We start from the raw sequence: 71,892 nt of genomic DNA, 5'->3' as shown, positions 1-71,892 counted from the left end.
TTATCCTACACACAAAACAAGTTTTAAGTTAATGATGTATCTGTTTTAGAAATCAACCAAGATTGCCTCAATACTCCCCTCGGCTTGACTAAATTTCTTCCTAAGCACCTGACCTCCCTTTTCTTAGAGCATTTTCTTTAGAAAACATAAATTCTTTCTCTGCCCGTTTGAAGTATACATACATCTTGGTAAAAAGCCTCTTGCCAGTTTCATAGTCCAGGACTGTCTTAAAGACTTGGGAACCATCTCCTGAAATACAATCAAAAGAGATATACCCTCATCACCCAGTTTCTAGGATGAGAGCAGTTGAGGACAGTTGAATGCAGACCAAATTGTGTCCTCTCTCCTCTAGTGCAATAGCCTTTAACAAAATCTTCCTTGCCAGTTTTGCTCTGTACAGGTTAGTTTTTGCCTTGACAAAATATTCTTCCTTCTTGGACCCTGAATCCCCCTTCAGCTAACCCCTCCCCCCATTTCTGTTCCCTTTTGCAGCAAAATTCCTTCTTAGACTTGAGTATATCCTGTCCCCCAGTCCACCCCACTCCACTCTGACTTCTGTACCCACCACTCCACCAAAACTGCCCAGTCGACCTCACTGATGAACTCCGATTAGGACTTTGTTAAATCAACACTTATTAAGTGGAGCACAGAGTGCCCATAGGTGAATTGCACTTCAACAGACCTTAAGAGAAATTTAGATCATCAAGATGATTACTCACAGATTCTGGTGGAGGGGTGTGGTACACCTTGTGTGGCCACCCTGGGAAGTCAAGGCAGAATGCAGACAGAGAGGCAAGACTTGGGGCACATGCCTTTATTAGGGTCTGCGGGTAGAGTGCTTTGGGGTTCGGGGGCTATGAACGGATTGGTCAATTCAAACCAAAAGAGTAGAGGTTTGATAAGCTCTACAGGGGTCTTATCTAAGGGGAACATAAGGGGAAGACCCCAGGAGGCAGGGGAAGACTCTTGATCACAAGTGCTATTGGGGAATTTCTAGCAAGAACTGACATCTTCTTATAACTCTGTGGGCTGTTATCCAGGGCATGTGTTTGCATGAGGGGCTAGCATCAGTTCTGTGGGCCACTTAGCCAAACAAATGGATGCCAAGACAGCTATGTTATGGAGTCACTTAGCTAAGTTCTCAGCACTTCCCTTGCTAAATCCAAGGGAAACTTTCGGTCCTCATCCTACTTGACCAACCAGCAGCATGTGACTCAGCTGATCACTCCGCCCTTCTGGAAATATCTTCAGCTCCCAGCTCTTCACACTCTTCCTCTTTCCTCTAGCTGCTCCTTCTCAAGTTTCTAGTCACCCTCTGACCTGTAACTTTGAAGTTACACCTCTTCTCCTCAGATGCTCACTCCTAAGGGTTTTCATCCAGGCTACCACATTAAGTACAATGTATTTGCTGAACGCATCTCCAAGTGCATGCCTTCAGCCTCTACCTTGTCCCTAAACTCCAGATGTGCATTCCAATGGGTTATAGACAAGTGATTAGTAAACACCTCTACTTGCATATTTTACAAGCAAGTCAAACTTAGCTTGTCCAAGACTGAGCTGTTTCCCCTTCAGACTTGATCCCTCCTCCACATTCTTCCCCCTAAAGTTGCTTAGTTAAAAAAAAAAAGAGAGAGAGAGAGACATGCACGCACACGCGCTCACACACACTCACACCTAGAATCGTCCTTGAGTCCACTTTGTTGTGTAACTACTTCCAATTCGTCATGACATCCTGCACATACTTTCAAAATATACCAGAATCCAGTCAGTTCTCACTTCTCCTGCAACCACCTTGGTCAGAGTGGTCACCTCTTGCCTGGATAATCGAAATGACCTGCCGGCCGTCTCCCCTTCCTGTGCCACCCCCCACTCTGTCATCGCGGCGAACACATGATCCGATACATGACTCTCCAGCTCACAACTTCCCTGGGGTGTCCTACGTGGCGCACAGCACAGCCACGTCCCCGCAAGCATCTAGGAGGAATCCCATGACTGGCCCCCACTCTATCTACTATGTTATCAGTAAGACTTGTGGTCAACAGTAGGCTATTAGCAGTTAAGTTTTTGGCGAGTCCAAAATTATGTACCGATTTCCAACTGTGCAGGGGGTGGGGGTTGGTGCCCCTAACTCCCCTGTCCCTGGTAGCTCAATGGCCAACGGTACTTTCTATCAAAAGCTGTGATGCACATTGCACAGGGGAGTAACAAGCAACAGAAGTGCCTGGATCACTAATCTTTTCTTCCTAGCTAGCTAGTCCCCAGCCTGTGACAGGTGAGCCTCAGCGTGTCCCGCTCTGATGGCAATTCTGATTTTCTTCCCCAACAAGGCTAGTCTCAACCCTGCTATGCCAGCTTCTGCTTCCTCTGTGTCTGAATGTCAGAAACTCACATTGAGGAAGAAAGGATAAAGCCCAGGAGAGGCACAGGCAGGTGGAACCCCACATTCGTTCTGACATCTGATTGAAGCACAAGTGAAATGAGCCTTATGCTGTCCTCACCAAGTTCTAAATATGATGGACTGTGCTATACACACAACCCTTGAATAAGAACTTGAGATAAATTGATTGGGAAACTTTCTCTCTGAAAAATGGTCTCAACCTGAGAGCGCCAGTTTTTCTGCACCATTTTTAGTATCTATTTTTGCAAACCATTTTTCAAAAGTCACCGCTAGCAATAAGTCTAGAGCGTTCATTTCCAAACTTGAGCATTTTTATGCAAACTTTTCATCTTCCTGGGCTAGATAAGCCCAAGAAGAAACATTTCATTTATTATATGGGCTGCAGGGCGAAGGCTTGCCACATGAGACCACAAGCTCCATGAGAGCAGGAATTTCTGCCTGGTTTGTTCATTCAGTGACCCCAGCACCTAACCCAGTGTGTCCAAATCAAAAGAATACAATAGATATTAGTTGATTAATGTCACAGGATGACAGTCCTTGTGCTGCAGGATAGGTCTGGCACCACTCTCCCCTTGAGAATTCAGATATTGATGGAGCTTCCTTCAAGATCAATGGCATGCCCTGATGAGAAATAGGGATGTGTAGGAGGAAAGCATGTGAGCCAAAACTATCTATTTAGCCTTAAGTGGAAACTCTCAAGAGACACGCACCAAAGGAGCTGGTGGGAGGCTCAAAGTAACAGCTCTTCTCAGGAAGAGCTATGTCGTGCTAGGAAGTCACTTAACATTAATAACAACAAACACTTATATAAATGCCAGGCTTTAATCAAGTGCTTTGTGTAAATTACCTCACTTAATCCCCAGAACAGCCTGTCAAGCAGATACTGTTATCATGTCCCTTTAACAGACTGAAAAACCGAGGCACTGAGTTCAATTAACTGCCCATTTTCACATACCTCGCTTGGGTCAGAACCAGAATTTAAGCCAGGGAATCCTGTTTAAGTATCTGGGTTCCAGATATCACCACTGTGGCCACTTTGGCCTCCCAGGACCTCCAGAATCCCTGTTTCCTCTCTAAAGAGGGTAGGAAAAACGGGGACGGGGGGGGGGGGGGGGGGGCAGTGGGGATGATGGATCAGTAGCCTTCCAAACCTCCTCAACTACAGGACTTTTTTTTTTAAGTTGATTTATTTTGAGAGAGAGAAAGTGCAAGCACAAGTGGGGGAGGGGCAGAGAGGAGGAGAGACAGAGCCCCAAACAGGCTCATCTCTATCACCATCAGCACAGAGCCGGATGTGGAGCCCCAAGACACAAAACGTGAGATCATCACCTGAGCTGAGATCAAGAGTCAGATCCTTAACCAACTAAGCCACCCAGGCGCCCCAGGACTGTTTTCTTAAAAGAAATTCTACTTGGCTAGCCAAATTCATCGACACAGGAAGTAGAATGGTGGTTACTAAGGGCTGGGGCAGTGTGGTGGGGAAAGGGGAGTTGTTGTTTAAAGGGGTTAGAGTTTCAGTTTCTGCAAGATGAACAAGTTCTAGAGATGTGTTTCACAACAACGTGAATATACTTAACACTACTGAGCCTTCAAGTGATTAAGATGGTAAATTTTATGTTATGAGTTCTTACCACAATAAAAATGAAAGAAATCTTACCTAGAGGCTCCATAAGTAAAACCGAAGTGTTGCTGCCTGATGCAGCAGAGCAAGAGCCTAAGACACCAGCCTCCTGGCTTCTTTTCCCAGGCTCCCACCAGAATGGAGCCCCGGGACTCTCTGTGATGCCTCGTTTATCACTGTGACACAAAGGCAGTGGTGCTCGACTGCTACCCCAGCTGGGAAGGCTACTTCTATTCCCACCTTAGTCATGGGTGAGGCTCTACCTCTAGTCCATGGTCACCCCTGAAGGCCCAGCCTCTGCCTGTTCTGGGGACATAACGAGTGTCCAGGACTCCCAGATGGAAGGGTGGAGGGACTAGCTCAGAAAAGACCCCTCCCTCTCCACCCTGCCCCCCACCGCCAGAGAACCATTAATGACAGCCCACCCTTCCCTATCCTCTGTGCACAATATGGTTCTGAGCCTAAGGAGTAGATGTGGGCTGCCAAAACCAGTTCATAGCAAGATAACCAAAGAACCCCAAAACCAAAGTAAGTGAGAGCATCAGCACCTATTGTTTCATTAAATATATATATATATATATATATATATATATATATATACATATATATATATATAACTAAAAGACAGAACAATTACCATCTTTGACAGTCAAGTTCATCTTCCTCAGGTCCTCAACTGACCTACTTCAATCACATGTACATTGCCCAGTACCTGAAACTTACCTCAGCACGTGTCTTCTCTTCTGACCCAGTTTATATGGAGCTGACTGAAAAGAGGCACAGATCAGGAAAAGCAGGATTTTGAAAGGGAAACCCTAGTTTAGATCTGCACCAACACTTTTGCCCACCCCAGGAAATTATTTGGTTACTCCTACAGTGTAACCCCTTTCTCTTTGTTTGGGAACATGGTGATTATACTCACAAGAGGGAATAAGATAAAGGGCCTAGCACATACTAGATTTCTCATTTGGCCAGCAGAATGAGAAATCATCTGAACACATCCCTGTGGAAAAAATAATCAATTTTTCATAGACTTGTTATAGGTTTCATAAAATATATCGTGCACATATTTTTAAAAGAAAATGGCTTTTTAATGATATTTAAAATATATGGCACAGCAAGAATTATTTAAAACGTGTTTCTGAGGCCTCAAGTTTGGTTCTCCCTGTTAAAATATAGATGATTTGGATAAGTCTGTCTTCTTGGGATAAATGTGTGACCTAGCTCATCTTGTTATAAAGCTCATGTGAAGGAACTTGGTATTCAGGCAGTTAAGGAATTAGTATAAATCCTCCCAAGGTATTCGATCCCCTGAACTTCTACCAGTTAGCAGTTGTCTGTTGACCTGTGTGCATTCAATCACTACTCTTAACCCAGGGGACAGCAAAACATGGTACGCACAGAGAAGTCCACACAGAGAAGAAGAGGCAGCAGAGCTGAAGCCAACCAAATGTGAACACTGCCCATCCAATATGTGTTTCCTGGGCTGTTGGAGCAGGTGCAGGAATGTAGGGATACATGATGCAGGTGGTCTGGGTTCTCAATCCCTGATCCAGGCAGATTACCTTCGTTTTTTTGTGATAAATGGCTTGATTTTCTATATTGGTGAGCATGCTTTTCATGGGAATACATGTCCATCCTAAGAGGAAGACTATGCCCCTAGACCCGTGCCCAGCCTCATATGAGCATTTAATGTAGGTCTACAGAGCACAGGTAAGAATTAGAGAACTTTATCACCACAACTGGGGAAACAGGCATCTTTAAAGCCATGGTTAACAAGTCATGAGGGTCTTGTCCATAGAGCATGGACTGGCTCATCTACCCCTGTTCTAGAAAACCAAGGTGTTTTCTCCACTCTCTGCCAAACAGAGACATGGCTGAAATATATCTGGCACCACACACACACACACACACACACACACACACACAACTGAACGGATGGATGAATGGAGTTTTTTTCATCTACCTGAAGCAGATCCAATATACAAAAACAAGCTTGAAAAAAAAAAAAAAAAACCTTGGCTTTTATCATGTAACAAGTTAAACATTACACTATTTTTGTGTCTAACATCTTCCTTCAAGAAGCTATGAAGACATTCGACATCACTTATGTCAGAATAGACAATCCAGCTAAGATAAAGGGATATGCCCAAAACAAAGATCATATCAAATATATGACACCAACTTTAAAGCTTCAGGAGTTTACAAAAAAGAAAGTCACTCCAGGACCAAGTTGACTGATAGGATATGGAGCAGTGGGTGTTGAAGGCCTTGAAAGATGGTAGGCTTTAGATTACTAAAGGGGTGGAGGAGGCATTTTGAAGAGATAGAACACAAGCCAAGATCTAGCAGCAGAAACAAGCCTCCTGTTTGCCGATAGCTAGGACAGCCCCGGCCCTGACCAGGGCTGCAGGAAATAGGGCTCATTATAGGGTGGAGGCTGGCCATAGAGGAAAAGCTAACAAGCTGTCTGAGAAGTTGATTTGTTACCTCAGGGAATCATTTTAGGATCTTGAGTAGGAGTAACAGGGTGTTCCAACAGGAAGGAGAGAACTCACCCCAGGACTGCTTTAAAGAACACACTCCTCTTGACACTGAGTCAGTGATTTCATTTGCACTCAGCTTTTCAATATCCTGTCTCAGTGGTTCCCATCTTACAGGCCACAGAGGTACGGCAGCGGTCCCTGAAGTCAAGTAAACGCTGCCTGGAGAATGACTTGCTCCCGGAACATGGCCGCTATCGTGTTCTCATAAGCGTAGACACAGTGTGAGACCTAAAATGCAAATTCACTGAAAAGCAACAGTAACCAGAGTCACCCCAGGCACCAGCCCCGGTGTCACTGGCACCAATCTTGCCCTATTCAGCCATACTTCAGCCTCCACCAAAATGCACTCTTCAAATAAGCATTTGTAGAAGTTTCAAGCATTTCTAGAAGTTTCTGGGAATTTTGTACCTGTGCCCGCAAATGAGTTCATGCTCTCCAGACAGCCGCTGGGTGGCGCTGCGTCTGCAAGGCTCTGTCTCCAGCTCCTTCTCGCACCCCTTGCCCCAGACCCCTGCAGGGCCAGAAGCTGCAGGATGGTTGGTTCATCGAGAGCAGGGGAAAACCCTGCTTGCTTGCTTTTGAGCTACCCCTCCCAAAGCGGGCATCTTTGTGCCACACGTACTATTTTACCAAGGAATTTTTTTTTAAGGTTTATTTATTTTTGAGAAAGAGAGGGAGCATGAGCAGGGGGAGGGGGATAGAGAGGAGACAGAGAATCCAAAGCAGGCCCTGAGCTGTCAGTGCAGCAGAGCTCAATCTCACCAACCATGAGATCATGGCCTGAGCAGAAGAGGGACGCTTAACAGACTGAGTGCCCCACCAGGGAATTTTTTTTTTTTTTTTAAACAAAAAGACTACTTCTAAGGTTTTCATTACAGCCCCTAAACTATAAATGACAACCATCCGATACAGGTGGGTCAGGAAGACAACTACCAGGGACAGATCCCATGCTATGCTCATCATGGTCTCCCATACACTGCTGTCAGAAAGCAGATCCTCTTTGACCCAAATTAATTATCAGAGCGTGTGAGTGAAAAGTGTGGGAGGATGTTCACTACAGATCCTTAGTTAGCATGCCGAAGAATACCAGGTATAGAAAGGGTTGTGACATTTCTATGGTAGGATGACAGGGGGCTATTAAAAACGAGGAGGTTAGCTCAACAGTACTGCTATGGAAGATCCAAGGTGCATTCAGTAAAACCAGTCTGTCGAAACCGGTAACCAGAGAGTTAACACGGCAGGTAGGCACAGCCCCACGCTTTTACCCCAATCTGCTCATTCTAGGAACGCAGCATACTACACGTTTCTCCCAGATTCTTGCCTGACACCACGATAGGCAAGTGTTAAGCGTTTTTGCAGATACTCCAGGTTTCAAGAAGCTGGCCAGAACCAGTCAGGACCACTGACCTCCTCTTTGAGTACAACAAAATGAAAAACCCTCCCCTACTTAGTAACTTCCCTTATCCAATTTTGAGTCACACAGCTCCTATCCCCTTCAACCAGACCCTTTTCCACATGCCTTTAAAGATCATGGGGGGCACCTGGGTGGCTCAGCTGGTTCAGCACCCAACTTCGGCTCAGGTCATGATCTCGAGGTTCATGGGTTCAAACCCCACATTGAGCTCTGTGCTGACAGCTCAGAACCTGGAGACTGCTTTGGATTCTCCCCCTCTCACTACCCCTCCCCTGCTCACACTCTGCCTCTTTCTCACTCTCTCTCAAAAAAAAAAAAAAAAAAAAAAAAAGATCCCGGACTCTTCCCCTTCCCAGAGGTGGATTTGAGGCTTACCATCCTGTCCCCTCCTGTGGCTACATCTTGAATAAACCCCTTCCTCACTGTGTACTTGATGTCTCAGTGATTGGCTTTCGCTGCATGCGTGGACAAACGTGGGTTCAGTTACACAATCAGGAGACATTAGGCATAATGTGATCCCATTTCAAAATGGAGGATGGTGGAGGAGGAAAGAAAGGGGTATATATGGTATACGTTGTAGTACTGACATTTCCCCCACCCCCATTCCTAAAGCGGAGTGGTTTCTTACTACACGGATCCATTTTAGAACTTACCTGGGAGACAAAGACAAGTGCTAAGAGCCCTCAGTTGGCTGAATTGTCTCCAACTGCTTAAAATCTGGACCATGGGAGGAGAAAAATCTGGCTGAAGTAGGATGTAAGCATCCACCGCTTGGTCAAGTCCCATGTAACCCCTCCACGGAGTCTGACAATAAACCCATGACCAAGATCTAGAACACCAGTGAGGTTTGGGAATCAGGCTTGTGTTTCTTTTGCCTGTTTCTGTGCTGCCTATGAGGTGAGAATAAGGAGCCTAGTCGAAGGCTGCAGGTTTAAGAAAGGACCAAAGAAAGACATTCCAGAAATTGTCCCAGTGGTTACCTCTGCAAAGTTAGATTAGGTACTAATGGACTTTGTTACAATGAACATGTATTATATTCATGCTCTTAACAGCTCTGTCTCTTACTAACACTCAGACAGGAATTTGGGTGAGGCAAGTAGGGTGCAGAGTTTAAGGAAACATTGGCTCTCAGGGTCTTGCCAGCTCAGTCAGCAAACGCCCCCATGAGGGACTGCTTGCTTAAATTTAGCACCCTAGCCACCCTGCTGGCCTCACCCCAGTCCTGGCTTTTCCAGTTAACTCTCAGAGCTCTGAATCCCAATTTTTTTTTAATTTTTTAATGCTTATTTGAGAGCATGTGAAAGCATGAGCACAAGAGTGCGCAAGCAAGGGAGGAGCAGAGAGAGGGAGACACAGAACCACAAGATTGTGACCTGAGCTGAACTCGGACACTCAACCAAATGAGCCATCCAGATGCCCCCCGAGTCCCATTTAAATTCAAGCTGGATGCTATCTGCCACACACACAATACAGAGCACGTGGTCATTGCAAAAGTATTTTCATATACCTATTTCACTGATTCTTTACAATAATCTTGGAGGAAAACAAGATAGGTATTGTAATTCCCATTCTACAGATGCAAGACTAGAAAGGTTAAGACACCCATCCAAGGGCGTACTGCTAAATGGCATAGAACTCAACCCAGTTCAGCTGACTCCAATGATTCCCACCCCCTAGTGTTTCCATGGCACTGGGCACACACGAAAAAAATGATACTGTTCTCGTATCAAAGAGAAGTGAATCTCTGAAGTGAAACGTAACCCAGATATTCACATCTTCCATCAAATAAGGCTGTGCATCTGCCTTGCTCCCTTAGCAACCACAGCAAGCAGAAGCCCATAGAAGATGAAGGCACCCTCCAGTCAAGATGGCCGCACCACCAGGAGCAACCTTCCATGAGGGCTTACAAGCAGGTCCATGGCTGTGGGTTGGGACCAGGCTGTGGGTTGAGCCATAGTAAGTTTTTGCAAGCCTGGGGGAAGGGGTGCACTGCCCAGGAGACCTCAATCTAAGAGAATCTGAGTTAGAAAAAGCTAACAGGAATGCAAGCCACTACTGGTGGCCAGCACGTCCAGTGTTTCTCTTAGACATTAGCGAAAGGGATAATATAGCACCATCAGCCGCAAACCTAAAAGCTCAGCCAGGTGGCCTGGTGACCTGGAAGTTTGCTTAGGGCGTTAGTTCAGGCAGCCCCTGAACGTCCCTTTCTGTCCAGCGCCATTTTAGGGTATTGCAAGATCCCAACACTGCACTTGATAAAAATGAAGTCTATCTCTCCCCCCTGCCTTCTGAGGATTTGATTTTTCTCTGTTCCCAATGGTACTCTTTTAAAACTGAAGTAAATAAAAAAAAAGAAACCGGAAAAATACTCTGGCTTGCTAAATGTGTGTGTCTGTGTGTGTTTCCATTCACGGAGGCTGTATCACAGCTGGCAGAATTCTTCCTGTTCTTGTTTACCTGCTCCTTTAAGAAGAAAAACAACTCATTCCTCTCTAACCTGGGGTTCAAGTATACTGTTTAGCCAAGTCTTTGCCTCCCTCTTCTGTTGAAAAGAGAAATGACATGCAGCAAATCCAAGTTCCAAATTTGAGAAAACTCTTAACGAGGAACTCTACCCTAGGATGTTTACATAAGCTGTGTAAAGTGGCTTTAAAGAGAGTCTGGTATTACAGTGTTATCCATATAACACTCAGATTAATACTTCCCAGAAAAAATAAACTTTAAATCAGAAAAAAATCGGGAAAGTGCACACCACCTGGATAACTGAACAAAATCAATGGAGAGATTCCTTGGTCGCTGGACTAAAAGATTCAAGATTGATTTTTCTCCCCTTTTCAGTCAAATACGAAACTCCCCAGCAACCTGAAGTATGACTGGAGGCTTGTATCTTGTAAGAATTTATGTGGCAAAGACATAGCAATTTATCTAAAAACTTTCCTTCAACAGCTGTACAGAAGGCTGAATTTGCATGATCTCATCAGGCAATGATTTTTGAAAGCATTAACTTCAAAACTGGGGGGGGGGGGGGTGGAAACTCAAGTTTCCTGCCAAGTATCAGAAATCTCTTTTTTTTTTGTAAACTCAGTTATATCCTAAAATAATCAACTATGACCTCTTGCAATATTCAGGGATACGCAGGGCACTGTGAATTTTCTAAAGGGCCTCATGCTTCCATAAAGCCACGGAAGATTCCTTTAAGGGAGTTTTTCTTTTGGAGGCAGATGTCCGTGCACCACGGACTACTGCTGGGCCCACTGTAATTACGAACTGTTTCCACGGTGGGGTGATCTGGTATCCGCACGGTGCTGCTCCTGACCACTACTGAGCATTATATTAGGCACCATGCACATATACAATGAGTCACGATTATTTTCTTTCCCAGCCTAAGAAACTGAGAATTTAAAGTAACTTACCTGAAACGGCAGGTTAGGTGAGAGGCAGAGCCACGGTCCTAGACAACGGAAACTGGATGTCTGTGTTCTTTAGGGCAACGCCGCCTCTTTGGGTTTTTTTAAGTTTATTTACTTCTTCTGACAGAGCGTGAGCATGTGGGAGAGAAGGAGAGAATCCCAAGCAGGCCCCATACCGCCAGCACAAAGCCCGCTGTGGGCTTAAACCCACGAACCTCGAGACCACGACTCGAGCCAAAGTCAGAGGCTCAACCAACTGGACCACTCAGATGCCCCTACACCACCTCTTTTAAAAGCTCCTCCCTTACCAGGCAACAAAGCGCACCTGAGACCAGTATTTCTCTGGTGATGAGAATCACCTGGGAAGCTTATCCACTACAGTTTCCTGAACTCCCTGCCCTGGAGATTCTGACTCCTCAAATACCAAGAAACCGTGCTTTTAACAAATGATCCAGGTGATTCTTATCCTCAGAAAATTACGGGAATGGTCTCAGACCAGGGGTCAGCAAGGTAAAGGGCCAGAGAGTATTTTTGGCTTTGTGGAACATATGGTCTCTCTCACAACCATTCAGTTGTCATGGTAATGCAAAAGTAGCCAGAGAAATTTCATAAATGAATGGCGTGGCTGTGGTCCAATATTTAATTTACAAACAACAGGTGGCTGGCTCTAGTTTGCTAGTCCTTATCCCAGACGTTCATGGTGTCGTTAAGAAGAGCCATTAATGCTTGCTGTTTGTCACCGTACTAAGGTTGCTTCTCAATTGGGCGACTGATCCGGTGAAAATCTCCCCAACACCATGAGGCATCACCTACATCAAGAGGTATAGTGAAAGTTGTGTCTTCCCTCCCTCTTCGGGGAGCAGCACTTCTAATATCGGATGCAGGTTTGTGACCAACTCTGTCATCGCAACTCATGACATAGGGGAAGACATACGTAGGTCAGGCACAGGCCAAGAGGCAAAGCTTTCACTTCCGCCTGTTGGTAAGTGCGGTAGGCAGAATTCTACGATGGCCCCCACGTTTTCCAGCTCCCTGAATACACACTTTCTTCCAATTATCCGATTACACAGGAATTTAAGTGCCTCTCTGTAGCAATTTTGCAGATGTAATTAAGGCCCCAAATCGGTTAATCCATACCTTAAGATATGGAAATCATCTGGGGCGCCTGGGCGGCTCAGTCGGTGAAGGTCCTGGCTCTAGGTTTCAGCTCAGATCATGATCTCACAATTTCATGGATTTGAGCCAACATCAGACTCTGAGCTGACGGTGCAGATCCTGCTTGGTATTTGCTCTCTCTCTCGTGTGCACTCTCTCTCTCTCTCTCTCTGCCCCTCCCCCAATCGCACTGCCTCTGTCTCTCTCAAAATAAATAAATAAAACAAAAACAAAAACAAAGAAGGAAATCACCCTAGTGAGCCTGATCAAATCAATTAAGTCCTTTAACCCTGAATCCAGAAGTCATGGAGTCAGAACCAACATGAGAGGAAGATATGACTTGAGGGAAGAGTCTCTATTTTTGGTGTTAGAGACAGAGAGGGCCACAAGGCAGGAAAAGTGGGTGACCTATAGGAGCTGAGAGTTCCCCAGCTGATAGGCAGCCAGGTTAGGTGTCCTCAGTCCTACAACCATAAGGAAACGAGTTCTTCCAATGACTAGTGAGTTTGGAAGAGGACGCGGGACCCCAGGTGAGCACCGAACCCCAGCCAACAGCTTGACATCAACTGGGTGAGACTCCAGCAGAGCAGAGATCCAGCCACGACATGCCTGGGCTTCTGACCTCCAGAAACTGTGAGACAATAAAGTGATGTATGGAAAACTGCCAACTTTGTGCTCATTTGTTACACAGCAATAGAAACCTATTACAGAGAGGCCCAGGGCTTTGGTGTGTCCATGACTGTTAGAGATTTTTTTTTTTTTTATTTTTGGGACAGAGAGAGACAGAGCATGAACGGGGGAGGGACAGAGAGAGAGGGAGACACAGAATCGGAAACAGGCTCCAGGCTCCGAGCCATCAGCCCAGAGCCCGACGCGGGGCTCGAACTCACGGACCGTGAGATCGTGACCTGGCTGAAGTCGGACGCTTAACCGACTGCGCCACCCAGGCGCCCCTGTTAGAGATTTTTAAGTCCAACAATTTCTGGGTTTAAATATAGGTGGATGTGTCCTTTATAGCCATATTCATCCATCATGCCTGCCTCCTGTGATGCAGGCCTGTGTGCACGGCCCACCTTTCAGGAGTCTAGTTAAAGATGCCTACTGCAAGGGGTGCCTGGGTGGCTCAGTCAGTTAAGCGTCTGACTCTTGATCTGAGCTCAGGTCATCCATCTCACAGTTTGTGAGTTCGAGCCCTGCATGGGGCTCTGCTCTGATGGTGTGGAGCCTGCTTCGGATTCTGTCTTTCCTTCTCTGTGCCCCTCCCAAGTTGGGCACAGCTCTCTCTCTCTCTCTCAAAATAAATAAACAAACATAAAAAAAAAAAAAAGATGCCTACTGCAATGACGTTTATCCAAGATCAACTTGCAGGCTTCTTTCAACACACCTGTCATATGCAAAGCATCAAACCAGGTATTGGGAGGTGGATGGGAGATCGGGGATGAAGTTTACCTCTTGGATGAGTGAGGGACAGAGGTTTGAAAAAATAACTTCCAGGGAGGCGTTATAACTGAAATGGAAGAAAACCGTACAGGGGCTTGGAAAGCAGGACAGTTAATTCCCATCAGAAAAAGATGGGATTTACCTGAGAGGCCACCATCTAAGCCAGAGAAAAGAAGTGCACAGTATTTTAAAGAACTAGAATGAGGTTGTAAGGGTAAACTGTTAGAGATGGTGGGGGGGCTTTGGACTATGTTCTTTGTGTAATGGACCCCAAGGGCCCCCAGATCTCTTCCTACGTCCTGGTTACTAGTAGCTCTGACCACCAAGTAATCTTTCAGGGCACCTACTTTTCACTCCTACATCAGGATGACTGATACTTGGCTGAAGCCCGAAAAGCGTGTCATGTGCCTGTTGTCCTCTGGGGATGCCCCTGCCCAAAGGCATGAAAAGTCACTCAACATCACAGACCATTCAGCCACGAGTGTGAGGGCCTCTGTCACCTTATACGGCTTACAACAGCCAACAACCTCTTAAGATGTCCCCCCAGTGCAAGACACAGAGGTGGGAGGGCGGGTGGCAAGGAGGGTGTGTGGCTTCATACAATGGAGTTTCTACTGGCACCGACTCCCAAGCAACCTTTTAACAGAGATGTTTAATTGATCTTTATTGAGCAGAACCTTCCCTTCTGCTTATAAAAGAAATGATGGCTCTTCCCCCTGGTTCTGTCTGGAAGACTTAATAGCCCCAGTTTCCTCTTGTAGCAGAGGTACTTAACGACAGGGAGACCGTCATAAATAGAGCTCATTGTCCGAGATACAAGCCAGGTTCTAATCAGCCTTCACACTGAGATGACTTTGGCTGTGTCTGTTGATTTTTGAAGGGGCTTTTTCCCGGCTGACAAGTGCACTGCGCTTGTCCATTCAGGGTCTGCTGACAAATTAACAAATGGCTTCAGCAAAATAATCCATAGGGCCTTGCCAAAGACCCTTGAGGATGCCGTAATGGGTATCGATTGGATCCCCTCGTGCAGTAGCTCCTAGATGAGGTCCAAGAGCCCAGCCATAATCATTTGCACACAGTGTGCACGGGTACACAATGTGTGTGCGGGTATGAAGAGGCTCATTGCAATACTGTCAGGATTCAGAGAGAATTCCAGGAGTCAGGACAGATAGAACCATGCTTGGTGAGTGATAAAGAGTGAGAGGAAAGGTAATACTTTCTACATTGCTTTGGTTCCTTTTCAGAGGGCTTTATTCATGTTAGCATCACTCCTTGAAATAACCTTCAAACAAGCAAGTATTAATACTTCCATTTGGGGCGCCTGGGTGGCTCAGTCAGTTAAGCATCTGGCTCTTGACTTTGGCTTAGGTCATGATCTCATGGTTTAGGAGTTCAAGTCCCACATTGGGATCCACACTGACAGTACAGAGCCTGCTTGGGATTCTCTTCCCCTCCCCGCTTGTGCTTTCTTTCTCAAGATAAATAAATAAACTTTAAAAAATATTGGGGGGGGGGGGGCAACACCTGGGTGGCTCATTCGGTTAAGCATCTGACTTTGGCTCAGATCATTATCTCTCAGTTTGTGGGTTCGAGCCCCGCGTTGGGCTCTGTGCTGACAGCTCGGAGCCTAGAGCCTGCCTCAGATTCTGTGTCTCCCCCTCTCTCTGCCCCTCCCCTGCTCACGCTCTGTCTCTGTCTCTCAATAATAAATAAATAAATGTTAAAAAAATTTAATACTTCCATTTTAGCTAGGAAATTTTGTATTAAATGTTCCTACTAGTGTGATATTTAAGGAATAACCTAGAGGCTAGTACTCAATGCCATAGAAAACTGTTAGTAGTATTTGGGGATTTGTTCTAGAATTATAGATTTTCTCGCTCTTTTTTTTTTCTCTCCTCCCTCTGGCTGACCTCGCCCACCTGTCACCTGCCCATCCCTCCCCATCCTCCAAGTGGGCATCTTGATATGTTAGACACCTTGGCCATAATTCCTAGACCAAATTTTGGAAGCTGTTTTATAAAAAAAATACAAGTGTTCTTAAATGGACATGAGCACAGAATTTTTGAAATCAAGACTGTCCAAAAAAATCTAAGTTATATGATCACTCTAATAGTGAGGCTCTGACATATCTCTCAAACAACTAGCAGGAGGTTTGGTAAGGGAAGCACCTGTCATTTATTGACACACGAATATCATTAAGGCAGATATAAAACCTGGGCCTGAGGTCGCACCTGAAACATAAGGCTTTCCACTTGAGATGTTGGCTTCCCCCCCACCAGTGTTATTGAGATATAACTAAGGAATAACATTAGTTTAAGTTATACAACATAATAATTTGATATATGTGTATTTGTGTAATGACCACCACACCAAGCCTCGTTAACATCCATCACCTTGGGGCGCCTGGCCGGCTCTTGATCTCAGGGTCATGAGTTCAAGCCCCACATTGGGTATAGAGAGTGCTTAAGTAAATAAATAAACTTTTAAAAGGATCCATCACCTCACGTGGTTGCAGTTTTCTTGTGAGGAGCACTTTTCTACTTTCTTAGCAATTTCCAAAGAAACAACACAGTATGGGCTACAGTCACCATGCTGTCCATTACATCCCCAGGACGAATTTTAATTTTTTTTTTTTTTAATGTGCGAGTGGGGGAGGGGCAGAAAAAGAGGAAGACACAGAATCCGAAGCAGGTCCAGGCTCTGAGCTGTGAGCACAGAGCTGGACAGGGGACTCAAGCTCATGAACCATGAGATCATGACCTGAGCTGAAGTCAGACATTTAACCGACTGAGCCACCAAGGCGCCCCTCCAGGACTTACTTTATAACTGGATATTTATACCTTGGACGCCCTTCACCCACATCGCCCTTCCCCTACCTCTGAAAAACACCGGGCAGTTCTCTGCCTGTAGAAGCCCAGTTTCCTTAGATTCCACATATAAGTGAAAACATACAGTATTTTTCTTTCTCCGGCTTTTTTCACTTAGCGTGATGCTCTCAAGGTCCATCCTGGCTTTTTCAGTTGGTATCACAGTTAAACATTAAGGACCATGTTGGTGTTATTACCAGGTGCTTGTCAGGTGTTGTGGGCTGACTTGTGTCTCCCCGACTCATGTGAAGCCCTAACCCCAGTACTTCAGAATGGAACTGTATTCGGAAACAGGGCCTTCAAGGCAGTAATTAAGTTAAAATTTGGCACTAGTCCAGTCTGACCGGTGTCCTTATAAGAAGAGGAGATTAGGATCCAGGGATGCCCACAGAGAAAAGACCATGTGAGGATGTAGGGAGAAGGTGGTTGTCTAATAGCCAAGGTGGGAAGTCTGCAAAGATCCTTCTCACAGCCATCAGAAGGAAACAACCCCGCTGACACCATGATCTTGGACTTCCAGCCTCCAGAACAGAGCAAAAATAAATCTCTATTGTTTATACGACCCCAGACTGTGGTGTTTTGTTATGGTAACTCCAGCAAACTAATACGGTGCCCAAAAAATGAACATGGAAGGAAGTATGGGACAGCCAGTACATGACAAGCACTGAACTAAACACAAGGCACTATTATTCTTATTCTCAGCCCCATTTTACAGATGAAGAAACTGAGGCACAGACGGGTTCAGTGAAGTGCCTAAGGCCATATGTCTAGCATGTGGAAAAACTGGATCGTGAAGCCACTTACTGGTCTGGGAGTTCTATTTTTCCTCAAATTTCTGCCTGTGGGGTGCCTGAGGAGCTCAGTTGGTTAACCATCTGACTCTTGATTTCGGTTCAGGTCACGATCTCACGGTTTGTGGCTTCGAGCCCCACACTGGGCTCTGTGCTGACAGTGTGGAGCCTGCTTGGGATTCTGTCTCCCATTCTCTCTCTGCCCCTCCCCTGCTCTCACACTCTGTCTCTCGGAAAGTAAATAAATAAACCTGAAAAAAGTTTCTGCCTGTATCTCCCTAACGGCCATCTACAAAACCTTTCAAAACTGGTCTAGGAGGCAGCAGGGAAAGCAAACGCGAGGATACCGTGCCGCCTCTTGAGAGGCTGGGAATCGCCAGCTGGGTAGCATTGGAGAGACCAGGAAAGCCGGCCTCCTCTTGAAGGCCCGTGGGACGGAAGGAAGCTCTACGTGGGCCTGATGCACTGAGGGCCCAGAGGCAGGAAGGTCTTCCCCACCATGGCGGTCATCCCGAGCCACAGCCCTGCCGGCAAGGGGCCTTGGGCTCTTCCAGGCATGTTGGCTCCAGTGGGCACATATACCTGATGTGGACTCAGAAGTGGCTCCCTCCCTCTCCAGCAGCTATTCCTCCAGAACGAGCAGGGGAAAAGATGCCAGACTGAGAGGCAGGGAAGACTGCCTTCGTCCTCCAGGCCAGAGTTTCTTGACCCTGGCTCTAGTGACAGTTTGAGCTAGATCTTTGTTTGTTGGGAGTGGGAACGGTTGCCATGTATGCTGTAGGATGTCTAACGGCAGCCCCGGCCCCTACCGACTAGATGCCAGTAGCACACCACCCACTTGTGACAACCAAAAATGTCTCTGGACACTGTCAAATACCCCCTCGGGGATAAAATTGCACCCATTGAGAGCTTCTCTATCCTCTAAGAAAAAGAGCAAACAGTACTTCCTCAAGACACGACTTCCATCTGTCAGAAAGCTGTCAAATAACACAAGCAAATGTTCTACATCAGTGTTGTTGTAGAGTGCACAACCTGCCCAAATGCACAGAGCAGTCCTCTTCTTCCTCGTTCCCTCTCAAGACTCAAAAGAGAATGAGGCTAATCTGCCCCACACTGCATCATTCCTTTCTATTTCCCATACTTCTAAGACGCTATGAGGAACCTGAGAGCTGACTACACTGTCAAAATTCTAGCTTCCTGACCTAAGCTTGGGGTTGGGTTTGGGATTGACCTTTCTCCACCCTGAGGTAAAGATTAAGAAAATAAAACCCATACTAATCCTTCTGATTTTCTAGTCCAGCCATTAATGTGACAGGCATGAGGTGCTAATAACACTTTTTCTCCCTCATTGCTGAAGCAATAGATAAAACAATTTTATAGCTGTGTTCCCCTACCCCTAAAGCAGGAAGTATTAATTAGGAAATAAAGCAGTGACAGGGTGTGCATTAATAGGCTATTAATGCCTGCCGTGGGTGCCCGGCATGGTCTGAAGCCAAAGGCCAGGCAATTTCCACCGCCCAGTAAGCGCGCTAATAGCCAATTAAAGTCTGTCCTAAATCGGCTCCTTTCTCTTCTTGGTCGGGAGTTTTTTCAATTTAAAAAGTCGTGAAGTTTCCAAGTAAGCATAGGTTTGTTTTAATGCATGCTCCTTCTCTCTTGCAATAAAAGGTGAATCCACCCACAGGGGAGAAGGGGAAGAAATGAAATAAAGAACAGGAATGACAGGGGCTGACCTTCTGACCCTGAAAGCCAACCTTTGACCCTGCCTGCTGGAGGCGAGAGGCCCCTGGTGTGGACTTATTTACGCCACCAATTTCTCCGCTTTGCCTCCCAGCTGCAGGAGGCCAGGAGGCTCACATTCTGTAGGAACGTTTGTCTTACAGATTCCTTAGTTCTGCTGACACCTCGTCTTCTAACAGTACTTGTCTCCTGGTAAAAATCAGAGCTAAGGTAACACAACCTGGGTGTTTACTATGTGCCTGTGTTGTTATCTCATTCAATCCGCATAATAGCCCCTGGGAGATTATGATTATCTCCATGCTGCTGATGGAGATACAGACACAGAAGGTTAAATAATTTACCCAGGAACACACAGCCAGGGGATATGAGAGCCAGTTTTTATTTGTATTTTTATAATGTTTATTTTTATTTTTGAGAGAGAGAGAGAGAACGTGAGCAGGGGAGGGGAAGAGAGAGTGGGAGACACAGAATTCAAAGCAGGCTCCAGACTCTGAGCTGTCAGCACAGAGCCTGATGCGGGGGGGCTCGAACTCACAAACCCTGAGATCATGACCTGAGCTGAAGGTCAGAGGCTCAACCAACTAAACCACCCAGGTGCTCCTAGTTTTTAAACCCAGACTCTCAAAAATAAATAAATAAACAAACAAATAAATAAATAAAAATAAACCCAGACTCTCTGCCTCCAATTCCAGGTGCCGGAAACCAGACCCACAGCCTACAGGTCTCTTTTGCTCTCCTTGACCTGGTGGCACAGGCCTCTTGCCTGTGAGGGAAATAGGTTTCAGAAATCCCATTACAGGGGCACCTGGGTGGCCCAGTCGGTTAAGGGTCCGACTTTGGCTCAGGGCATGATCTCACGGTTCATGGGTTCAAGCCCCGCGTTGGGGTCTGTGCTGACAGCTCAGAACCTGCAGCCTGCTTCGGATTCTGTGTCTCCCTCTCTCTGCCCCTCCCCAACTCATGCTCGCTCGTGCTCTCTCTCTCTCTCTCTCTCTCTCTCTCTCTCAAAAATAAATAAACATTAAAAAAAATAATACTTCCCATCACAGAAGTTTTTTCAGCAGCAGACATCTGGTGCCGGGACAAAGACAAGAGCCCCTCACCTTTGCCATTACAAGTATGGTCCACGATCCAGCAGCATGACCATCACCTGGGAGCTTGCTGGGAACAGATTCAGGCCCCACACGAGAACTACTGAATCAGATCCTGCATTTTCACAAGATCTACAGGAGATGCAGACAAAATTAAAGTTTGAGAAGCACCAAGCTGGAGTCCAAGTGGCCCATCCCTAGGGCCAAGTTCTTCTCTGCCACTCATTAAAAGGAGGAAAAGATTCATTCCATGCCTACTCTGCCTCAGGCACCTGGTACCACACAAGCTCACTGAACACCCCCCCCCCCCAGGACTGCAAATGACACCGAGGGTAGAGTGGTCAGGCACCCAACGTTCCGCCAGAGAACGTGACCAAGGCACACTGGAGCCCAGAGCCCCTGTCAGAAAGGCCCCTTAGCACAGGGCCACAGCACAGCAGCCCAAGTCGTGCGTCAGGACGGCAGGTTCACACCACTCTGCCAATGTCCTCAGCAGAGCACGAAACAAAGGGGAGAAGGAAATTCTTATCATGGAATCTCTGAATTTCGAGATTTAAAGAAGAAAAAAAACTCTTTTTCTGGGCTGGTTAAAATAGTGCTACCAGGGAGTAAAGAGAAGGTGTCTCAAGGCCCTTTCTGGACAGAGAATTTAATACCTATTTATTGAGAACCTCTCTGTGCATTTGCTCAGTACTACATCAAAATGGACTCGTTCTCTGTGCCCTAAAAGCTTATGATCTAAAAAGGCCACAGAAATGGGGGAGACGTAAAAAATGCCAGAACAATGCAACAGCTTTAATCAGACCATCTTTGCTTTTCTTTGCTTATAAGTCACTGGCTTTAAATTTAATATAGTGTCATGTCTTCATTTTTCTTGAAGTTTTCTTAAAAGACCATATAAAGATTTTCTTCCACGGTAAGACTTTTATATTGTATTTTTCTTAAAATGGAGTATGGTACATTTACCCTTCATCAGATGATTGCTTATAACTCACCTTGCTTTATTAAGAACACTGCTAGAGGCTTCTAGGCCCCTAGTAATAAAAATGTATTTTCAGGCCCATTCAAACCAATGAAAATCTGAGTTTGCAGAGCACAAGATAATGAAAATTCTCTAGATCAGTGTCTTTTACTACTTTTAATCTGTTAACAGACCCTGAGCGTCTCAGATGAAAGGTACTCTAGCGTGAATTGCTATCGTTAATAGCATTCCATACAGGTAACTCTTGATTATTCCAATTTCTCACAAATTTGGACACTTTTACTACCTCTATAACATCTCTAGGGGGTGTGAAAGAAAAGAGGCCTGTACAATTTATTTCTCAAAATATACACAGAAATATAATTGCTCATACACGGAGGGAACCTTCTCAATAATGTATGAGGAGTGGTAGGATGTCAATCCCAGAACTCCTCATTTGGAATGACAACACCGGTCTCAAAACACCCCCTCACCCAAAGCGATGGGGAATCTTAAGGGACCACCAAGCCAGAGATGGAGAATTCTAGGAATCTGAGAGGTCTGGAAAATGAAGGTTCCTGACCACCTCTTTGAGGAAGGCAACAGTTGTCTTCCAAAATTGCAAAAATGGCCCACGCGATCTCCTTGTATCCTCATCCTTGACAAGGTGACTTTATAGCTTCTCCCATGGAGAGGTAGACGCAGTTTCCCCACCCAAGAATCTGGGTTCACCATTTTGCAGGCGATGGCCAGTGGAATGTAGCAGGGACGACGGTGTGCTAGTTGAGAGCCAGGCCTGAAGACACAGTGTCTACTCTGCCTCCTGGAAGCCCGCCACCACCGTGAGCACAAGATCTGCTGAGGGATGGCAGACACGTGGCCCCAGCCCCACTGACAGTCCCGAGCTGATCCCACAGGTGTGCGAGCAATCTCAGCCATGATAAACTGGGTTTTAAGGGATAATTAACAGCGTACCATACGCTGTATAAACTGTTCTGCAAACAGGAGTGCTGGGTGACTCAGTCGGTTGGGCGTCTGACTTCAGCTCAGGCCATGATCTCACAGTTCGTGAGTTCGAGCCCCGTGTCCGGCTCTGTGCTGACAGCTCAGAGCCTGGAGCCTGCTTCAGATTCTGTCTCCCTCTCTCTTTGCCCCTCCCTGCTCACATGCTTTCTCTCTCAAAAATAAAATTAAAAATTAAAAAAATATATTTAAGCTGCTCTGCAAACATAAGATACTACTTTTTATTTATTTATTTTTTTAATGTTTATTTATTTTTGAGAGAGAGAGAGAGAGACAGAGTGTGAGTGGGGAAAAGGGCAGAGAGAGAGGGAGACACAGGATCCGAAACAGGCTCCAGGCTCCGAGCTGTCAGCACAGAGCCCGACGCGGGGCTCGAACTCACGGACCGCGAGATCATGACCTGAGCCGGAGTCAGACGCTTAACCCACTGAGCTGCCCAGGCGCCCCAAGATACTACTTTTTAAAAGCATTTTACTGTTGTTGTGAATCCTGCATGGGCATCTTAAAGGCAGCACTCTGTTCAAAGACTACTGAGAGTAAAATATACCGAGCACAGCCAGATTCACGTACGATTTTTATGAATTAGTACGATTTTATGAATCGTCTGAAGAAAAACAGATTTCGATGAAAAAAGAATCCAAAGAACAAACGAGGGTGAAGAAACAGGTCGGTATAACACCAACCATGCCTGAAGGATAAAATGGAAAGTATATGTTTGGTTCTTTGCATAGTTTTGATCACAAAAGTGTGATTTGATTTGTATATACTTGGAAGAAAAAGCATTAAGATTATCTGTTGCTGGTGGCTCAGTCGATTAAGCATCAGACTCTTTTTTTTTTTCACATTTTATTTTATTTTTTAATTTTTTTTCAATATATGAAATTTATTGTCAAATTGGTTTCCATCACCCACCCTCCCCTCCCTCCCACCGCCCATCAACCCTCAGTTTGTTCTCAGTTTTTAAGAGTCTCTGAAGCATCAGACTCTTGATTCAGCTCAGGTCATGATCTCATGGTTTGTGAGCTCAAGCCCCGAGCTGGGCTCTGTGCGGGTGCAGAGCCTGCCTGGGGTTCTCTCTCTCCCCTTCTTTCTGCCCTTCCCCTGTTCGTGCTTGAGCACTCTCGCGCGTGCATGCTCTCTCTCTCTCTCTCTCTCTCTCTCTCTCTCTCAAATAAAAAAATAAACTTAAAAATAAAAAGAGTACCTGTTGGTTTGCATACTGGCCGTGGCCATGGAGGTCGGGGAAGACAGAGGACAGGGGCAGGCCGCTGCAGACGGACAGGTGTTGGTCTCAACAAGCAAGGGAACTTACGAGGCTGGTCTTGGGCGGCCGCGAGGCAAGAGCATCTCTGCCAGAATCTTCAGAGTTTATGTTGAAGCCTTAACAGGGTTCAGAAGGTCTCAGCGACATATTGCTCTCCCAAGACTGTGTGCCGCCGTAGGAATGTCTGGCAGGAGGGTGTGGGGCGAAGAGCCTCCGCTGGCCCAGACCCAGCTTGCGGGTCAAGTGGGGTCATGACCTCTCGATGACCTCCTCCAGCAGTATCAACAAGAACAAGGAAAGATACCAGGAAAGATAGCCTAGGGCAGGAATCACTCGCCCCATTATAAAGAATGCCAGGGCAACCCAAGCAGGAGGTAGGTACACAAGTCTCATTAGGGCTCGGAAGTAGGAAGCGTTTGGGGACTAGTCTTGGGCTGGTGCTGACTTCCGTCCCCTGAAGGACAAGGGCAACAGAAAACCGGATGGGGTCAAAAGAGAAAACGAAGAGGGGCGCCTGGGAGTCTCAGTCAGTTAAACGTCAGACTTCGGCTCAGGTCATGATCTCTCAGTTCATGGCATGGGTTCAAGCTCCGCATCAGGCTCCACACTGTGGATTCAACATGGAGCCTGCTTGGGATTCTCTCTGCCCCTCCTCTGCTCTCACTCTCTCTCTCTCTCTCTCTCTCTCAAAATAAATAAATAAACTTAAAAAAATTTTTTAAACAAAGAGACAATAAAGAAAGGCAAAGCTATGGGGCCCCTGGGTGGCTTAGTCAGTTAAGCATCTGACTTTGGCTCAGGTCATGATCTTGCGGTCCGTGAGTTCTAGCCCTGCGTCAGGCTCTGTGCTGACAGCTCAGGGCCTGGCACCTGCTTCTGGTTCTGTGTCTCCCTCTCCCTCTCTTCCCCTTCCCCACTCATGCTCTGTTTATGTCTCTCTCTCAAAACTGAATGTTAAAAAAAATTTTTTTTTTTTTTTTAAAAAGGCAAAGCTGGGTGCGGATCCAAGCACACCTGTCTCAGAACTGAAGCACAGCCCACCTGCTCTCTCTCTCCCGTTGCCCTTGACCCCCATCCGCCGGTGCATAGACTCAGGGCTGGCTCACTTGGCTGCCCCGTCATCTCCCCCTACCTACACTGTTGACAGTTCCTTGCCCGCAGTGAGCCAATCTCAAGGGACCTAACAGCTGCCAGAGAGGGGTGAGACCACCAGGAGGCAGGGGAGAGAGCAAGATGTCAACGAGGACCATGCGGGCAAGAAAGAAGCCACGCACAGTGAACTGACAGTGGACTGAAGAAGTAGGGTCCAGCTCTGAAGAGCCAAAGAGGGCAGGTGTCAAAACCGAGAAGGGAAGGGGGATGGTGAGGATACAGTCAAGTCCCACCATATGGACATTTAATTCACATACTTTATACAAATTCTGTTAGATCTGCTCTGAATAAAAACGAGACGAAAATGATCATTTCAGCCACGTCAGTGATTGTATCTCTCATTGTGCAGGAGGAGCTCACGGACAGAGTGAGAGGGACGTGGGGTGTGAGTCTGCCGTCCTCTCGGGAAACCTCAGGGCTTGCAGGCTCACACCGAAGTGTCTCCCCTTTTGCGTTTTTTTTAAGCAGATACCCGCCGTTGCTGCCCCACCACTTGCCTGAATGTGCTCTCCTGGACGCCCAGTGATTTCTCGGTAGATGGGTTCAAAGCTGTGCTTCTCAAGCCTCATCTATGTGACCTGTAAGCAAAGTTACCATCTCACACAGTCTCTATCGGGACAGTATCTTCCTCCCTTGGTTTCCGTGCTGGCCAACCCTCCCCAAGATTTTCTCTCTCGCCCTGCCCTGTCGTCCCCTGAGACCTGGTCTCAGGCGGCTCTCTGCCCTTCTTCCCCTACGCTGCCTCTCAGAGGATCTCACCCATTCCCCCGGCTTCAACTACCGTGGAAACCCGTCTCCATCAGTCACCACTTGCTGCAGCTTTCCACCTGTGGATGTGACCACCTGTTGAACAGCTCCATTTAAACGTCTCGTGCAGGCCCCTCGAACTTACCGTGTCCATATCACTCCGTGGCCACTCAGAAAAATAGCCCCCCGGGGCACCTGGGTGGCTCAGTCGATCAAGCAATCCAACTCCTGATTTCAGCTCAGGTCCTGATCTCTGGGCTGGTGAGTTCAAGCCCTATGTTGGGCTCTGCACTGGGCGTGAAGCCTACTGAAGGAAGGGAAGGGAAGGGGAGTAGAGGGGAGTGGAGGGGAAGGGAGGGGAGGGGAGAGGAGGGAAGGGAAGGGAAGGGAAGGGAAGGGAAGGGAAGGGAAGGGAAGGCAAGGCAAGGCAAGGCAAGGCAAGGCAAGGCAGGAGAGGGAAGGGGAGGGAAGGGGAGGGGAGGGGAGGGGAGGGGAGGGGAGGGGAGGGGAGGGAAAGGAAGGAGCCCCAAGACAAGCAGTTTGATAGAGCAACTTTCATCCAGTGATGGAAATCTAAAAAGCCAGACAGAATGGCAAGACAGCCCAGAGTCACAGCAGCAGAAGCCACAGTCACCTCATGGCTGGAGGGACAAAGAAGCAGATGGTGTTGCCCAGGCCAGAGCCAGGCTGCCAGGAAGGACCTGAAGGCGCAGTGGGAATGGCTGCCTGGTGGGCCGGGGACTCAGAGGCCCAGCTGCAGGTGCCCCAAGAGAGAAGAGGGCCCAAGGGAGAGTTGGCCTGTCCTTGACTTTCCTCCCACCCTCCAAGCCCCTGCCAACGCTTTCCACGGCTGACCCTGTCTGGAAGAATTGGCGAGCCAATCTGAGAGACGGGTTGCAGGGGCAGCCCCAGCCCCGAGCACAGCAGTGGAAAGGCAGGGAGCAAACAGGCAAATGACAGCACGCTACCGCCTTCTCCCTGCATCCCCCATCCCGGTGAGTGGGACCATCTTCCACTCTTCACATCACACTTGACCGTCCCTTCCCCTCACCTCCCACATGCAGTGGGAGCTCGTCCATCCCCCTCTCCTCCCCACAGCCACCACCATCACCCACCGTCTCCCATCTCCAGACTCTCCCCTCTGATCAGGACCTTTCTCGAATGCACATCTTGCATCGCTATGCTGCTTAACGGCCTACAATGGCTAATGTCTGTGCTTAGGATCAAGTCCAGATTCCATGGCAGGACTTCGTTGCCTCACTGTCTTCCTTCTATGACAAAACTCCTCCACCCACCATGTCCTGAACTTCATGTCCCTGAGTTCCCTGGGGTGGCTTGAGTCCCGGTCTTCACACATGCAGTACATCATGCTCTTCATGGAAGACTGCCCTACCCCCGCCCTCTCCCTACTAACCCCTGATGTGTGGGCCTCCATGGAAGTTCTAGGAAGCTTTCACTAGCCCCCTTGTATGTGTTCCCTTGCACCTGACACTTTCCCAGGTGGTGGGGTTACCAGATTTAGCAAATAAACCATGCAAGTTTCACTGGACTTCTTGTATTTTATGTGGCAGCCCAACTTGGTTTTGCACTTGACCCGGAGTATGACAATTGCACATAAACGTTTTCATTTTCCTACCAGGCTCCAAATTCTTTCAGGATAATGATCTTGCCAACACTGTTCCCCATTTCGTTAAATGAATAGGTAAGTGAGTGCCTTGGTGGATGGATGAATGACTTGGGTGTGGGATTTTTACTCAAACTTCTAAAGGACTGGGGGCGCCTGGGTGGCTCAGTTGGTTAAGCATCTGACTTCGGCTCAGGTCATGATCTCACAGGTTCATGGGTTCAAGCCCCACGTCGGGTCCGTCTGCTGTCGGCATGGAACCCACTCACTTCGGATCCTCTATTCGCTTTCACTCTGTCCTTTCACACCTTTCACTCTGTCCCTTCCCTTCTCATTCTCGGTTTTCTCTCTCCAAATACATAAATAAGTTTAAAAAATTCTAAAGGCCTGGACTTCAGACCTAAACAGGAAAGACACTTCAGGTAATAAAAGGAGACCAAGCTGAAAGGGTCAGTCCTGGGCCAGGCTTTCAGGCCATGAGAGGAAACTGTAGAACGAAGGGGAATGACAAGAGGGCATAACTGGCAACGATGATTTCATGCTTTCAGGCTGCACAGAGCCAACAGACCGACGTCAATTGGTTTGGGGATTGCCCTAGCTCAGTTCTGAGAGTCTTTCACACAGCTATAAAGCTCGTTTTTGTACTTCCGCAAAGGTAAAAATGGCGGAAGAGGCCAGAAGGGTGGTACCAAGGATAAGATGTCTTATGCTTTTTGCCTTGGGATGGTTTGCTATTAGAAAGCTTAAACCTTGCTATTTGCAGACCCAGTACCCAAGGCCAGGTGGGTAACAAATATGACCCCAAAATTGGGCAAGGTAGAAGAAAGGCAAATTAGAGCCTTTCTCACCATAACAAGCAGCATCTACTGGTTCCAGACGTTTGTCACCACACCAGGCCGGAATGTTTTCCCCCTTCAAGAAAAGACAAGTATCAAGAATGCTCCTCATGATTTTTTGATGTGGCCATTAATTCAATAATAAGTAGTAAATGGTTCAAACAAAACACAACTGAATTTATCACTCCATATGGGCTTCCAAAACTGAAAAACGCAATCAACATATATCTCCATGCTTAGAGCTCCTCACCCTGCAAACCTCGGGCAGATGTCGATTCAACTTCCAGAAGCTTCTAGTAGAGAATCAATGCCTAAGACACTTCAGAATCTAGGGAAGCGTTTGCTAATTTGTTCTGGGGTGAAATCTTATCAGTATCAATCAGGCATGAACGTAGGTTATTTTCCAATGGCTGTCAATATAGTCATCCCTATGTTTAGCCAACATTTACTGGATATCACGTATGGAAGGTTTGGTGGTCCCTTGACAGTGGGAAGAGGCTGAGAAGAACAAGATACGCTCAGGGTTGAAATCCAGCAAGTACAGACTCTGCTGCTATACAGTTGTTTACCTACTTATCTACTTCCATCCTACATAGTTCACTGTCACCATCCAAGCCCCAGCCCTGCTGGCCCTCAGACCCCTGCAGGAAAGGGAGCGCCCCAGGCACCACAGTGGCCAATGCAGGGTGCTCATCCCGCCCCCTGTGGTTGTGGTCACCTGTGGTCAGCTGGTGCTTTCCTGCAGTCGTCCTCATGTGGTCACTCATAGGAACTGCGGCATCATGAACCAACTCTTCCAAAAGAAAATAAAATGATAAATGTTCCCCCCAAAGGCCCAAATGGCTCTTGTCTCTCCCTGACCTCTTTTCTTGATTAACTCCTGCTCTCCCATTCAGATATCAATTCAAACGTCACTCCCCACTTCCCAAACCAGACTGCATCCCCCTGGCATAGAGTCTCACAGGTCCATTCCTTTACTTCATATCTTGTACCCAATGATTTATTTATTGTCTGCCTCCCCTACTAGGCTGTGGGCTCTATGAAGGCAACAGAAAGCAGAATTGATTTGCCAAACCGCACAGGCTTCCATATGGTTTCGGTGTGGTTGGCCGCCCACCCTACTATTTGGTTCAGGAATGAGAACCTGACTAGGACAACCCCAGCAGAGCGAGCCTGGACCCTCTCACTGGGGAGGCAGAAACATAGGTCTGTTGTCATCCCCTGGTCAACCTAAGTACTAAGAGCCGATGTCTGGAACTGACATTGCCACAATATTATCATGAAGCAAAGCAGGAAGGTCTAAAGGTCCTAGAAAGGTGAACCCAAAGGCTACACATCATGTACCTCTGGAGCAAACCAGACCTGGTGGGCCTTGCCCTTGAATGTTTCAGTTATGTTAACCAATGGATTCCTTCCCTGCCTTTTTTTTTTTTTTTTTTTTTTTTTTGCCAGTTTAGATCAAGTTTTCTATCTATTGTGACCAACAAAATCCTAAATGGTACAATACCTTGATTATTTGGCTTGCCCCTGTCTTCCCAGGAATGCTCATGGAAGACACTGAATTACATATCCACTGACCAATGTGCTACCAGGAGATGGGAAATGTCTTAAGGGGAAAATGCATGGGTGATAGTCAGCTGGAGCCTTCATTTGAGCAGATTTCTTTAGAAAGTGTGTAAGATTATCCTAGATTTATTATTTTTTTAAACTTATTTAAGAGAGAGAGAGAGCACAAGCAGTGGAGGGGCAGAGAAGGGGAGAGAGAGAAGTGCAAACAGACTCCAAGCTATCAGCGTAGAGCCCGATGGAGGGCTCAAACTCACGAACCATGAGATCATGACCTGAGCTGAAACCAAGAGTTGGATGCTCAACCAACTGAGCCACCCAGGTGCCCCATCCTAGATTTAAATGCATCAAAAAGTCAGAAATATTTCCCCCAGTGTATTTTATAGAATGGTTGCTACCTGAGGTTATTAACTTGCTTACCTGTCATTTCCTAAGAACTCCTAAGGATTTCTGCTTCAACCCCTGGACTTTCACCCTAAAGAAAGTGTATTTTTCAAGCGGGGGAAGGGAACAGGAAAAAATATTTAGCCGGCAGCAGCCTTCTACTCTGCTGGATAAGATCATTATTTTTCCTCCCAGAATGACCTATAACCTCTTATGTTTCTTACATTTCAGCTTCAAGTTTTATTTCTCAGTCATTTAAGATGCTTCCGGCTTTTTACCTGCCTAGATGGAAGCCGAGATTTTATTTTTCTCTTGGGGGCTCTTCTGCTAGGCCACAATCTTCAGAAGCAACCTTAACTTTAGGTTGTTATATGGTATCTTTCAAAGTATAATGAGGCTGTGTGGTTCATGATCCGGCTATTAGATTAAAGGTCTGTGTTGCCAAAGCCCTGTACTTCTAAAAATATTGAGATATAAACAAACTTGACTGGACAGAGAAGAAAATTTCCACAAGTTGGCCCCTATATCCTGATAAGATTTTTTCCCCTTCTTTCCTGGTTCCCCAAAAAGCACACTTTACCCATACTATTCACATTTCCAAAATACATTTGTTACTCTTCAGGGGTCCTGGGATATATATCCCCAGCTGTTGGCTTCTGACTTCCCAATGTACTTTTTTTTGCACACCTTTGCTTATATTTTAGTGTTTTGTTTTGTTTTTCCCTTTGCGAGAGAGAGGAGTAGGTTGTAGAAATACTGGTGGAACATCAGCAATAAATCACTTTACCTTTTCCATCATGAAGAGCAGAATAGTCGAAATATCTCTCCATAAACTACTTACTAACCACAAAGGGACAAATGATAACTTGGCAGTGGAGAAACCTCATGGCACCACCTTAAGCAAGACACCGGTGAGGCAGATAGACAGCAGGTGCCTCTGGCGAGGACGCACGGAGGACATTGTATCACTTCTGCGGAAACAATCACGAGGAAACAGGACAAACTCAAACCGACACTATCATTTCACACTACACGCAGCTTACACTCTTCACACTCAAGAGCATGAAGAACAAAGAGGCCAGACCAAAGAACTGTTCCATATTTAACTGAAACAGACATGACAACTAAGTACAGTGCATGATTGTGGACTGTTTCTCAGGCTAAAAGAAATAGCTATGAAGAATGTGACTAGAATAACTGGCGAAATTTGAAATATGGACGATGGATGAGTCAACGGTCTCAACGTTACATTTCTGATTCAGATCATCGCGCTGTGGGGATAGAGAATGTTGCTGTTCTTAAGAAATCATCACCAGTTGGAGGTAAAGGGGCACAATGTCTCCAATTTATCCTTAAATGGTTTGGGGGGGGCGGGGAATGTATCTACGGAGAGAGGGGGAATGACAAAGCAAATGAAGCTAAATGTTAATAATTGGTGAATCTAAGTAACACAAGAGTTCTTTGTACTAATCTGTCAACTTGACTGTTTGAAATTATATCTATCTACATCTATACCTCTACAACTATATAGATATATAAAACAAACCACAAAATTCAAAATAAACTCATCACCCAGTGCGGCAACCTAAACTCCAGTCTATTTCTCAGGCACCATTAGGCAATCTGTATAGAAACAAGGACAGGATACCAACAGTGACCGGGTCAGCAGTTTCATTAATTATGGCCCTGTCTACATTTCTAGTACCACAAAGTATGTTTCATTTGAATAAAATGCATAGGACTTCCTTAAACTTAGTGCTAATTGCTAATATGCTTAAACACTTCAAGTACAAATTCCATACTTTCCCCCAGTGGGGCCCAAGGTTGTCAATATTCTCATGCACTAAATACTATAGCCTAATTACAGAACTTCTGTGCACGCAGAGTTTTTCTAATATGCCCAGGTCCCTATTCTCCTAGAAAATCCAATTTACATCTCTGGGATGTCAAATACCACAAATACCATGCTGTTGTTTTTATCACATCAAATAAACTATTTTATCCTTTACCTTCTTAAGAAGAAATTCAATAAACCTTTGCTCACTGCTGGCTTTTCTACCTCTTCCCCAATATCTCTTTCTTTTATCAAGCTTTTCCATCCACTCTGGAATAATCCAGAGGTAATTAGAACTTCTTACCTTCTTTAGGCCCAAAAGGAGCCAATTTATCACAAACTGTCACGGATTCCAATTCTAAATTACCAAGAGTCCAATTACCGACAGAGGCAAGGAATCTTCTTTCCAATTAAAGTGATTGATTTCTTCCCAAACCCAGTAGCATTTCACTTTTTAATTATGTTCATTCTGATCAAATGTGAGAAAATTCTTCCTCATTTTATTTTCCTTCCAAAGAACACATTACAACAAACATTAATCATGAAGTGATATGAGGCCAGACCAGCTAATGCCTTCGGCAGAAATGAACATCTCATCTATCAGTGGGTCTTGTCCATTTCATGGGTCTTAGTGGCGCTTTCACCTCCAAAGGAGGTGGGGGCGAGAGAATTATTATTTGTTACATCGCATAGTTCACCAAAGGGCTGTCAAACCTCCCAGGATCAGCTACATTGTGATGAAACGGCATTGAACATTCAGATAAACATACAGTAGCGGGGGAATGAAGACCGGGACAGAACACGAATTTTGTTTCTCGTGCGAAGAACAGAACCACAGTGTTGGAGACCAACTAGTGTGCGGAGATAAACACGAAGAACATGGGAACGATTTTTTTTTTTTCTCACTCAGGTGGCATTAGAATGATTTATGTATGGGCAAGAATTTTGAAGGAGAAAAGTAAAACTCCAAGGTCAGTATGGAGTGAGTAGAATTTGGAGCATCCGGAGGAATGTAAGGCCACTATGCCTTACAGATTGACCAAGGCCTGAAAGACACTTGTTTTATCTGCTTTGCTTTTAATCTTAGAGGGAAGACCAGCCGGTTCTGGCTCCTGCAGCCGGCTGACCCGGGAGGCTGCATCCTCAGATCCCCTTCCACCGCTCTCCACGTGCTAAGCAGGTTGGCATCAGTTCATTCACTTGAGATAATACAAAGGGCAAGGTTTTCACTGGACACACACCTCCCAGCAATCGGAGTCCCAACAAGTCGCTACCCTTGGCACTCATACAATGCTGTTGTGACCATTTCCCAAAAGCGTTCACAGATTTAGAAGAATGGGTCTGGGAGCCCTCCAAGATTTTAAATCTCCCCATTCAACCACACACCTACTGGATCAGTTTAGCGGAAAATGGAAGTATGTTGTACCCTAAGCTTTAAAAATAATCCATGTATGTAAGATTGTACCTTTGCCTTTACTCCAGGTTCAGTTTGTGAAACTCAGGAAGACCGATATGACCTTCATTAAGACTTTTCATTCCTTAAACAGACCGTTGTTGGGTCCCTCCTAAGGGGAAGGATGCCGGTGCTGGAAGTAGAGACAAGGCTCCTTCCACGGTGCTCTACGGGGAAAGGGAGATAAGCAAATGTCTCAGGAGAGAATGCAGGTGTGTGATGGGATAAAGGGTCACCCTGGTGAGAACAAAGGAAAAGAGCATTGTTCCAATGGAGGCACAAATAAGGCAGGAACTCTAGGCCATTGTGTATGTGTCACAGCGTGGGAGAACAAATGCACGGACCATTCCAAGAACCATAACTGTAAGAAAGACGAGGCCAGGCCAGATGCTGCAAAGTTACAATGCCAGACTGAGAACCCTGGTTTTTTTTTACCTAGCACGGAGGAGCATGAGGGGAGGTAATACTCCAGCTGGCTGTGCAGGGGTGGGGGCTGGGAGAGAGGAGGCTGCAGAAGTAATCCTCCAAGGGCAGACAGCAGAGCAGGCCACAGCAACAGGAGTGGATAGAAGTGGCCACGAGGGGCACATGGGTGACTCTGTCAGTTGAGCATCTGACTTTGGCTCAGGTTGTGGTCTCACGGTTCGTGAGTTCAAACCCCACACTGGGCTCTCTGCTGTCAACCTGTTGGTGCAGAACCCACTTCGGATCCTGTGTCGCCCTCTCTCTGCCCCTCCCCCGCTCGCACTCTCTCAAAAAATAAAACATTAAAAAAAGAGAAGGAGTGGCATTTGGGAGACTCGGGATTAGTACAAACCACAGGAACTTACCATCATGGAAGTATGAAGAAGGTGAGGTAGACGCTGAGCACTATTCCATGTGAATACCTGAGTGGCCTCCATGGGCTGGCTGGCTCTCACTATTTAAACATTTCTTATAGTTATTATTCATATCTTGCATTGAGCTCTCGTTTTAAGCTCTTAAACATCTCTGGGACAAGTGGGGGAATTATTTCAATCCTTCTTTTTACAGCTGAAAGAACTAAGACCAGGGAAGCTTAGCCCTGACCAGGGAACCTCAGTAACCCAACCTACTGGTGCAGAGCTGGGATAAGAGATCAGGAGTCCCTATTACACAAACCAACGAAACACAGATCACTCAGAACTGTCCTGCTGGCATGTTTCCGGCCTCCATGTGACAGAGTTCATAGACCTTTATACCAAGAGCTGTGCTGTAAGGTGGTTTCCTGATAACGTCCATTCCAAAAGCCAATGGAAAGCCACCAGTGCATGGAATCATTAAAAAAAAAAAAAAAAAAAAAAAAAAAAAAAAAAAAATGGACGCACCCAGGTCTCAGGTCTTACACCTACATACCATTGGTGGAACTAAATTACCCTCATCCGATGCTACTTTCACACTCAAGTTTTTCCATCATCAAATTTTTAACAGAACAATGCGCCTAAAAAGCAGGTAAAGTGGGGGCGCCTGGCTGGCTCTCCGGGTTGTAAGTTTGAGCCCCAAGTTGGGGGGCTTGAAAAAAAAATCAATAAATAAAAAGCAGGTAAAGAAATTCACTGACAAAGGTTTAGGTGTTTTAAGACTTTAATGTCCTCCACATAGTCATGAGAAAATACTGACAACGGATAAACAATAGGGGAAAAGACTCTTCAGCAAAGATCTTCCGGAACTCACAGCATCACTGGTCCAACACTCTAAAGAGAACCGTCAAGTGAACAAAGGAGAAGGGAGTTTAACAGAGAATTTTAATTTAACAGCCTCACTGAAAAATGAAGAGCAAAGCCACCAAGCAACCTTCTCTTCTCCCCACTAAAAGGAACGTAAAAGGGAATTTGGGAACTTTGAAATCTTGCAAAGCAGTTTTTTTAAGAGGGAAGAGAGAGGGGAGGGACATACCGTTGCAAGCGTAACGCATACTATGTGAGATCGATGATTCTAAGGTCTCTATATGCATCACTAGGAACCATATTATTAGAAACATGTTGCATAGAATATAAACTATTGGGTATTAAACACACCTTGCTATATAAACATACAGTATATCACTTTTATCTCTTTATGAGAATAACAGTATAAAGAAAGATCCCCAGTTTGCCTTTTAGCCTAGAACCCCTAAACACTCACTACCTGGTCAGTGTGGACTTGGAAGTAACAGGTGCAGAACCCAGGACACCCCTCTGTGTCATTCTGTAAAGGATCAAGATTCAGCACCTAGAGGTCCCCACCCAGCCTCCATGCCTTGTTTTTGTGTTTCCAGAAAAAGTAACTTCAATTTGCATAACTGAGTCCACAGGCGAGTTTGAATACTGAGATCTAGCCAGGAAAAGTAGCAGCAAGGACAAAATCAGCTGGAACTCTCTAGGAAAGCAAAAGGTTTTTAAAATGCTTCCAGTTCAAGTCAGAATTAAGGTGGTGGCCGTTAAGTCTCCCCAGCTTTGCACAGCTGTGGACATGTTGCTGTTCTTTGAAAAACGAGATCTATGATAAGCATGTTCACCCGAGAAAAATACCGTGTCTGCTAAGTTTCTGTCATCATTGCCGAGTTACTTTCAATTTTGTACACTGTTCAAGGGCAGAGTACACACTGGTTAAGATGTGTTCACAGCTGATGCATCTCCAGAAAGTTCTTCATGAAGGCAGCCAGCTTCTGCACATCCTCAATCGTGACGGCGTTATACAGAGACGCCCGGATGCCTCCCACAGACCTAGAGGGACCAAAGATGCCACCATGAAGAACAAAAGCATCCAATTTAGCATCAAGACAACCGTCTTTCCAGTGCCCAGTCACCGGCTCCTGAGACCGACGCAGCACCTGAGGCCAGCATGCCCAACCTGTCACCTGAAAGCCTCACAGATGGCCGGGAGCTTCAAACCTCTCATCATTACGAAATTCTCCCAAATGCAGTGAAGGACCATCATGCTCACACATGACCTAGATTAACCCAGCTACCCATGGGCCTGCCAGGTAGGGAGGAGGGGGCCAGCAATCACTGCAGGACAGATGTCTCACCTCCCGCGTGGCGAGGACACATTTTTTCATAGAGCATGCGGGACTTTCTGATGCCCAGCGGGAGCAAGAGTGATCCTTTCTCACCAGACATGAGACGGCAACCTCTGTGCCGTAAAGGTCATCTAACACATTTTCAAAAGTAATGTTGACAAAAGCCTGTAGATGTGGCTCCACCATGCGCCCAGCCAGGGAATCATGCTAAGGGCTCTATAAGCAAGAGGAGAGGGGCGCCTGGCTGGCTCAGCCAGTAGAGCATGCGACTCTTGATCTCAGCCCTGTGTTGGGTGTGGAGATCGCTTAAAAATAAAATCTACGGGGTACCTGTGTGGCTCAGTTGGTGAAGCGTCCAACTTTGGCTCAGGTCATGATCATCCCGTTTGTGAGTTTGAGCCCCGCATCCGGCTCTGTGCTGACAGCTCAGAGCCTAGAGCCTAGAGCCTGTTTCCGATTCTGTGTGTGTCTCTCTCTCTGCCCCTCCCCCGTGCGTGCTCACTCTCTCTCTCTCTCAGAAATAATAAATGAATAAACTTAAAAAAATAAATAAATAAAAATTAAAAAAAAAAAAAAAAAAAAAACAGAACATTACGCCAGTGACCTGAGCTTCTGATCTGGAAGCATACTCACCTATGCCCTTTCAAGGAGATCATATTGAGTTCGAGAGCTTTATCGAGAAATCTTTTTTCTAAAGCATCATCTCCTTTAGCATTGCCAATGCGGAATGGAATATTCATCTTGCTTCTATTCTGGGGCTCCACCGGACATCTGAAAAGCATGTTTATTATTCGCCACTTTTCCAAAACGTGCGACAGCCATTAACGATCAACAGAAAAATTGTTTTAAACATTTTGTCATTACAAAAGAAGATTTAAAAAGTCTGCCCCAGGACATTTATAACTTTTACTTAAGGAGATCATTCTTGCATATGGAACAGTGAGTTAGCACTGCCTTGTATGACTTGTACTTACTTTCCATGAGCCTCAGTTTTCTCACCTAAATAATGGAAATAACACCTCCATTTCAGATTAGTTGTGATAGTTCAGTGGCACAACATACATGGAGCTTCTAACATATGGCAGCCACATGACAATGTGACATTGTTTCTCTACAAGGCTAGAGAGAAAAAATATGTCAGTCCTAAGAGTGGCTGAAAAACTTAATAATGAACAGCTTTCAAATCACTTGTCAACACTGATTGTCCCAGGCCGTGTGACCTTGAGTAAGTTACTAAACCTCTCTGTTGTGCCTCACTTTCCTCATTTACTGAATAGTGGGAAGAGTAATGGAACATACCTTCTAAGGTTGATGTGAGGATTAAGTGAGCCACGACTTATAGGGAGTTTTTGAGGTATATTGAGGTATATTTTTAAATGGCCACAAATTCTCTAGAGCTCTCCCAGCAAGAACGGGGTCTAGCTCTCCACAGCTTTTGAATCTGGGCTGGCCTTGTGACTTGCTTTGACCAAGAGACTGCAACGGAAGTGTTGCTGTGCAACTTGCAAGGGGAATGCGGCCTCCATAGCTGTCCTCTTAAAACATGGCCACCATATTAGCAAGCCTGAGCTAGCCTGCTGGAAAGAGGCCCAGGTAACAGCCAGCACCAATTCCTATACACGTGAGTGAGGTCACTGTAGATCACTGGCTCCAGGTGAATGACCAGATGACCTTGAACGAATAAACGTCCCAAGTGAGAGTGGCCGAAGAACCACCCAGCTAAGCCCAGCCCAACCTACTGACCCAAAGTCATGAGCAAAGAAAATGGCTGTTGCTTTGACAACTGTCTTGCCTGATCTGGGATGCCAAAACAGGTAACTGATACAATCCGAAATAGTGCCTGGAACATATTAAACTATACAAGTATCAGTTAAATTCAACAAATTCATCTTTTTATTCCCAGCACCTTGCTCAAGACTTATACAAACTCTCAAAAATGAAATGATGTGTGAATTTTTATCTAGGAAAGTTTAGAAATTTGACTTCGGTTTCAGATTTGAAAAATAAGCAGCCAAGATTAAGTCCCATTGACAATCAAAGGAGACAAATGGAAGAGCTGACATCTAGACCCAGAATAAAGAAGAGTCAAATATGTAATAACCCTTTCTCTATTTTCAAGCTCATCCTGTTTTGTTCTTACACTTCCACAGGGTGTGATTCATTAAAATTAAACAGCAAATAAAAGCAGTGTGAGGAGGCCCCTGTTAAAAGTTATGCTCTCCCCTAAGGGCACATACATAATTCCTGTTAAAGTTAATAAGAGTCAAGTGCACACCCACAGGCAGAAGAGACGCCAAGGAGGGAAACCAAATATCCGGTAATAGGCTTTGAGCCCGAATTCCACGCACCCCCCTTTCACGAGGTGGTAGGTTTCATGGCTGACATTTAAATTAAAAATTCATTGGCTACCCTCTTGATATTCTGCTGCCTCAGGCTCCCAACAGGAGGGTCCAATTATAGCACAAAGCACGTCTAATTTAAGAAGAGAAAAAAATTAAAAGGAGGAAGAATGAAATATCTTATTTACAGTTCACCCCCACCCCAAATCTACCCCATTCTATCGTGAAAGCAGACGGCAGCAGGAGAGCCATGCATTGGCACACAAGTCGTTCCCTCGAGCCCAAGAGGGTCTGTGGCGTAAGGCTCAAGGGAAGCAAAGATTAAAGGGGATTCACTGCCCCCATCTGGTGTGATGGCCGTATAGGGAATTAAAAAGAACAATGGCTCGCAGAGGAGAACAGAGTGGAAACACCAGAAGGTGGAGAGACCTGCTAGAAAGCTCTTACAAAGAGGTTTCCTGCTTGGAAGAATGAGGGCCTGTGACTAAGGCAGGGGCACTGGGGAGCCTCAAGCATGGGGGGTAAACTCAAATGCCAACAGGGGCCCCGCTGTCATATAAATGAGAACAGGTCCGTAGGCCACACCAGCACAAACTCCTTTTGTTACCTAACAGATGTGACTGCCCCGTTCTTTACCTCCCCAGGGAAATATGCTCCTTCTTCTTCTTGAAACACATGGTCCTCCTGACCAAAGTCCCCCCCCACCAGCCCCACTCCACTGTCAGGGACACATGGGTTATGAAGTAAGAAATCTGGAGTCGGTTGAGCGTCCAGCTTTGGCTCAGGTCATGATCTCACGGTTCATGGGTTCAAGCCCTGGTCAGGTTCTGTGCTGACAGCTCAGAGCCTGGAGCCTGCTTTGGATTCTGTGTGTCTCTCTCTCCTGCCTCTCCCCCAATCATGCTCTGTCTGTCTCTCTCAAAAATAAATAAACACAAAAAAATTAAAAAATGAAGAAATCTGGATTTTTAAAGATCTTCCCATATTCCGATATCGGCTTAAGTTGTGTTTTAAACACGCTGCGAGGTGCCCCTGGGTGGCTCAGTCGGTTGGGCCTCCGACTCTTAATTTCGGCTCAGGTCATGATCTCGCAGTTTTAGGAGTTGGAGCCCCGCATGGGCTCTGCGCTGGCGACACAGAGCCTGCCTGAGATTCTCCTTCTTTCCCTGTCCCTCCCCTGCTCACGCTCTCTCCTTCTGTCAAAAATGGTAAAATTAAAATTAAAAATAAAATAAAATGAAATAAAATAAAATAAAATAAAATAAACGCTCTGTGAGCTTTACAAAGCACTGTCGTGGGCTACACTTGGCCACTGCTCCCCAGTGTGCAATCTGGGGAGTTACTACTGAATTTCGGAAGCTAGCAGAAGGTGCCAAGGCTGAGAGAGCTAGGGTGGGTCCTGGTAGGCAGGGTGTAATCAGCCGGGTAATCCCAGGACTACAAAGATTTAAGGAGAAACTCTAAGCAGTGCTTCCCACTATGTCTATGGTAAAAGTGGATGTGGGAGGGATTACTGAAAAAGCAGTTCCATGGCCTGATAAATTTAGCAAATCCTGCAGTCACAGGGTTAAACCAGTTTCTTGACTCCTACTAAACTTCCCGGAGCCTGTCATGAATTTCATATGAATTTTAAGCTCCCCACGTGATCAATTCCTATAGGGATACAGTTTTCCTCAAATGCATGCGGCTGAGAAACCCTTTGGGTCTCTGGGATTAGAGCTCCAGAATGACCCTTGAGGAACACAAGGACTTCTCAAGGTTCCGGAGCGGACCGGGTGGGGCAAAGGCACTGCTTCAGCAATCACCCACCTCACAGAGGGGGTGAGGGTTGGCAGGGCACAGGACGTGAGCTTCAGCGATGTCCTTCTATGAGGAAGCTGAGAAGCACAGGGAGCAAGGAAAAGAATGCACCCGGTGGGACAGAAGCCTGCAAAACACCATCACGAGGCCTCTCTTTACTGCCAGATTTTTTAAATGAAGCTAACTTTAGGGGCGCCTGGGTAGCTCAATCAGTTAAGCTTCCCGACTCTTGATTTTGGCTCAGGTTGTGATCTCATGGTTAGTGGGATCGAGACCCAAGCTGGGCTCTGCACTGGAGCCTGTTTAGGATTCTCTCTCCCTCTCTCTCTGCACCTCCCCCACTCAGCCTCGCTCTCTCTCTCCCTCCCTGTCTCTCAAAATAAACATTATTTTAAAGTTAATTTTAAATTTCTATACAACTTATGAAAATCTAGAGTCAAAATGCAGACAGCTACCATCCCCTTCCCTGAGACGGCTACCATCAGTAACCTGGTGTGCATTCCTCAGCATCTTTTTAAACATACAAATGTGTGTGCAGACATGTATATGTATGTTCATGTGTGTATATACACACCTATGCAGGGCTTACAAATATACATGTTGTGGTTTTCTAAGTGAAATAATACATGCATCATCCTTTCCTACACTTACTTTTCTCTTCTATCCCAATGACAGAACGTGGCCAGCCTCCCACGTCTGTTCACACAGACCTCCCTCACCCTTCTCACCGCACGCGTTACCCGATTAGGATGGACCCTAACTTCTTTCGTCACACCCCTCCTGATGGGCATGCTGGTTGTCTACAGATCTTCACCTAACAGCACTGGACTTGCAGGGACCAAATTAGGCATGTATCTGTATCCACAATTAGGCACACCTCTGTATCCACAAAGAGAAAGGACACAGGCATCTACTTAGACGTCAAACTCCTTGGGCAGAGAGCGAGAGTTTTGAATTCTGATGGGTGATGCAAACGTCACTCCAGAAATATCCAAATTTATACTTGACACACCAAGTGCGTTCCCTTGCCTGACGTTATCCATCTTTTTAATTTCTGCTGATCAGAGGGGAAAAACAAAATCTCCTGATTATAATCTGCATTTCTTAAGGAGGTTGGCATTCATTGCCTATTAGCCAGCTGGGTTTCTTCTGGGTCACTGGCTCAAACCATTAGCAACCACCCCATTTGTATTTGGTTATCGTTTTCCACTTGTGGGCTCTTGCCGAGGATAGTCATTTATATATTTTGCTACTACACATCTTTTCTCATGTCTGTCATTTGTTTTTGTTTTCACTCTATTTGTGATGTCATGAGCTGTGTAAATTTTAAAGATTTTCACGTAATTAAGTGTCTTTTACTTCATGGCTTCTGAGTTTTATGGCTTGTTTAGAAAGACCTTCTATACTCACTATACTTAAACTCTCTCCTATATTTTCTTCTGGTATTTTTATTTCAGTTTCTTGCATTTAGATCTTTTGACTAATTAGAACTTGTTTTTGAGCATGGCATGATGCAAATATCTAACTCTACAATTTGTCTCAATGGATTACAATGCTTCAAATATCAAAACTTTAGAAAGTTTCAAACATTCTTCTCTAATTTAAAATGCAATTCTCAAGTAGGAGCACCTGGGTGGCTCAGTTGGTTAAGCTTCCGACTTTGGCTCAGGTCATGATTTCACGGTTCTTGAGTTGAAGCCCTACATCTGGCTCTGTGCTAACAGCGTGGAGCCTACTTAGGATTCTCTCTCTCTCTCTCTCTCTCTCTCTCTCTCTCTCTCTGTCTGTCTCTCTCTGTCTGCCATTCCCCTGCCCAAGCTCTCTCTCTCTCTCTCAAAATTCATGAATTAATTAATTTTAAAAAATAAAATGCAATTCTCAAGCAAACATGGACAGCTTCTGGCCTTGACTCTTCCACGGACAGTAATACTGTCTGTCCCTATCACTGCCCCACTACATTAACATGGATGAGTTTTAGGAGACTGTACATTAACATTACATTTGATTGATGTAAATATGTTATTTTTTAAAATTTGCAGCGATCCTTTTGCATTAACTTGCCCAGATGAGCATCTGCATTTACTTGTAGATATTTTATCATTTTTGTGGCTACTACAAATGGGATCTTTTTACTTCATCACGCTTTTCATTGTTATTTCTGGAGTACAGCAAAGTAATCGACATTTACATATTTAGCTGTAACTAATCACAATTCTGACCTTGATCATTTCTAAGGTTTTCCACTGATCCCTGCATTACGAACAGACAGTCACAGTCTATGAGTTTTGTAGTTTGCCTAGTGTAGTAGTTAAGGACCCCGGCCCCAGCGCCCCTGGGGTCCTTAATGTGCATATCCTCAAGTGCATATCCTGGCTTGCTCCCGCCTCCCAGCCGCCACCTTTACCTTCACCTGTCTGTGCCTCTGGAAAACAGGCTTACTGTCTGCCTCACGGGGCTGTGCTGTCATAAAATGTGTACCTTAAAGCACCAGGGCTTTGCCTGCTTTGTTTTATGCTAGTGTTATCACTGGACCCATCCATGCTCCCCTCTTTCCTAAGGTCTGATCCCCAAAAGAAGGTAACAAGAAAGGGGACCTCAGGTCTGGATACGGATGCCTTCACTTGGACATCTTTATAATATCAAAATTAGTACCTAATATATAGTGAGCACTGTGTGTCAGGACCATTCTAAGGGCTTCCCATAGTAACACAAAATAATAATATTAGGAAGTAACATTTTTTAATTTATTTTTTATTTTTTTAATGTTTACTTATTTACTTTTGAGAGAGAGAGAAAGAGAGCAGAAGCAGAGGAGGGACAGAGGTAGACAGGGAGACACAGAATCCGAAGCAGGCTCCAGGCTCTGAGCTGTCAGCACAGAGCCCAACGCAGGGCTCAAATTCATGAACAGTGAGATCACGACCTGGGCCGAAATAGGACGCTTAACTGACTGAGCCACCCAGGCGCCCCAGGAACTAACTCTTAAGGAATTTTCCCTAAGTGCCAAGTACTTCTTCCAGGGCTTTCTATAAGGTAACCCACGCTAGAACCCTTCTTCTGAACCTTGTTATATATTCTTTATTCACATGGATTTTCATTTACTTCTCACAACAGTCATAAGAAGTATGTACCATTAGGGCACCTGGGAGATTCAGTTGGTTAAGTGTCCAACTCTTGGTTTGGGCTCAGGTCACGATTTCACGGTTTCAAGAGTTTGAATCCCGTGTCAGGTTCTGCACTGACAGTGTGGAGCCTGCTTGGGATTCTCTCTCTCCCTCTCTCTGCCCCTCCCCCACTGCACTGTCTCTGTCTCTCTCAAAATAAACAAACTAAAAAAAAAAGTATACCATCATTACACCCAATGTACAGATAAGGAGACAGAGTCTGGAGCAGTTAGGTCATTTGCTAATAAGTGGCAAAGAGGGGTTCACTGTCCACATGGGCTCAAGTCAGGGTCAACCAGCACCATGTGGATGGTTAAACTATGTAATGAACTCAGGGACTTCGAAGGCTGACTTTTCTAGTGTCGGAGTCCATGCCAGGGTCACTGGCAGAGCTGGTACAACCCCCTAGAAACTGCCCAGAACCATGTTCAGTAATGGGCTGCCTTATGAGTTGGGGGAAGCCAAAGCGGAGGGGGGAACAAAAATAAGGAGCTAGAGGTGGTGGTAAGTGACAAAGTCTAATTCTAGGCTATTTGGTATTCTTTAAAATTGCTCACCTCCCTCGGGGGCCATATGTCTATAGCTGAAAAGACAAGCGAAGAAGTTCCTGAAAATCCAAGTGAATACCGGAAGAGCTAGTAAGCACCCACTGCAAACACTGAGCGGGGAGCAAGCAAAAGGCCGCTTGACTCCAGTAACAGGGTCCCACAAGAACGTCAGGCGCCAGGATGACATTTTCTGGGCAGGCAGCCCAGGGCGGATGGAAGTTCCCAGAAAGAGGTTTACTCTGAAGATGAAAATTCCGGGTCAAGGTTGTGCATAAGTAAATGAAAAGTGTTAGGTGGGAAAGTGACCTGATTCCTCAGGAGACAACCCGCCTGCCATGTTGGCTTCAGCAGGCTGTCTTCTGGGAAATGCCAGGCTGCGTGCTTGGAGTATAAGAACCTTGGGGGGAAAAGGAATTCTGGGGTTTCTCAGTGTTTCTCTCCTATGCCTTGTTTTGCTTCTAATTCTCTGGATTCTTCCAGAGGCATTATCATTCTTTCTGTCTTCTCATTTCATGCCTACACATCTCCTTAGAAATAAATGGAGCCAAAAGCTAATAGAAAATTTGGTCTCCCCTCCACAACAGCCAAGTGCTTTCACTCACATTCAGGTTCTGAGCACTGTGGGGGTCAGGAAAGATACCTTATTCTTCTGTGTATCCCAGGGCCTAGAACAAGGTTAGCCCAGAGAAGTGCTCAGGAAAATTTACTGGATGGATGGATGGATGGATGGATGGATGGATGGATGAGCGGGCATGTGGGTCATGATGGGATGGATGGATGGATGGACGGATGTGTGTGGATGGATGATGGATAGATGGATGGATGGATGGATGGATGGACAGGTGTGTGGATGGATGATGGATGGATGGACGGATAGGCATGTGGGTCATGATGGGATGGATGGATGGATGGATGGGTTGGTGGGTGGACAGATGGGTGGATAGAAGGGTAGGTGGGGGGGTAGATGTGTGGATAGGTGGATAGGTGGATGTGTGGAAGACTAAACAGGCGGACTAAGTGTGTCTTCAGACCTTTCCAGACCTTCCTTCTCATTCCAGCACAACCATCCCCTCTAGGCAACCCACTCTTAGCTCCCCAAACACAATGTACTTTCTCCCCTCAGTACCTTTGCGGGGCTGGGCCCTGTCTTCCTAAAAATTCCTAAAAGTACTTTTGCCCTCCTCTGACTAACTCTACTCATGCCCAAGGTGCAATCAAGCTCATTCAAAACCCCCCCTACACCTGCAGGCAAAGTATTATCATCTTACTGCTCCAAGCTTATAGTAACTATCACTGAGCCCTTGGCTGTGAACTCCTCGGATCATCTACCAAGCCCCCAGTCTGTACTTCGCTGTTGTGCAGAACCAGAGTAGACAGAAAGCACAACGTGCACACCTCTCCCCAGACCACATGTGGGGGAGAAGCCTAAAGGCTAAGGCATCCATCCAAACCCAACTCCCCCAGGGCCTGTGGCTAGAGGGTCACTGCATGCCAAGAACTCACAGGAACAAGCCAAAAGCATTTTAAGGACAGAGGGAGCAGTAGCACGCTGCTTTATCCTACCTACTCCACAAGTACACCCCCACCCACCACCCATGGGTGGTCAGGGAGAAGTATTAAAAGTTAGGCCTAAAGCATCGTCTTGTCCATCTGTCGTGGCACACTGAATTCTCAAAGAAAAGTATACATTCTCTAGTTCCTATCAGTCAGTTACTATCATGGAACCCAAAGAGTAACAGTCACTGAGGAGGTCTCAGGCTTGGTAAATGAGTATGTGTTTATGTACATGCATACAAATGTGTACACACAAACACACATGTATGTGTGTACATGTACATACACGCAGCATAAAGTCTCCTACACCTGTATGCCACCTGGAAGGGGGGGGTGGACGCAAACGAAAACACCATCTATTAAGCTCCCTGTGTGCCAGGCACTGTGCTAGGTGCTTCACATTCAGCATTCTGGTGAGAGGTCTATGGTAGGGGACTGGATAGTGGCCCCCCAAAAGGCAGATCCATGTCCTGACCCCTGGAAAAAGGGTCTTTGAGGATGTAATTAAGTTAACGGTCTCTAGTTGACAGAAACCATCTGGGATTATCTGGGTAGGCCCCAAATCCAGCAACCAGAAGCGAGGACACACAGCAAAGGTGAGGTCAGAGACTGGGGTGATGCACCATAGGCCACGGAATGCCTGGAGCCACAAAGAATGGTTCTTCCCTGGAGTCTCTGGGGGGAGCAAAGCCTTCCTGACACCTTGCACCTCAGGCCTCCAGAACGTGGAGAATGGATTTCTGTTGCATGAAGCCATCGAGTTAGTGAATCTTTGTTCCAGCACTTCTAGGAGACGAATACAAGGCCCATACGTTTTCTCTGTCCCTCACAGGAGCGGGTCCAGTAGTCAACACACATTCATGAATCTTCTGGTCACCAAAATGTTTTTTTGGTTTTTTAAATTTGTTGTTTGTTTTGTTTTTTGTTTTTTTTTTGAGAGAGAGAGACAGAGTGCAAGTGAGGGAGGGGCAGAGAAAGAGGGAGACAGAATCTGAAGCAGGCTCCAGGCTCTGAGCTGTCAGCACAGAGCCCGACGCGGGGCTCAAACCCACAAACCATGAGATCATGACCTGAGCTGAAGTCGGTGCTCAACCGACTAAGCCACCCAGGCTCCCCAGTCACAAAAATGTTTAACTAGAAGTCTCCTCATTCACAGACTGCAGGCCCGGGATGGGAATATTTGTCCTATAATAACGGAAGCAGTGAACTTCTAAAAAGGTAGGCGACCCGGCTGAGGGGATCAGGACTAGGTGTTTATACCAAGGGCCTCCAGTGGAATCCCTACATAAAGGGGAGCGCTTCCAGCAAATCTGCGTGATTTTTCCCGAGGGATGTACCAAGGATGCAGACAGAGGGAGAAGGGGTCTGCCCCAGGAAGAACTGAGACTCTTCCCCAGGAGAGATCTTTGGTGTGAGAAACATCACCACCCCCCGGGAAACAGGTCCCTAGGCCGGCGAATACGCAGATGGGGCCGTACAAGGGGAGAACCCACCTGCCTCCAACTGCTGGGGCCCATGACCACCCAGCTCACTGGCACTTCAACATCAAGAAAGGGAAACGTGTCCATTTCTCAAAGGCACACGTCATATACACGCGTGAAAATTCACAAGAGGCAAGGAGCACCCGGGTGGCTCAGTCGGTTTGGCGTCCGACTCCAGCTCAGGTCACAGTCTCACGACTCCATGAGTTTGAGCCCCACATCGGGCTCGCTGCCATCAGCACAGAGCCCACTCTGGATCCTCTGTTCCCCTCTCTCTCTGCCCCTCCCCCGCTTGCGTGCTCTCAAAAATAAATGAAACCTTTTAATTAATTAATTAAAGAAAATAAATTCACAAGAGGCAAGATGTGAGAGAAAGTCCATCAACTTACACGTAGAATCCTTGCGAATTATCAATGATGTCATAAATCATCTGCGATTTGACGGAGCTGAGGTTCTCCATGGCTGCTGCACCGCCGTTGTTCTTGATCCACTCCAGGACCAAGCCCATGACATAGATGCTGAAGTAAAGATTCAAAAAAAAAGAAAATCCATCTAGTTCAGCTTGGCAAAGGTGGAAAGACATTCAAGCCGACTGTTGTTTTGCAGCAAGCATCCTCCCCACCCCCACCCAGTTAACCCTTCACTTCCTACACTCACAGAGCCCATACGTCCCATAGTTTGTACCATTCACTCCTTTATTTTGTATTTCTCTGGGCCCACGATCTGGACTCTATGGTTGTGGAAGACCTGAAGCACAGCGTTCACCTTCTCTACAGCAGAGCCCTCACAGGGGGCCCGGGGCCCCCACCTTGAGGGAGAAGTGTGGTATGGCACTAGAAGCAGGGGCTCCGAGTCAGTCTTGACTCTGGTCCCACTGCCGCCACTAAGACTACCCAGGATTAGTCACCTTGGAAATCCAAACCCCGGCTTTCCCATCTGGAAAGACGGACACCTACCACCCTATGCTGGACACCTGGCATTTCAGCTGTCCCAATCTTCCTAACCCCACGCCCACCCGACGGGCAGACCCAGCAGGGTCCCTTGTCCTCTGGTCTCAGAGCTGGGCAGGGGACCTAATGGGGCCGATCAGAGCCCTCCCTGGGATTCTCTGACCTGGGAGTGAGGACAAAGAGGCAGACCTAGCGCTGGTCAAAGTGTGAGACTTGAGTAAGAACGTGTGACAGAGACTCATCTGCTTTCCAGCAGAAAGAAGCAAGGATCAGAAACGGAGAGCAAGTGGGGTGGGATTTGTGTCCCTGGTTCCAGGAGGAGCCACTGCACCCCAGCCCCTCCTGGAGCTTGGCAGTGTTCCTCTCTGAGCCAAAATGTCAGCTCGGCCACCTGTGAGACATCGGGGCTCGAGGGGACCTTAGGAGACAGATCGGGTGAAGTGCTTAGTGCAGGGTCTGGCACGTGGCAGGTAGGTGACACAAGTGTAGTCAACAGCATCTTCATTACGAAGTGCTCATAACTGCACTGAACACACATGTTGAAGAGCAGTGGATGGTTTCCCAGTGGCCTTCTGAAAGCCCATCTCTCTCTTTTTTTTAAGTTTATTTATTTTGAGAGAGAGAGCATGTGTGTGCACCAGAGGGGTGCAGAGAGAGAGAGAGAGAGAGAGAGAGAGAGAGAATCTCAAGCAGGCTCTGTGCCTGAGCCACCCAGGCCCTGAAAGCCACCCTGAAAGCCCATCTCTTAAAGGCGCAAACAGCTCCGTGTGTACCTCACTGAAAGTTTGTGGGGGCAGGAGCACAGGTCTCCAAGGGAAGAGATACCATCCACTTGAGCTGGGAATATGCAGATCAGCTCTCGGCTGTGCACTCTCCAGGAGTGGAAAAGAGGTCCCCACCAGGGATCTGTGCAAACCAAGTGGCCAGGAGTCAATGCCCAGCAAAGATCTGGGGTGCTAACCCCTGGACAAGAGCTGCCTCGTTCATTAACACCACGGGTCTGTTACCACCGTGACAGGTTGAAGAGGGAGATCACTGGATCTGGAAAGCACTCTAATGGCCAGAAGCTTGTCCCAGAGGAAGCCCAAGGCACTAACTGGCTCATTCACTGTGTCAACCTGGTAGGTAGAGGACCCCAGTGTTTCCATCCCCAGAAGTTAGCAGAAGCCAATGCTGGGCTGCTCAGTAGGCAGTGGGCAGACAGCAGCCTGCACCCACAGACGTGTAATAGCCTCTCCAGAAGCTTCTCCAGCTTGAGGAATGAGAAACAGTAGCTAGTGGCAAAAAGGGAAGAGAGAATAGAGTGGAGAACAGCCCCTGAGTAATTTAGAGCCTCAGCTGCAGCTCTGTGGATAATGACTGAGAAAGCAGAGGGACAAAGTGGAAAGAAGAAAGGCAGAGGAGTGTATTCCAACATCTATTATGGGGCCAGGCAGCCTGCTAGTTGTTCCTTCTTTTCTTGATCACAATAATCCTGAGGTCAGAGCTACCATCATCCCATTTCACAGATGAGGAAACTGACGTTTGGGGAATTTAATTTGGCTAATGTCACCCATGTAGTGGCTGATGAAGCCAGGATGGCAACCCCGCCTGGTCGGACTCCAAAGCCTGGGCTTTTTTCGCAGTAACCAAGGCATCTGGTTTTGTAGGGGCTCCAGGACCCTCAGCCACTACCTCACCGGCTAGTGGGGCAGCCAGGCTGGCACCAAAGCTCAGACACAGCTGCCCGTGCGGCTGCTAGAGCAGCTTCACAGCACACCTGTGTGGATGTGTGTGTGTTCCAGATAGGACGCTGCCCGCCTCTCTCTCTCTCCGGAAAAAAAAAAGGGGGGGCGCCTGGGTGGCTCAGCCAGTTGAGCGGCCGACTTGGGCTCAGGTCATGGTCTCATGGTTTGTGAGTTCGAGCCCCACATCGGGCTCGCTGCTGACAGCACGAAGCCCACTTCGGATCCTCTGCCCCTTTCTCTCTCTGCCTCCCCCCCCGCCCCGGCTCTCTCCCTCTCAAAAATAATAATATAAACATTAAAAAAAACCACAGATATGACACTGCCCACCCACTCCTCTGTTCGGTGACCCGCTCTAGAACTCCCTTCTAACCCCAAACTCACTCTCCCATGAACCACAGAAGCACACCCCGCCCCATGACCCAGGCAAAGCCACTGGTGCCTATTCACTGACCGTACCCTTCCAAGGCCGCATTTCGCTTTCACCTATAGCTTTGTTATCCTAGCGTTCCCTAGCTGCTTTCTCGCTACTCAAATCCAAGGCTGCAGCAAGGTCCACAGTCCCAGCCAGTTCTCCGCACCAACACACTGCCCTCTCCGTAGCTGTCATGCTCAGACTCAGTGCTAATCTTAATGGGATCTGAGCAGGCGCTCGGCAGAAAGCCCTCCCGTCTTCCATGCTGTCCCAGAGCCGGCACCTGGAGCCTCGCCTATGAAGCCTCAGCATGAGGCAGACCGCTCGGAAGGAAGCGGGTTCTCCCTGTGGCTTCCGATTCATTATCAACTCAAGCTTCTAGAGACCCCACACAATCCAAACTCTTCAAACTATAGGGACCCTAAATGTTCGGTCTCAATTCTCCCCATTAACCAATTTAACATGCCTGATTCATGCCTTCACTTCTAAAATGCCACCTGCATCACACAGCATAGGTTTACCATCGAAGCTTGTCTATTAAGTTACTAAATAAATCACAGTAGATCCATTCTGTGGAATACCACTGGAACACCATACAGCAATTCAAAGGGGGGGAAAGGCAGGTATTTGAGCTTATATCGCATAGCATAGTGTTCGCGGCAGATTGTGGGGTAGAAAAAAGAAATTCACAGAATAGTCTACAGGGTAAAGTCCCACTCACATAACTAAATACAGCTCTGTATATCTGCATACGCCCAGTTAAGGGTCTGTCGGGACCCACAACGAGCAGTGAATAGTGGTTACCCCGGCCGGTTCTGCTCACTTCAGAAATCTTTGCTAGGAACACATTAGGTGGCTCAGTTGGTCAAGTGGCCAACTCTTGATTTCGGCTCAGGTCATGATCTCAGTTTGTGGGTTCAAGCTTCGCACTGGGTTTTGCACTTACAGCGTGGAGCCTGCTTGGGATTCTCTCCGTCTCTCCCTTCCTCTCTCTTTGCCTGCCCTCCCCCCCAACGCCCTTTACCCGATCTGAAAATAAATTAACTTAAAAAAATAAAATTATTTAAAAAAAAGAATACATGTTAACTTTTTAAAGCAATACAAATACTCTCTGTGCACTAAGGCTTAGAAAAGCACACCAGAAATCCTCAGAAAAACTCTCCCTGGCTGTTTGTTCTGAAGATTCTAACTGCAGAAACTCATCTGCTTCTGGGGTTCATGAGGAGCAAGGCTAAGGCCCTGGGCAGGCCCTCACTCCTACTCTGGTAAGAGAGGCGGCCTTGATTAACGGGGTTATTTTCTTATTAGTTACTTTACCTCGTACTACAGAGAAAAAACAAATATATACTTACAGGGTCAGAGAACTATTTGTGGGTTCAGAGGGAAGTGTGTGTACCTTCTTGCCTGTGCATTCATTGGGCTTAGTGTGATGTACTAAAGGGTTAAAACAGAAGGCCCACGCGATCCTTTATTCCACCCTAATTCACAGCTCAGGGCTACAGGCAACTATGTGAAGCCTTACTCAGCCCAGTTCACACAAAATGCCCAGAGCCAATGGTCATTCAGCTCTGATTTTAAAAGGAGAAAAAAAAAAAAAGGCTTCTGTTCAAACAACTTGGGGCCTTTTCAAGGACTTCTGTGTGATTCAAAGCTCAGGAGTCTTCTGCCCGTCTTACTGACTCACATTCAAGGATGGGGGAGGGCATCTGGCACAAATCTTATCTCTAACTTGGGGTTTGTTCTCACTGCGTGAGCTAAAATTTTCTAACCTTGAAGGTTGTTAAGTACCAACAAATGGACTAAGTTGGTTTTCCAAGCCATAGATTTACGGTAATTGGTCAATTGAACGGACTTTTATTTCTCTCCTGTTCTCTTCTTTCGGGGTTAAGAGAAAGGACGGCAACTTCCAGGGGGTCTTGGTCAGAACACATTTGAAACCGGTCTTTCTCTGCTACGTTTACACTATTCTAATCGAATATTAATGATTCTGCCCCTCGATGGTCTCAGCACTGTTCTGATCTGCCCGGGGGGGAAAAGTTTTGCCCCTTTTCTGCCCTTGTTTCTGGTTCAGCCCCCTCTCCTGAGGCAGGAAAGCTCTGGGGAGGCAGTGACGGCCCTCCTCCACCCAATGTAACCCTCCTCCAGGTGACCAGCTGAGGTGACCAGCTGAGCTGACTGGTCAAGGCCCAGGCTGAGGCCTGCACAGGAGCTGGTAGGGGAGGGACCCTACATGAGAGTCACTGAGGAGTCCCTCTCTGTGTCTGACTCCACACACTGTTCTCCTATCATTTTGTCATATTTATTAGACAGACTGACCTGCTTTCTCACTGTTCCCACTGACTTTTCACCCTAATATTAACAAACAAACAGCATTTTAACATATTCATTGTATGTTTTAGAATTTGCTTCCGGTAACTCTTAGCTACCAGAGAAGGTGCCAGAGAGTGTGCCCTCCCCCCCCCCCCCCCCCCCGCCCCTCCGGGCTGTGCTGTGATCTGAACTTGCCAGCTTTCAGACCACATTTCAGGACAGTGTTCCCCCCACCTCCTCCTGGAGCCCACGGTGGTCTGTGTCTCACCCTGAAAGACCCACCTGATGGCGAGCCAGGCCTTGGCCCCACCTTCTAACAGGGAGGACAAACACCACCTGTCACTGTGCAGCCTGGCAGCTAAGCCCCTTCCCCAGGCTCCCCTGCACCTGCATCCTCACCACTCGGCACTTCCAACTTGTTTCCAACTTGGCCAGTGATCGCTGGCGCCTGGAACTGCCTGGAACCCCAGAAACAGGACCGATGGACAAGAGGTTCAGCCCCACTGTCCCCACCCTTAACAGGCATTTCAGAAACATTCTCAACCAGGGTGAAACAGAGTGGGGTTTAGAAGTGACCAGGACAGTAACCACTAGAACACCCCATTCCCCAAGGAAAACAGGAGACACAAATTAGCTGCTGTGCCCCCGTCAGCGGTGCAGAAATCCAGTGGAAATTTCCATCAGAATTTTAACTTTGAGGGGCACCTGGGTGGCTCAGTCGGTTAAGCGTCTGACTTTGGCTCAGGTCACAATCTCACAGTTTGTGAGTTCCAGCCCCGCATCCGGCTGTTTGCTGTCAACACAGAGCCTGCTTTGGATCCTCTGCCCCCACCCCCGGCTCTCTGCCTCTCCTCCTGCTCATTCTCTCTCTCTCTCTCTCAAAATAAATAAATTAACCTTAAAAAAAAAAGAATTCTGGGGCACTTGGATGGCTCAGTTGGTTGAGCATCTGACTTCAGCTCAAGTCATGATCTCATGGTTCATGGGTTCCAGACCCGCAATCGGCCTCTGTGCTGACAGCTCAGAGCCTGAAGCCTGCTTTGGATTCTGTGTCTCCTTCTCTCTCTGCCCTTCCCCCGCTCATGCTATGTCTCCCTGTCTCTCAAAAAGGAATAAGTGTTAAAAAATTAAAAATTAAAAAAAAAAAAAAAAAGGGGGCGCCTGGGTGGCTCAGTAGGTTAAGCGTCCGACTTCAGCTCAGGTCACGATCTCACGGTCCGTGAGTTCGAGCCCCGCATCGGGCTCTGGGCTGACGGCTCAGAGCCCGGAGCCTGTTTCCGATTGTGTCTCCCTCTCTCTCTGCCCCTCCCCCGTTCATGCTCTGTCTCTCTCTGTCTCAAAAATAAAATAAATGTTAAAAAAAAAAAAAAAAAAAGAATTCTAACTTTGAGAAAAAAACACTTTTCCTTCCTAGAGCCAATTACGTAGAAGATTTTCTAGAAGCAGCCTCTATCAGGAAGAACTCAGACAAAGTCCCAACTCAGAGGGAAATGCTCTCTGCGCCAGCCTGAGCCTGCCTTTCCACATGCTCTTCCGAAAGCACTTTCCCCCCAGAAAATTCCATGAGCGGAAGAGCTGGACTCCAACAGTGATCTCCTAAGACGAATCCTTCAGACACAAAGAAACACACACTGGTAATTTCACCTGTGGAGAACACTTAAGGTACAGGGTGAACCCACCCAAGCTCTGGAACCAGGCTGTCCAGGTTCCAATCCCAGCCGTGCCACGACCTACAAGTATGGCCTTTGCTTCTTTACTTGCAAAATGGGAATAAAAAGAGTATTTACCTCCTCGGGTGCTCGGGAGCACTAAAAGGGTCATACAAATAAAGTATCACCATTCTATATCATACATGGCCTGAAAGGTAATCCATAAATTCTGGCTTTTCCCTCCCCTGCTAAAGCTCTGGGAACTAGCAACAAGAGAAACAGTAATAATACAGCAGCTAACATTTATAAATTACCATGTGCCAACCACCAAATGCGTTTTAGATGTAAGTAAATCAATCAATCAATCAATCAATCCTCACAGCACTATCAGCAGGGTACTATTATTAGTCCTGGAGGAACCTGCTACACAGACAGGTTAAGTGACTTGCCCAAGATCACACAGCTAGTAAGTAGTAAAAATCTCCCAGGCAACTGTTAAATCCTAAGTGTCACAAGATTTTCACAAAATATCTGAGGCTTAGTGTTAAAAGACCATGGGGCAGGGGAGCCTCGCTGTCCCTGAATGTGCTTTAATACACTTTTCTCACTTGGCTAATAGGAAGCCAGGCGTACCGGACAAGCACAGACTGGGTGAAAAGCCCAAGCCAGTATGTTCGCTGCCTGGTGGCCAGCTTTGTGCAGGCCCAGCAGGGAAAGAAAAGAAAGCCGGGGAGGTCTGGCCTTTGAAAGTCCTTTTCCAAAGTTTCATGGAAGCTTCCAAAGCTTCATGTTTGAGATGCACACCTGCCACTCATTTGCAGAGAGCTTTTGGGTTAATGGTAAACTCCTAAGGCTATCAAGACCTAAAAAGGGCAAGGAAAACTGATCTAACAGTGCACAGGGGATAACAGAGAGAGGTGAGCTGGGCAAAGAATCCTGATAGGATGTCTGAGCCATTAGGTCACTGGCTAATGAAAACGTGCTCTACTTACTTCAGAAAGCTACCTCCCTCCGCTTTGATGGGAAAGAGTGAGACCTCCTCCATCAGTCCCCGAGGCCCCCGAGCCATGCCCCAGAGCTAACCTGAAGCACGGAGGTGTGTTGTACAGGGAGCCGTTTCCAGCCTGCACTTTGTAGTCCAGGACTGACGGGCACTCCCTGAGGGCGAACCCCAGCAGGTCATCACGGACGATCACCACCGTGACCCCGGCAGAGCCTACGTTCTTCTGGGCACCCGCAAAAATGACACCAAACTGAAAAAGAGAAGGCATGGTGTTTTAGATACACTTGGTCATTTTTCATAACTGTATTCAAATTTCCCAATGTCTTTCTAAAGTATGAGGAAGTGATTCTATCCTAATCTTGCTCAAAGTGCATTCTATTCTCTAAAGGCATCTCTGCCTGGGAGAGTTCAGAGGCCTGCAGGTTACACATGTCCCTGGTCCCACTCACCAGCAAGGGGCCAGCCCGAACCAATCACTACAAAGACCTTATACATATTCCTATCACTGTATATACGTCCTTTCTACACCCAAACCAATATTTAAAATGGGCCTGGGTGGCTCAGTCGGTTGAGTGTCCCAACTCTTGGTTTCAGCTCAGGGCATGATCTCACAGTCCCATAAGTTCAACCTCCCCGTCAGGCTCTCGCTTGGGAGTCTCTCCCTTTCCTTCCCCACTCACACTGCCTCTGTCTCTCTCAAATAAATAAATAAATAAACCTTTTTTTAAAAAGTATAAAAAAATGGGGCTAACTGTTCTTGGTAACCAAAAGAAACACAGTTTTGAATGCATTCGTGTTTGTATAAAAGGACAATCGGAAGATGTTGAGAAATAATAGACAAGCTGCCTGAAAGAGAAGAAAGTTTAGGCAACAGATGTTTAAAGGAACTTCAGAAAATTTTGTCATGTAAGATTCAGAACCCTCTCCCACATCCTCCCATGAACGCTTTGAATGCTTTATAAATATCAAACGGCATCCCAAGGATAAGGAGGGAAGACAGCCGGGCCTGATAGGGAGTACTTTATAGGTGACACTGTTTAGAATTGCCAATGCGCGGCAACTGGTCATCAAAAGTGGATTATTCACAGAATGTGGTATAACCGCACAACGGAAGATTATTCAGCCTTAAAAAGGAACGAAGGTGCACCCCATGCGCGTGCATGACCCCCGAGGACATTTTAAGTGAAATGAACTTGACACAAAATGACAAATATTGCCTGAATCCCCTTCTATGAGGGACCCGGAAGAGTCCAATTCACAGAGGGTGGTGGCTACCAGGGCCTGGGGGACGACTGAGCAGAATTCCAGCTTGGGAAGATAAAAAGTTCTAGAGACAGATGGTGATGCTGTTTGCACAACAGTGTGAATGTACTTAATGCCCCTGAACTATACACTCAGAAATAGTTAAGGTGGTAAATTTTAAGTTATGTATATTTTACCGTAATTTTTTTTTTTTAAAGGCAGGCTACCATTTAGTGAGTTTGTTTTTAAATGCTTTAAAGGGGGCGCCCGGGTGGCTCAGTCGGCTGAGCTTCCAACTTTGGCTCAGGTCATGATTTCATGGTTCGTGGGTTCGAGCCCCCATTGGGCTCTGTGCTAACAGCTCAAAGCCTGGAGCCTGCTTCCGATTCTGTGTCTCTGTCTCTCTCTCTCTGCCCTCTCCCGTTCACGTTCTGTCTCTCTCCCTCTCAAAAATAAAATAAGCATTAAAAAAAAAAAAAAAAAAGGAAATTCAGGGCGCCTAGGTGGCTCAGTCAATTGAGCATCTGACTTTGGCTCAGGTCGTGATCTCGCGGTTTTTGAGTTCAAGATCCGCGCTGAGCTCTGTATTGACAGTTCAGAGCCTAGTGAGCCTGCTTTGGATTCTGTATGTATCTCTCTCTCTGCGCCTCCCTGGTTAGCACTCTGTCTGTCTCCCTCTTTCTCTCAAAAATAAATAAACATTAAAAAAAAAAAGTAAATGCTTTACTTTTTGCACCCCCTAGTTGCATTCAGCTGAGTGCTGTGCTCCCCCATCCACCCTGGTGTGCCACTAGGAAAGGCTATATGCCCTGTTGATGCTCTGGGAGTTGAGATGGGCTCACGGCCAGGTGCAGCTCCTTCACACATCCCCTGAGCTTGGATAATCTGCATTTTCCCTGGAAAACAGCAAGCTACTCCCACTGTGTTGGCCCAAACACTTCTAAGAGGGACCCTCGAAGGCAGATAAACTCCCCAAGGACTCCAGTGTGACCCTGTGAAGCAATCATTAACACGGGGTAACATCAAGATGTAAGCATTCTGACAACCCACAGGAAATAAGCAACTGTCGGCCCATCGCTGTGAGCTGCCCTGGCTTCGAGGTCTCTGCTGGCCCAAGACGCTCTGGGCCTTTCCGTGTCCTGGTACGTATGTTAAAATGCTCTCATGGAATCCGAGACACTGGGGTGCCCCCGCCAGGCTCTTTTACACTCTACCTTGGAAACATCCACTGGCTTGGATAGGAAGTTTGAGGACATGTCACAAACCAGCACTGCTCCCTCGACGTCTGGGATAAAGTCAAACTCCACTCCGTGCACAGTCTCGTTGGCGCAGTAATATACATAGGAGGCATCGGGGCTCAGCTTCCAAGTGCTTGGATCTGGAATTTCTACCACAGAAGAAAAGGTGGAGACTCTGGACTTTCATTCTGCCTTCCTTGTGTAGATGGGACTGATACACTTCCCCTAGCAGCGAAAGGCTCATCCCAAAGCCCTCCCAAGTGAAACCACCCTATCCATCTTGCATTATAATCCCCATCAACAACCTAAAAAGATTATGAATCCCACCCCTTTGACAGTTATTGGGGGTAACTCATCTTCAAGAATGGTGTGGTGGGTATTTGTCGAGTTTTTTCTCATTAGCCAGCATCCATCTATCCTATGTCCACTGAGTTTCTTCTTGGGGCCCCAGCCTCCCCAGCTCAGCCCACGTAGCTCCAGTGTGGCCAATTCCACTTGCAGTCACATGACTGATTGGGAATGGAACACAGGAGATGTCAGACTCTAACTGGAAATGCTTGAGCAAAGGCACTGAAACTTGGGAGAACAGAAGGTCAGGAGCATCTTCTAAAAGGGAGTACAGCTTTTCCGACTGTGGAGCCACCACAGAGGAGACGAGGGGAGACACCAGGACCTGCAGGCACTTGTTGGGGCCCTTGATCAAGCCATTCCTGAACCCAATCAGCCTCTAGGTTTTCAGGTAAGAGAACCTATGAATACTCTTTCTGTAGCAGCCAGTGAACAATCTTAACAAGTACAACCATCCAGTCTGAATGGTACCAAACCAACTATTGACCAGAAGGAATTAAAAACTGCTGGTTGCCCTTGGCGGGGGTAACCTGACATCTAAGGAGGGACTACCCACCCATCAACATTTGTCAGCATTTCATTATCACTGCTGAACTCAGATCCCAGCACTTACTCGTGTAACTCCCAAGTTTGGGGTGGACGATATTCACGGTCCCAAACTTCTTGGCTTCTTCGGCGGCCTTAGCTGACCAAGATCCTGTCACCACATAGTCGGCACACCTTCCTGCTTTCAGGCCAATCAGGTTTAAGGGGACAGCACTGAACTGGCCAGACCCACCTCCTTGCACAAAAATCACCTTGTAGTTGTCTGGAACGGCTCTGGGCAGAAGCACATGTGACGGTAAACAGAGACACAAAGGGCGCAAGAATGAGTGATGCTCTCTACCAGCACTTTACCCTGGGTGGATATACTACAAGAAATATGGTAAAATCCTCCTGCGGCTTTGCCTTCCCCAATCCAGTCACTTATCTATTCCCTCCTTGGACAACCATTATCGGACTCTGTGTGGAAGCCTATGGGGAATGTTTGGAGGGAAGTCAGTAACACCCTGCTGGTCATCTTGCTACCACTCTCAGACTACATGGTTCAAGGGAGGCCAACCCTCGCTCCAGCAGAAGGGCACATGACCCGAGCCGGCCAGTGGGGTTTGGTTCTGAGACCTTTGCTCAAACTTCAGGAAAAGGGGAACGCTTTCTACTGAGGGAAAGGATAAACCGGCTAATCCTACAACCCCTGGTGGCCACCTGGTGAAGCCAACACCTAAAAAAGCAGAGCCAAAAGATGAAGATAAAGACCTTCCTGAACATCACCTAAATCACTCCTTCACTTTACGGTTACACACGGTAACACACCCCCTCTTTCACTTAAGCTAAGAGCTGGGCATCTGTCACTTACAACCAGAAGTCCTAAAAATAGATATGTGCTGGTCCATGCTATGAACCATGCGGACGGTGATAAGAATCGTAGATAACGTTTTAGGCCTAAGCATGTAATCACATACGGACATACATCAAGACTAACAGGGGGGCGCCTGGGTGGCTCATTTGGTTAAGCGTGCGACTTCAGCTCAGGGCATGATCTCAAAGTTTGTGAGTTCGAGCCCTGCGTTGGGCTCTGTGTTGATGGTGCAGAGCCTGGAGCCCACTTTGAGTTCTGTGTTTTCCCCTCTCTCTCTGCCCCTTCCTCAGCCCAGCTCACACTGTCTCTCACTCAAAAATAAATAAACATTAAAAAAAAAAACGATACTAACAGGGAAATTTCTGGACTCCAGCATAGAAAATGAAGATGATGGTTGGAATGGCTCTAGGCACTAAGAGAAGGCCAGCTCCAGAGGGACTAGGCCATGGAAACTGGACCCAAACCTTTGAGTAAGGTCAGAGCTTGGAAACAGGTATATGGAAGGCAGATGGCTACAGACAGGCCCAGCACCAAGGTAAGAACCAAAGGGCAGGGCAACCCGAGAGGGTCCTGGGGAATGGGTGCTGTGCAAATATCTGGTCCTGAACTATGTCTGCCTGTGATCATCCAGTGCCTACTGCCAGGTCTCATTGAGAGGTTCTAAACATGAGGTTCTCAGCAGCTGAGAGGGTTCCAGGTCTATGTTATTCAGATGCCAGACAGATAAGAAGGCCAACACCTGGATGGAAGGACAGCAGATAGAGACAGAGCAGACAGGGGTACAAGGTAGGCACTTGGTTAGGAGAATAAAGGACAGGCCCATAAACTGAACTGAGAGTCCAGTCCCAGGAGGCTCACAGCCCACATCTTCTGGGGCCAAGGTTCCATGAAGCACAGGATTATGCTGTGGACAGGACATGGGACCCAGCAGGCAGACCCGGTGAGTGAAGTCACGCGAACGATTACTGGTTCTGACCACTCGCATTGCACTGGGCTTCTAGGGGCTCCTCACAAAAGTGTCCCCAAGCCTGCCCCATCTTGAAGCGTTTCATCAAGGCAATTTAAAAGGAAGTAGTCCATATAATTCCAATCTTGTTAACGAAATAATGCAAACATGAACCTTAAAATGTTAATAATAATTACCTCTGACTGATAGGGTTATGGATAGTTTAATTCTATCCATAGTTTAACTATCCAGTAGTTTAAATTCTAGTTTAATTTGTGATATTCAGGTTTTCCCCTAAACTTTCTACCATGAACATGCACCAGTTCTATGAGCAGAACGAAAATGTGGATTTCCCCACCCCCCACCCAAGATTACCATATTCATAACGTTTATGTGAATATGTATAGATAATATATCTCTCATTTAAACAGCAATCTATTTACAAGTAAGGTTTCCTCTGGGTAAGGAGAATGGTACAGATAAGCTAAGAGGGACCACCTGAGAAGTTCCTGGAGTGAAGAACTCTTAAAATTACCCAAAAAGTTTGCAAAAGATGAAGTTTCTACAGAGATTTGGATTCAGCTGGGCTAGAGAGGGGCCCTGCACTTAAATTTTTTAATACCTCCCCGCAGCCAGGTGATTCTGACAGGTGGTCTGAGACCCACATTTTTAAGAGCCAGTAAACTAACCAAGATGACCATTTCTTTGTTATCTAAATCCCTATTAAGCCTGAAAAATCTTTCTTAGATATAATGAATCCAAATCTTTGGAAACACCACATAAAATAAAAACACACAAACATAGGACAGCAAACAAACAAAAAAGCATGATGTACTAATTTAGTGACTTTGGGAGAATCTTTAAAAGATTATTTTTAATTATGAAATATTCTTAACACACAGCAGAGTAAATACTATAACAGACACCCAGGTATGTGGATTATCAAACAAAAGTAACGAATTTGGTCTTTAAAATTTTGAACTTACAACAATTCCCGCACAAGATTCTCTGTGTTGTTAATAATCTTGGCAAAATCTGATGACCTATGGCTCATTTCTGTGGAAGGAAAGAAAAACAAGAAAACGCAGTTCCAGTTCAAAACCAAATGAAAAGAAGAAACTTTAGAAGCAAGTGCACAATTTGCAAATAAAATAATAACGGGAAATTGCAGTGATTTTGCAAATTGTGGGCCAAGGCTCACTTAGTTTAGGGGAAAAATCCAAACTGATTTTCCAATTGCAAACATTTGAGCCTTACAGCCACAGCAGAATGATTTTTCAAGTCACATACTCATTGAATGAGCCATTTACTAATTCATCCTTCCGTCCCTGTGATTTCTCACAAACACGAACCCATGCACAAAGGCTACCCCCGAGAACAGCAGCACAAATTTCCGCACTGCGGCTCTCATTTCACAGAAACCCAAGTATTCGTCCCAAACCCACAGGAACAAAATTTAATAGCAACAAGCATGCAGTTAACCCTATGATCTCTTAATACTATGTGGCCTTTGGAATTACCTAACAAGAAAAAGGACATTAAATTTTCAAGAGGAAATTTTTAAATTCCAAGGTTCTCTTCCTCAATAATGTAAGAGAAACTTAATGAAATTATTAACGCGCAAGATCTTGAGCAAAGGCTTGTAGACCTTTAAACATTTACTGAGTTCATTTGTAAGTATAGCCCAGGCTGTACAATGAATGTGAGGCAATACTATAAAGGTTCAGAGCATGGTGAGGCATGTGATCTCCGATGCTATCAACAGCAAAAACCAACCATGAAAGGGTAAGCGGAGAGGCAAGAACCCCTCACCAGCATGGGTACTGATTTCAAAACTGCTTCCATCAATCATGCGACCAAAATTACTAAAACTTAAAAATAGATCTACAAAGGCCTAAAGGAAGACCGAGGGGAAAAAATTCGAGGCTTGATGCATTTTAATCAGTTTCCTTTGGAACCTGGATATTCAGAATCAAAAAGTAAATCTTACCAAGAACACTAATCCCAATTCCTTTGTAGTCTAATAATTCCTTTTGTATCTCTAACAATACCTAGGAAAAAACAAGAGAAAATAAAATGATTTGGATATTCTGTGCAGAGCACTCCCTCTGGACATCAAAGAGAGGGAGTCCACCCATAGGGCCTGTGAGGTCCGGAAGCTTCTGTCGTGCCCACGGCCAATCCCCTTCCTCCCACCCAGCCCACAGAGCCCTGCTAATGCAATTTACACACAAGTTAAGTGTGAAATTATGTGATGCGATTGATGTTAAAATACAGCTTTTCTGGGGCACCTGGGTGGCTCAATCAGTTGTGCATCAGACTCTTGTTTTCAGCTCAGGTCAAGATCTCATGGTTCATGAGATCGAGACCTGCATCGGGTTCCACACTAATGGCACGGAGGCTGCTTGGGATTCTCTCTTCCTCTCTGCCCCTCTCCCAACTTGCTCTCTATACTCTCTCTCTCAAAATAAATAAAAATAAACTCAAAAAAAAAAAACCAGCTTTTCCAAAAGCATGAATTTATTTAGGTATAAAAATTCACCTGGATTCAAAAAATAAAGTTCAAATAAAGAATTTTTCTGATGACAACCCTCAGCTGTCAAGATAAGACCTTTGGGAAAAAACGGACGCGCTAGAAAATATCCCCTCCACTATCACATTTCTCACTCTGAATGCAGAAACACAACAAAATGCATAAAGTTCTGGGTTCAAGGAAAAACAAAAAACGTCGGTGAGGCTGAAATTAAACTGATAACTCAATTTTCCATCTTTTTAGTCTAAGGTGCTCAAATGGAACAGGGTGGGTGTGCGGGAATTAGGAAGAGCCTGCTGTGAATGAAGGGGCTCCTGGGTGGCTGTTGGTTAAGCGCTGGACTCTTGATTTGGGCTCAGGTCCTAATCTCACCGGTTCCTGAGATCCAGTCCCCTGTTGGGCTCCGAGAAGCCTGCTTAGGAGCACGTGCTCTCTCTCAAAATAAATGAACATTTAAAAAAAACAAAAAAGAAAGAAACACCTGTTGTGAAAGATCAATGGGCAGGGGAGGTAATGACATACCGACAGAGCCATGAGGGGGACATTCCTATCCCCAATGTGCAGATGAGTAATATCAGCCAAGGCTCTGAGGGCTATGCAACTGGCCAGCCCTTTGACCCCTCTACTAAGATTACTGCAGTCCCTTAACCACATTCTACCTTACAGGGACAACTGGGCAGGGGAGACCCAATTTACCACCAATCCCAAAGAGTCAGGAAATGGGGCACAGCTCACCAAACCTTACAAAACACAGCTGGCTTGGGGGGAGCCCCACTGATGTTTTGTTCCTCCAAAGTAAGTAAAATGCAAGTAACTACACACTGAAAAAAAACAAAAAAACACCAATCCTTTATTTATTTTTCTTAAAGAAGGAAGATAAAATCCTATCAGAGGTGAATGTTAAAGTGTGAAATGACATGATATCTGGAATTGGCTTTATTGTTTATTAATTTTTTTTAATGTTTAATTATTTTTGAGAGAGAGAGAGAGAGATACAGAGAGCAAGCGAATGGTGGGGGCAGAGAGACAAGGAGACACAGAATCCGAAGCAGGCTCCAGGCTCTGAGCTGTCAGCACAGAGCCCGATATGGGGCTCAGAGCCTAGAACCATGAAATCATGACCTGAGCCGAAGTCAGACATTCTACTGACTGAGCCACCCAGGCGTTCCTGGAATTGGCATTATTATTTTTTTTTATTAAATTTTGTTTAATGTTTATTTATTTTTGAGAGAGAGAGAGATACAGAGCACAAGCAAAGGGTAGGGGCAGAGAGACAGGGAGACACAGAATCCAAAGCAGGCTCCAGGCTCTGAGTTGTCAGCACAGAGCCCGACGTGGGGCTCAGATCCAACCAAGAACCATGAGATCACGACCTGAGCTGAAGTCAGACACTCTACTGACTGAACCACGCAGGCGCCCCTGGAATTGGCTTTAAAATCATCCCAGAGCCGGTGGGGAGTAAGAGCGTGCTGGAGGAGGGAGTACTGAAACAAGCAAGACTGGCAAAACGTCCACAGAATTCAAAATCCTCAGAGATGGGTCCATGGATTTCACTGCATTATTCCTTCTCTACCTTTGTGTATGTGCAAACTGTCATGAAGTACAAAGAAAGGGAAAAAATGCCCTGAAAACATACATTAAACAGGTGAGATAAGCCCTCTGTAGAGGCATCAGAGGTTTCCTCGAAAGACAGAGGCTAAAACAGGACGGTCATAAAACAATCTAAACTGGAGTGTAATTTGTCTAAAAAAAAAAAAAAAAACTTTTTGAGAGAGTGCGCACGCGCACAAGCAAGAGTGAGGGGCAGCAGGAGACAGAATCTTAAGCAATCTCCACATTCAGAGCAGTCTGATGCCGGGCTCCATCCCACCAACGTGAAATGATGGCCTGAGCTGAAATCATGAGTCTGATGCTCAAGGACTGAGCCACCCTAATGCCCCTGAAAAAAACAACATTTTAACAATAAAGAATTAAACAAAAGGTTCCTTTGGCAAGGGCGGTGGGGGGGGGGGGGGGGGATGTCAAGAATTTGTCATTGTTGGGACACCCGGCAGCTTGGTCAGCGAGCATGACACTCTTGATTTTTAGGTCGTGAGTTCAAGCCCCACTTTGGGTATAGAGATTACTTTCAAAAAAGAAAAGAAAGAAATCATAAAAGCTAGCATTAGAAAAAAGGATTTGTCACTATTCTGTAAACTACCGGATGCTTATTAGCACTGGCTGAACAAATAAACTTTAGTGAATCCATCTTTGAACTCCTGTTTAAGACTGGATTTCTCACAAAATAGATGAACACCGGAGAAGAGAAATAAAAATAAAACAAGATAAAAACAGAGAGGGAGGCAAACCATAAGAGACTCTTAAATATGGAGAACAAACTGAGGGTTGCAGGAAGGGAGCTACGTGGGGGATGGGCTAAATGGGTGAGGGGCATTAAGGAGGGCACTTGCGATGAGCACTGGGCGTTATATGTAAATGATGAATGACTAAATTCTACTCCTGAAACCAATACTACACTAAATGTTAACTAACTTGAATTTAAATAAAATCTTGGACAAACAACAACAAAAAAGACTGGATTTCTCTTACAGACAGTATCCCCTAAAATGAGGTTATAACCCAAATCATTACAAAGAGTTTTAAAAGACTTCTACCCCAAAAATCATGCCCCTCTACTCCAGTGGAGTTTCTTTAGCTGCAGAGTACAATTGCTTTTGTGGGTCACAACTAACTTTTTTAAAGTTTATTTATTTATTTTGAGAGAGAGACAGCGAGCGGGGGAAGGCCAAAGAGAAAGGGAGAGAGAGAATCCCAAGCAGACTCTGTGCTGTCAGCACAGAGCCCAACACGGGGCTTGAACCCACGAACCGTGAGATCATGACCTAAGCGGCTATCAAGAGTCAGACACTTAACGGACTGAGCCACCCAGGTGCTCCTCACAACTAGTTTTTTAAATGAAATAGACTAGAGTGGAATAGAATACAAAACTATGTATGTTGTAGTTATTTAGGCCAAATATTTCATAAGACCTTAATATAAGGCTTTCATTATAATTATATGCATATATTTTGTCATTTTGTAAAATATATTTTTCATTGTGGTCACAGTCAACAGTAAAGTTTGAAAACCTTCTCTAATCCTAACAATTCAATCAAATCAAAACTCATAAAAAGCAACATCTGCCCACTTCCTTCCGCCCACCCCCTCCCCCACCCAGAGAGGGCATCTGAGGGCAAAAATCTTCCCAGGGAAACAATAATTACATTACTGATGATCACAACTGCCATTTTAAAAAATGCATAAAGAAACTGCACAAGGAGGGGTGCCTGGGTGGCTCAATGGGTAGAGCATGGGACTCTTGATCTCAGGGGGCCTGAGTTCGAGCCCCATGGGGGTGGGGAGAGATTACTTAAAAAAAAAAAAGAAAGAAAGAAATTGCACAAGGAACAAATAGAAGATTCCAAAACAGAGAAGGGACAAAGGTGAGGCAGGTACAAGAAACGTTTGCACAGCTCTGACAGGGAAGGAATCTCGCCTAAAACCGACTGTAATAGGTGAGAAAAAACAAGCCCTGTTCTCTCAGCTACCGCGAGCCCTGCCCCTAGAAATGCAAGAAATCCTTTCCCTTCTAAAATTGTAAGATTCTCTGTTCGTACAACACAGAGGAGGCTCTATCCCGGGGAGATTTCTACTCTGTTCAACAATAGATAATTGTAAAGCATTTGGCTATGCCTCATGTTGCAACAACATATTATCAGTCATTCTGGTTAGAAAAATAAAAATATAACAGCAGCGATAGCAGTTTGTCATTCAAGGCAAATCACAAACTGCCTTCTTCAAAACTGGGGAGTGGGGGAGGGGTGATGGGGAAAGGAGGAATGGGTGTTGGGGGAGGAGCTGGAAGCTGGCATGGTGCCTAGGAAGGCAGGGAGTCAGTTCCACTAGGACTTGAAAAGTCTGGTTGTGGCCCCAGGGAGAATTCAATCATCCCATTTCCTCCAAAACAAAGTGAAGCTAACTGGGCAAGCAGCCCAAAGCCTAACAGAATTTGAATACTCGAATGCTTTTAGGAAACAAGCCAGTTTAAAAAAAAAAAAAACAACAAAAAAAAAAACCTACGCGTGGAACAGAGCTGAAATAAAGGTGGCGGGGGGGGGGGTGGGGGGGGGCAGCTTCTCTAGGGGAACAAGGAAAGGGTGGACTGAAGGCTTTCAGATTTACATTTCTGAAAAGCAACGTTCCCAATTGCCGGCTAAACCAAACACTCCCTACGAGGAGGGGTCATGCGCGGGACTCCAGTTTGCCATCCCCTCCAGTTAACGCGATCCTCATTCACCATTCATTCAAAGTATCCATTCACAGATCCACTCGGCACTGCCTGGCTCTCAATGCCGGCCGGGCAAGGCGAACGCAGAGATGAGAGCTCTTGCCTTCCCGCCGCGCCCCGGGCCCAGCCCAGGAGAAGGCACAGCACCGGAGTCTGCAGGTGCGCCGCACGGGCGAGCCGAGTCGTGCACGCCGCGCCCAGGGCAGTCGGCGCCAGGGGCAGCTGTAGAAGCAAGTCGCCGAGTTTCCTTTCCCCCAGATGCATTCTTCCAGAAGCCCACTTGCGAGGGATCCTGAACTGGGTATGCACTCTGTTGCAGAACGCTCGGAAGACTCCGAGCCGGGAGAGGGGATCCGAGCGCCCCGCCTCGGAGATACACTGCGAACCGCGCGCGCTCCCGCCCGCACCGCACTCTCGGCTCGCGCTCGTGGGAACTTACCGAGCGCGGCAGCTTGGCAGGCCCGGGCCCGAAGTTGACCACCTGCCTCCGGGCGCTCATGATGCGGCCGCACAGGAGGCGAGGGAAAACGAGAGAACTGACCGCGTGGGCAGCGCAAGTCTACTGCTGGCTCAGACCTTCTGCCTCCTCCCAGCGCCCAGTCGGCGCCCCCATTGGCCCGCGCTGTCGCAGGCCCTGCGCTAATTGGTTCGCGCTACGGGGCTCGCATCCCCATTGGTCATGCGCCTCAGCCAAGGCCCAGGAGCAGTTGCTCCTCCTCTCGTCTACTGCCTCAGCGCCTCTCTTTCTGATCAGTGCAAGGCGCGCGGGAGATTGCACCAGCCGCCCAGCTCGGCAGAGTGCCCGCCCTAGGATCGTGGGCGGCGGGAAAGGGCTGCCCCTGCCAACGTGGGTTCGTGCTTCTGCGGCCTGGATCCGGACCGTTTCCCCCCTCCAACCGCAGCCCCTCTCTCTTGGTCGCACTGGGAGACGTGGAGCAAATCCTTCCCCAATCCAACCACTTCACCCGCCCCTGGTCTGGGCTCTGATGCATGCTTCAGAACCAGCGGTTACTAATTCACGAAACTTTTCTAAGCGCCCCCCACCAGCCCCGGATGCCGCATTGGAGAGGCAGGGCTCTCAAGAATGGAACTACAGGGTGAAGGGTGGACGGACGGGAGGGGGAGTGCGGGGGGAGGGGGAATGAGATTCCCTGCATGGATAGATGGACCAGGAGTTCCTGCAGAATGAAAGGATGGAGCGGCCAAGCACTCGAGGAGGAGCACTGGCCTGGGAAATCTGGATGCCCCCCCCCGCCCAGGCAAGTCCTTTCAAGTTGCTGATTCTCCATTTCCTTTTGTGAAAAGAGCGAGTACGACCTGGCATTCGCTCTCAGGTTGCACCGGTGCTGACAAGCTGTGGGTTTAGAAACGTGAGGAGATATTAACGGCAATGCGAAACCACTAGGGAGTCAGTGCAAGCCTAGGGAGAGGCCCAGAGTCAGTCTGCAGCCCAAGCCAAGCCGGGCGCCAGGCCAGCGCTGCTCAAACTTTTCCACAGACGCATCCTTCTCAAGAGAACTCCCGTGGAGACCCGCATGGTGCTCTGAAACAGGGAGGCCCCCCCTTCCCCACAAGAAAGATATTTCTTTGGATTCTGGAATTTCATTATTTTTTGAACTGCGAAGTCTGCTTTCTACTCCATAATTTAACCTTGTTTCTTTGAATATAAAAAATATGTTACCAAATCTTTGAGCAAAATTAGTGCTCCAGGAATACACACTGGGGCTTCCTGTAACACCACCCACAGGGGGACCTACCGCCCCATTTGAAAAGGCTTGTAAGATGACTGGGTTTTTTTGGCTTTTGTTTGTTTTTTGTGGTACGTGGGTGGGATGGGGCTGGGGGTGGAGGTCCTGCTTTGGATTTGTGAGTTGGAGGGCAAAATTTCTAGAAAAAGCTCAAATGAACAAGGTCACTGCCTTCCACAGCACCCTCATTTAAGAAATTGAAAAACTGAGTAAAAAGGTGTGAATCTCAGTCCATAAACTAAGATGTGCAAGAATAGTCACGCATCCACTATTTTATATAAAGACTTAGCTATAGACCCTGAGCAGCCAATCCACTGAAGGAGTGGGGGAGCTGGCCTTCCTCCTTCCTGGAGTCCCTAACCACAGGGATTTACACGGCCCTGCGGTGTGGGATGGAGAGGGGAGCACCCAGCCATTTGGTCTCCATCCCCCCAAATTTGGCTGAGTTGTCTCCACTATTCAGGTTTATATGGCTGCTTCAGTCAATGAAACCACGTCTATGTCCCACAAGGAACACAGGAAATTCGGGTGGGCTGGAGGTGGCGATCATCCTATCGGCCGAGACAGGCCACGAGGTCATTCCTTCTAGGGCTTTCCAGTTTCTGAGATGATATTACAGGGAACTGAGGCACACAGACCCTCTGCCCAGGCAGGTGCTGCTGACCTCTGGCTCTCTCTCTCTGTCTCTCTTCCTCCCAGCCCAAGGGAATCTCTTTTTCATTCTAGAGAGAATCCACTTCTTTCTGTTTCTTCCTCACACGCTGGGCACAAATACCTTAATTCTGCACCACAAATTCCAGTGTATCCTGGGCCACTTGGGAATAGAAAGGTGGTGGTGAAATTGTGGTGAGTTGGAACGTGCACCCGTTTGTGCAGGAGTTGCACGGGCCCACCACGCGTTCCTGCTTTCCTTCCCTGGAACAGAGTCGTCGCCAGGAAGTGGCGGCCCAGCCAGTCTCCTCATTTCCCAGCTCTCCTTGCATCCAGGCAGATCGCGTGCCTGGGTCCCATCAGTGGAATGGAACCGAGGATGTCCCTTTCCGGGGTGGGGAAATGGTGTGTTTCTGCACTTCTTTTCCCCACTCCACAGGCTGAAATCAGAGACTCTGCGGTCCCCGGAGATGGTGGAGACACAGAAAGGAAGGATCTCCATCCAGTCTCTGTATCACCAACTCCGGGCTTGTTATTCACAATCGAGAAAGTATCTCTTCTTTTGTGTCGTGCCACTGAAATCCGAGGGGCTTTTTGTTCCGGTGGCTCATGTTATCCGAATTAATACCCCACTCTCCACACGACAGCTGCAGCTCAGGTCCAACTGTTGTTGCCAAATGGGCAAAGCTGATGGAGCTGTCTTCCCATTTATAAGGAAAAACCAAAAACCCAGATGTTGATGTGATGTCTTCCAATTTTTAAACGTCTCCGAATTTAAATTTCAGAACGCACTGTACAGGTCAATATTGTTAAGGGGGTCCCGCCTAGATTCCCTCCAGGCCTGATTCAGCTTGCTGGCCACCAGCTCTCCTTCTAATGACTGCTTTACAGTATTCTGCCGCATAATTCCCTCCTTCAGCGAGGAATACACTCTGCTCCCTGCTTGAATGAGAGAACGGGAAAAGAAAAAAACCACTGGGGAAATGTAATTTAATCTCAAAATATCCCTCTGTCACCCTTGCCTATCTTGCAGTGCAGATGTATAAAGACAGCCCAGGGGATTCCTGCATTTCAGGAGGGCCCCTCCCCTCTTAGTAGGCTCTCACTGAGGTTAAAAGCAGCTTCTTTATGAAAGATGTATTTTGCAAATGTCAGTTTCACAGGTGTTATTTCTTGAGCCCTTACTGTACATATGTGATTGTGCCGCCATTTCCAGTCGGGTTGGCCATCCCATTTAGAGGGGAAGGAGAAAAGGGGCGCCTGGGTGACTCAGGCAGTTGAGCATCTGACTCTTGATTTCAGCTCAGGTCATGATTTCACAGCTCATGAGTTCAAACCCCCGAGTCAAGCTACACGCTGACAGAGCCTGCTTGGGATTCTCTCTGTCTCTTCCTCTCTCTCTCCCCCACTCAGGCATTCTCTCTCTCTCTCTCTCAGAATAAATAAACACACTTTAAAAAAAAGAGGGGAAGGAGAAGAGAACTGAACAGAAAAGAAACCTGTTGGGAATGAGGGAAGAGTATTTCTGTTGCCCTTTTCTGTAGTTGGAGCTGAAGATCCTTTTCTGTTATTACTCCTGGAGGAAATGAGGGACAGGACAAGGGACTCAAACAAAAAGTCAAAATCCTATGACACTCTTCATTCTGACCCCAAAAGGTGGGAAAAGTTACTCACCCTGCTTACTTTACGACCTCAGTTTATTCCCTCTCCCTACTTCACTGCATTTTAAAAATTTGTGATAAAACATACATAACAGAAAAGTTACCATTTTAACCATTTTTAAGGGTACAGCTCAGTGGCATTAGTACATTAAGTGTTGCACAACCGTCACCACTGTCCATTTCCAGACTTTTTCGTCTTCCCCAACTGAAACTCTGTATCCATCAATCAGTAAGTCCCCACTCCCCTTTCCCCTAGCCCCCATAAATCACCGTTCTTTCTGTTTCTATGCATGTGGCTGCTCTGAGTACCTCTCATAAGGGGAACAAAGGCAAAAGAAAAAAATTAAATTTCCTTACAACTTTCCAAGTCCTTGAGACAGGCAGAATGACCTTGCTCTAGGAACTCAGCAGTCTGGATGTTGACACTTTGTTAAGGGCAAAAGGCAATCTTAGCTTAACATTATCCTGACCTCCAGATTCTTGTAAGTTTCTTTAAACATATACAAATTCCTCTGGAAACTTCCTT

The 71,892-nt window shown here is 46.6% G+C and overlaps 1 protein-coding gene across 1 annotated transcript; it reads right to left on the bottom strand.

The window, feature by feature from the left end:
• Positions 1-34,901: 34,901 nt before the first annotated feature.
• Positions 34,902-67,880, bottom strand: PSAT1 (phosphoserine aminotransferase 1). The gene is made up of 9 exons (XM_060610010.3): positions 67,746-67,880; positions 62,437-62,497; positions 61,433-61,502; positions 58,715-58,920; positions 57,730-57,902; positions 55,354-55,523; positions 47,612-47,740; positions 36,970-37,107; positions 34,902-36,040 (listed from the first exon to the last, which is right to left on the bottom strand). Exons 1-9 carry the CDS (start codon positions 67,803-67,805, stop codon positions 35,935-35,937), a joined length of 1,113 nt encoding a protein of 370 aa, XP_060465993.1. The 5' UTR covers positions 67,806-67,880; the 3' UTR covers positions 34,902-35,934.
• Positions 67,881-71,892: the final 4,012 nt, after the last annotated feature.

Source organism: Panthera onca, chromosome D4 (assembly GCF_046562875.1).
Source record: "Panthera onca isolate mPanOnc1 chromosome D4, mPanOnc1 haplotype 2, whole genome shotgun sequence".
Lineage (NCBI taxonomy): Eukaryota > Metazoa > Chordata > Mammalia > Carnivora > Felidae > Panthera > Panthera onca.
The sequence above is the reverse complement of the archived record's forward strand: the minus strand, read 5'-3'. Positions and strand labels throughout refer to the sequence as shown.

Coding starts and splice junctions, on each gene's coding strand:
- PSAT1 (XM_060610010.3), bottom strand. CDS start 67,805: ATGAGCGCCCGGAGGCAGGTGGTCAACTTCGGGCCCGGGCCTGCCAAG. Junction 62,498..67,745: donor CTGCCAAGCTGCCGCGCTCG/GTAAGTTCCCAC, acceptor GTTTTTTCCTAG/GTATTGTTAGAGATACAAAA. Junction 57,903..58,714: donor CAAACTTGGGAGTTACACGA/GTAAGTGCTGGG, acceptor CTTCTGTGGTAG/AAATTCCAGATCCAAGCACT.